The sequence below is a fragment of the Nicotiana tomentosiformis genome, chromosome 3 (genome assembly GCF_000390325.3).
Source record: "Nicotiana tomentosiformis chromosome 3, ASM39032v3, whole genome shotgun sequence".
In the NCBI taxonomy this organism is placed as follows: domain Eukaryota; kingdom Viridiplantae; phylum Streptophyta; class Magnoliopsida; order Solanales; family Solanaceae; genus Nicotiana; species Nicotiana tomentosiformis.
Window position 1 is genome coordinate 117,416,261 of NC_090814.1, and position 72,089 is coordinate 117,488,349.

The 72,089-nt window shown below is 37.7% G+C and overlaps 4 protein-coding genes across 5 annotated transcripts in view; 3 read left to right on the forward strand and 1 right to left on the reverse strand.

The window, feature by feature from the left end:
• Window positions 1-9,030: 9,030 nt before the first annotated feature.
• Window positions 9,031-11,406, forward strand: LOC104085915 (ABC transporter G family member 23). Its single transcript, XM_009590038.4, has one exon. The coding sequence runs from the start codon at window positions 9,153-9,155 to the stop codon at window positions 11,142-11,144; it is 1,992 nt and encodes a 663-aa protein (XP_009588333.1). The 5' UTR covers window positions 9,031-9,152; the 3' UTR covers window positions 11,145-11,406.
• A 9,910-nt stretch (window positions 11,407-21,316) lies between these two features.
• On the reverse strand, window positions 21,317-28,046 carry LOC104085913 (uncharacterized). Its single transcript, XM_070199056.1, has 5 exons — window positions 27,904-28,046; window positions 24,119-24,279; window positions 23,485-23,609; window positions 22,559-22,616; window positions 21,317-21,687 (listed from the first exon to the last, which is right to left on the reverse strand). Exons 1-5 carry the CDS (start codon window positions 28,044-28,046, stop codon window positions 21,659-21,661), a joined length of 516 nt encoding a protein of 171 aa, XP_070055157.1. The 3' UTR covers window positions 21,317-21,658.
• Window positions 28,047-28,140: 94 nt separating this feature from the next.
• On the forward strand, window positions 28,141-31,120 carry LOC104085916 (uncharacterized). 2 transcript variants are annotated; one of them, XM_009590039.4, is made up of 3 exons: window positions 28,141-28,419; window positions 28,508-28,574; window positions 29,976-31,120. In XM_009590039.4, exons 1-3 carry the CDS (start codon window positions 28,342-28,344, stop codon window positions 30,851-30,853), a joined length of 1,023 nt encoding a protein of 340 aa, XP_009588334.1. In that variant the 5' UTR covers window positions 28,141-28,341; the 3' UTR covers window positions 30,854-31,120. The 2 variants fall into 2 exon arrangements, with proteins under 2 accessions (XP_009588334.1, XP_009588335.1); XM_009590040.4 differs by having other exon boundaries at window positions 28,144-28,419; window positions 29,981-31,120.
• A 40,574-nt stretch (window positions 31,121-71,694) lies between these two features.
• The window catches only part of LOC104121439 (pentatricopeptide repeat-containing protein ELI1, chloroplastic-like), a 2,292-nt gene continuing 1,897 nt past the window's right edge, over window positions 71,695-72,089 (forward strand). The window contains exon 1 of the mRNA XM_009633445.4: window positions 71,695-72,089. This exon is cut by the window's right edge and continues 1,897 nt beyond it. The gene's annotated coding sequence lies outside the window, so the exon portion shown is untranslated.

Sequence of the window (72,089 nt, forward strand, 5' to 3'; positions counted from 1 at the left end):
TGCATGCAACATCACTTATCCGTCTCAGACCGACACATTATAATAAATATTCAACGTTACAATTAGTTTTTGGTCATGAACCAAATATTGCTCATCTACGAATTTTTGGATGTGTTGTATATGTGTCAGTAGCACTACCACAACGCAGTAAGATGGGCCCGTAGATAAGGTTAGGAATATATGTTGGGTTTGAATCACCCTCTGTTATTCGCTATCTTAAACCATTGATGAGAGATTTATTTACTGCTCGATTTGCAGATTGTCGGTTTGATGAAACAAATTTTCCACAATTAGGGGGAGAGAAAAAGGAAATCAAAAGAGAAATTGTGTAGAAAGTTTTATCATTATCCCATTTTGATCCACGAACCCCTATATGTAATCAGGAGGTTTAGAAGATCATCAATTTATAAAACATAGCAAATCAAATGCCAGACGCGTTTACTGATTTGAAAAGGATAAGTAAGTCACATATCCCTACAAAGAATGTGCCTATCCGAATTTATGTCCCTGCATGACCATCTACTAGCATGAGAGCTAGTGAACCTAAAGCACGCCTGAAGCGTGGTAGGCCTTTGGGTTATAAGGATCGAAATCCTCACAAAAGAAAATCGACAAATGATCAAAATGACACTATGAAGGGATCTCCTGAATAGACCCAAGATATGATTAGTTTTGAGATTCCTGAAGAAATCAATGAACCCGGGACTCAAGTGAGTGAGAAGTTTTTAATAAATTCTACTAGTGAAAGGATTAATTTAAATCAGTCTAAAATAGTGGTGGATAATATTTTTGCATATAATGTTGCACTTAACATTATGCAAGATAGTGAGGATAAAATCTGATTGGCCAAAATGGCAAGAGGTAATTTAATTAGAATTGAACGCACTTGCTAAAAGAGAGTTCTTTGGACCAGTAGTCCAAACACCTGCTGGTATAAAATCAGTTGGTCATAAGTGATTTTTTGTGCGAAAAAGGAATGATAAAAAGGAAATTGAAAGATACAAAGCTCGCCTTGTCGTACAAGGATTCTCACAACGACCCGCAGTCAATTTTGATGAAACATATTCACCTGTTATGGATGCCATAATATTTCGATATCTCATCAGTTTAGCACTACATGAAAAGCTTCAAATACATCTAATGGATGTAGTTACAGCTTATCTGTACGGTTCACTTGATAATGAAATTTATATGAAAATCCATGAAGGATTTAAAATTCCTGAAGAAAATTCAAAATCTCGAGAAATGTATTCAATCAGATTACAGAAAAATTTGTACGGTTTAAAGCAATCTGGGAGTATGTGGTATAATCTCCTTAGTGAATATTTGCTGAAATAGGGTTACATAAATGATGTTATTTGTCCATGTATTTTTATAAAGAACGTGGCATCAGAATTTGTTGTACTTGATGTTTATGTTGATGACATAAATCTCGTTAGAACTCCAGAAGAGCTCCAAAAGGTAATTGAATATCTTAAGAAAGAATTTGAGATGAAAGATCTTAGAAAGACAAAATTTGTCTTGGTCTCCAAATTGAACATTTAGAACACGAAATCTTTATTCATTAATCTGCCTATATAGAAAGGGTCTTAAAATATTTTTACATGGACAAAGCTTACCCATTGAGTACACCAATGGTTGTTCGATCACTTGAAGTGAATAGGGATTTGTTTCGACCTCCATAAGAGGATGAGGAACTCCTTGGTCCCGAAATACCTTATTTTAGTGCAATTGGTGCACTTATGTATCTTGCTAATGTTACAAGGCTTGACATAGCATTTTCTGTTAATTTACTAGCAAGATATAGCTCTTCTCCTACACGGAGATATTGGAACGGGATTAAGAATATATTGCGATATTTAAAGGGAACACTTGATATGTGTTTATTTTATTCTAATAAAGGTAGTGTAGATCTTGTTGATTATGCAGATGCAGGTTATTTATCTGATCCACATAAAGCTCAATCTCAAACTGGGTATGTGTTTACATGTGGAGGTACTGTCACATCATGGCACTCCACAAAGCAATATATTGTTGCTACTTCTTCAAATCATGCTGAGATAGTAGCTATTCATGAAGCAAGTAGGGAATGCGTATGGTTGAGATTAGTGATTCATTTTATTCAAGGAAAATATGGTTTGGAATGTGATAAAAGATCCACAATTTTATACGAAGACAATGCTGCATGCATAGCCCAATTAAATGGGGGATTTATAAAAGGAGATAGAATGAAGCACATTTCACCAAAATTATTCTACACATATGATCTTCAGAAAAATGGTGATATTGATGTATAACAAATCCGTTCAAGTGACAATCCGATATATTTATTCACTAAATCTTTGCCAACTTCAACTTTTGAGAAGATAGTATACAAGATTGGAATGCGCAGGCTCAAATATTTATAACAGGGTTTTTAATCAGGAGGAGTAAAATACGCGCTATACTATTTTTTCCTTACTAAGATTTTTCCCACAAGGTTTTCCTTATAAGATTTTTAATAAAACAACTAGTTATGCGTATTACTAAATATGTGTACTCTTTTTCCTTCATTAGGATTTTTCCATGGGATTTTTCCTAGTAGGGTTTTAATGAAGCACATTATCTTTTAATGAACATACAAGAGGGAGTGTTATAAATATATCATATTATGGATGTTCATTTAGTACTATGTTGTAAATAAGCTTCCTGAAGAAACTTATCTATATGAGACTCCGCCGTAAATATGTTTATCTATTTAGTACTCTATTGAAAATAAGCCTCATGAAGAAGCTTATTATTTCGGCACTCCGTTATGGATAAACATCACCCCCGGTAGAAGATTATCTATATCTGGTACAATGAGCTTATCCTTTCGGTACCCCGTTATGGATAAACATCACCCCTGGTAGAAGATTATCTATAGCTTATCCTTTCGATACCCCGTTATGGATAAATATCACCCCCAGTAGAAGATTATTTATATCGGGTACAGTAGCAGCTTACAAGCAGCTTACACAACAACTTTCTTTCTTCTATAAATAAAGGAGATTTTAGTTGATTATGTACATAAGTTTGAAATTGAATAATATATTAGTTTTTTTCTATACTTGTCTTTACTTTACATTAATTAGTTTATAATAAAAAGTTCTTTTTCTTTTGCTTCTATTGCATTTTACTTTTTAAAGGTTTAATTGAATATCTAGCTACCTAGAACTTTTCATATGATAGAAGACAAAAGGCTGGCGTTAGAAACTCGTTATAAGTTGTCACCACATATTGTTGCAATATTTTCACGTATATATCAAAGAAATTCAAATTGACGACCGATAACATACAAACCTCAACATCAGTACATAACCAATTTCAACTTGTAATTAAAAAAATAATTTCATCTTATTTTTCAAATAATTTCATCTTTTCCGTCTTCTTAAGCCGAGGGTTTTTCGGAAACAACTTCTCTATTTCTTTGGGGTAGAGGTAAGATTTGCGTACACACTACCGTTTCTAGACTTCACTTGTGGATTTTACTGGATCGTTGTTGTTATTGTTTTCAAATAATTGCCATAGTAGATAATAAGTGCCTAGACTATGTTGTAGGACTTATTATTCCTTAATTAATTCCACGATGATAAACATTCTTAATCTCTTTCTAATCTCAAAATGCAACAATAGATTTAAAGACGAGACAAGCTACTATCACTGAAGAGGGGTGGGGGAAGCTAGAATTTTAAATTAGTATATGGGTTCTATCTTTTTCGAAATAGATTATTTATATATATTTAATAATTTTTTAATCATAAATACATAGTTTGAGTCAAAATTATTAGATCCTGCTAATCCATAGCTCACCCTTGGGGAGGGGGTAGCAAGTTACTAGAATAAGTGTAGCTTTTTAAAGCTTGAAACTGCAGCATGACTAATATGAGAAAGATATATTCCCAGTTGATCCACAGTTTTTGTAATTGATGTTTCCACTTTAATTTAGTTGACTCCCAAATTAAGTAAAGATTAACATTTTTTTCTTTAGGAAGCTCTCTCTTTTACCACCATGAATATGGAAAAACAATTAAAAACGCCTTTCACATTCATCGTTATTCATAAGCATGAACAAGACTTATTAATAATTTCTTAACGACCCAAAAACCAAGTTCTTTTTTTTTTCTTTTTTTTTTCTCTCTTCAAGAGTAGACCATCGTTTTTGAGATGGGGTGACTTAGAATTAAAGAAAAAGATAGTGGAAAAATCATTCCACTTCCTATTTTCTTTATTTATTACTAGGAACAACTAGGGTGGACCAGAATTTTGAGACAAGGCTCGTGCTCATGGAACGGGAACAAAAATTGTCACTCATTTTGAGTGTTTTTTTTTTCTCATTTTTTCTTTTTCCTGATTATTGACGCAAGTCATGTTACTCATAATGTTAGGTGTGAAAGTATTTTATGTATAATTTATCATAAGCTTTCAGCATAATTCCACATGCTAGCAAGTGACAATCATTTGGTGCTTTTTGGCTTCATCCTTTACTTTTTTTCTTTTGGATTTCCCCATTGTTTTTTGGCTATTTTACTAATAAGTGCCACGATCTTATTGTAGCTCTACTTTCTTCACCTAATAGGCTCTAATTCATATTTGATATAGCCACATGGATTGTGTTAATTATCAACAATATTTTAGGGACTTCCCACTATTAGGCTATTATTTTGTAAACTTTCTTTGGAATTGTTTTTGAAGAATTAGCCCAAATAGTCCCCCACCCAATTACTTAAACTAAAAATAGCCGGTGAACGTATAATATATATATAATTTATGTATTGTATGTGTATAATTATATATAATTAATGTATAATCTATATATATGGCTAGAAAAAGTAAACAATTAATATTACCGACTATTTGTGTAAAGATCCCATTTTTTTTTGGGTGTGCTTATTATGACTTCTTCACAAATTCGATTACATAAATATGACCCCGCGTATTGTTTTTTTAGAATTCCACATCTTCAAAATCCTAGATAATCGTATATTAAGGCAGAAAAAAGAAAAGAGTTGCGAAAATCAATTAAGCCAAAATAAATGATTATTTAACTCGGGCGGAGCTAGAGTGTAAAGTACGAATTCTGTCGAATTCAGTAATTTTATTCTAAATATTTGTATTTCTCTTAAGAAATTTATTTGATATGTACAAATTATTAATTTATAACTCAGTAAATTTAAATAACAAAACATTCAAAGCAATATAAGCTTCAAAAATCTAACTATACATTTTTCGATCTCTTCAAGGGTTTAGAGGAAATTCTTCAGCGTCACAATTTTGTGACATACCTTAACACTTAAAGAATTGAAAAGCTTATATAAATAGTAGAAGCCAATGCTGGTAATGTCTCTCTGTCAATGCACAGTAGAACAAGAACTGCACAAGTTAGCCATACGAATATTTGATATTTCATTAGAAAGAAATAACATGGTTTTATTTCACTTGGAAAACTAGTATGCACTCTCATACAAATATTTTGACATGCTCATTAATTAATTGCAGTACTTACGATTTACGAACAAATTTTAAGTACACATCTATTATTTTGTCAAATAAAAAAAATATTTATTCTACAACTTCAATAATTATGCATACGTACATTAAGCGTGGAATGCACCTTGCCAGAAAAAAAAAATAGAAAAAAGAAAAGGAATACGAATATGGTTGGGTGATCGAATTAGAGTTGCAACTAATTATACAGCTGCTGCAATTCCACTCTAGACATAATCTCACTAACAACTCTCCATTTTCTTTCTTTCCCTCCCTCAAAAAATTCAAATAAATAATTAATGTTGAGACCGAAAGATAAGCAAATTTTGCATAACTGGTTAAATAATTTTACTCGTAACAAAATATGAAAGTATAGCATCACCTAAACTGATCTAATGACATGTGCTAACAAAGCAAAGAAAGTATAGTGATAAATTTTGAAAGGACTTATATCTGCTGGTTCCTGTATTATTTGTGAAATTAGATAGTGATCAAAATTGACCACATTAAGAGGCACCAAAATTTGTAGGACTAAAAGGGACATATGGCTTAATTAATCGAAACTTCGTTATCAAAACAAATCGACAAAATATAAAAATCAAGAAGAAAAAATAATGGGTAAAGGTGTATATATATGGGGCTTGGCAACTAGAAATGTTGTCGGTGTCGAAAAGAGCGTCCTACCAAAATTGGTTTGAACATTTTCCCCCTTCATTAAATTCTATCTGGATTCATATGTATCTGGTCCTGGCCTCCATAACTTAGGAGTACTTAATAGGAGTAGCATGATATGACGAGATGTTATGAATTTTTACGTTATTTAACTTGTTATAAAAGTTATGATAGTGCATTGTGTTGCTAAATAATAAAATGTGTTTATTTATGGGTAGTGCTCTCTATCAAAAAAATAATGGCATATTTTTATATTTACAAACAATTTAGTTATAAATGATGTTTGGAACTTTTACATAAATATGCTTAATATTAAACATAGTTACCACTTTTATAGAGGTTCCTTCTTACTTACATAGTATATACATAATTACCAATTATTTACAAAGTAATGTATTATACTTTAATCTTCCCCAATTTCTCTCCATTTCTTTTTCTCACGCCCCTCTCTCCTTGGAAGTTCTTTCTTTTATGCTTTGACAAGGCTTCATTCCTTCTGCTACCTTCTCAAGTGGAAAGGAAAGAAAAGACTTGCACTACCTGATATTTGTTAACGATTTTACTCCCTCTACATCAATTTGAACGCCCACAATTTGTTCTTTTAAAATTATTTCATTGATCTTTTGTACGAATCAAAGTAATATCCTTATCTTCTGCAATAATTGTAATTCCCCCATTTTTAAAAATAAAACAATTACAAAGCTTTAGACCCCCATAAAAGCTCCATTAACAATCATTAAAAAAGCTTTGAAGTTTTGAATTCAAAATTGAATTTTGTAAAATTGTTATTTGTTTAGCTTGAATGTTGTTGTAAATAATTTAAAATATTTTTTGAAGTTTATATCTCAATTTTGAGAGATTTTGGTAAATATTCAAGTTGGTTTTGGTTGGATTTTCAGATTGAATGTCGAAGAGGAAGAAGAATAATGATGTACATATAAGTTGTATGTATTATATATATCATGTGTGTGTTATTTTTATGTTCGATGTATTATCATTGGACATATAGTGACATACATACTACATACATAATACATACAATAATATAATTCTTTGCAAGTTATATGAAATTTTGAAAACTTGAAAACCAAGATAAACTGCTTAAATAACTTTTCAATTTCGTGTATATATATATATATATATATATATATATATATATATACGAATAAATCCCTAAATTTTTCATTTACCTTAATAATATAATTTGATTTTATAGCCACATAAAGGTTATGGAATATAATAGTCCACATTTTTTTGTTTTAAACTTCATGTTCAATCAAACACTATTACATGAAACGAATAAAGAAAATTTTCAGTGTCACGTGTATGTTACCCGTTTGGACATAAGAAATTTTTTTCTTTTTTCCAAATTTTTTTTACTTTTTTTCGAAATCAGCATTTGTTCATAAAATTTTTAATTTTCACTTGAAGATGCATTTTGGAAATTTTCGAAAATTTAAAAAACTCCAAAAAATTATTTTTCAAAATTTTCACTCAAATCACTCACAAAACATCAAAGACAACCCAAAATTATATTCATGACCAAATACAATTCTAAATTTCAAATACCATTTTCATTTGAAAAAAATTTCCCCCGTATTTTAGAATTTTATAATTCTTATGTCCAAACACCCGCATAGTATCTCAAAAGGGGCAAGGGGCTGTTCTCTACCGACTGAAGCCTTCGGATACCAAACTAAAAGTAAGCCCAATCCACTGACCTGACAATATAGGTAGGCAGTGACAATAAGTTGATAAACAGTGAAGCCCAATAAAACGCAATAAATATACTCCAATGTAATTGGACCTTTCACTGTATAGGAAATAATTGGCGTCAAGGAGCCCATACTCATAAATGAATTTGATACGTTTAAACAATAACAGAACAGAAATTAAATCAATTACACGTTGATCACGAACTGATAGTATTAAAGCAGTTTTATTATGCTGCAGAATACTACGTGATCAGTGGCTGAGCCAGAATTTTTATTAATGAGAATCAAAATATAAAGAAACAAACTCACCAAGAAATCAAGAGGTATTATTATATAGTATATATACATATTTTTAAAAAAATTACCGAGCTAAACAGTATAATTTTTCGATAAAGGGATATCGGTTGACACCCTTAGGTGCATGTGGCTCCACCACTGTACATGACTACACCTGGTACATCCCTTATTGTGGCAGTAGAATAGCACTAGACATTCTTGTCATCTGTATGTCGTGTCAGTAGAGTAGAATTCGACATTCCATCCACGATTCAAACTGTATGGGTTCAAGCTTCAACCTTTAATATTTTTAGCGTTGTTTTACGGTGTGCTTCACACAAGTGACATTAGTTGTGTGAAACTTCTTTTTATCTCACACATTTGTGGACACATATCTTACAAATCTGGGTCCACAAAATTTTGGGACCACAAAATTGTGAGACAAAAGAGAGGCCTCATACAACTAGTGTCAGTTGTGTGAGGCACAAAATAAAAATTTTCATATTGAACCTATTATATTCTTAAAACTATGGGTTCATATATACTACTTTTTATAATTTTATAGATTTTTATACATAAATTTATGCCCGGTAAGTTATGAGTTCAGTTTAACCCGTTACCTACGTGCTACATACGCCCCTGCAGTGGATGACCTTAAACTTGTTGAAGATTAAAAATTATACTCCTAAAAGATTAGCTCTTAAACTTGCTGTATACATCATCATATTAGATTAAATTCTGGTGGGATAAGATAATTAGAAGATATTACCGTAACAAATGTTAGTCAAACTGTGTAGATGGCCAAACGCTGCCTATATTTACATTACGTATTTTCACCAGCATTAGGAAACCATAACTACAATCAACCTAGTTTGTTCAACTTCCTTTTTCCCAATCCAAACAAAGCAATTCTCTAGACTTGAGATTCTTCCCTTATCTTCACTTTCTTGCATTTCTGTTTGATCTATTCTCAACTCCAAAAAAATGGCTTCCCCATGTACTACATATCAACCAAGCCCTGGTAGTCCTGAAGATGACTCAATGATACTTTTCTCAACTTCAACTTCATGTTCACCAGCCAAACAATCCACTAGAACTCATTCTAATTCTTCTTCTTTTCACTCGTCATCACCTCCACCACCACCACCACAATCGTCTTCAAATAACAAAACTTACGAACTAAGAGTTCGTAATCTCTCCTATACTATTTCTCCGAATTCATCGATCTTTTCTTCCTTAATCAAGAAAAGTACTAAGCCAAAAATCAGCATACTCAAATCAGTCTCTTTTGTAGCTGGATGTTCTGAGATTCTAGCAATCGTTGGACCAAGTGGAACGGGCAAGTCAACTTTGTTACGTGTGATATCAGGTAGGGTAAGGAACAAAGATTTTGATACTAAAAGTATTTATCTCAATGACCATGCAATTACTAGTCCTGTCCAATTAAGAAATATATGTGGTTATGTTGCTCAAGAGGACAATTTACTTCCTCTCTTAACTGTAAAGGAAACTTTAATGTTTAGTGCAAAATTTCGGTTAAGAGGAATGGGTCCAAAGGAGAGAGAAGAAAGAGTTGAAAGCTTAATGCAAGAACTTGGGCTTGACCATGTAGCTGATAACTTTGTTGGAGATGAAGAAAACAGAGGAATTTCAGGTGGTGAAAAAAAGAGAGTGTCAATTGGAGTTGACATGATTCACGATCCTAATATATTACTCTTAGATGAGCCAACTTCAGGATTAGATAGCAGTTCAGCACTTCAAGTTATTGAATTGCTCTCATCTATGGCAAAAACAAAACATAGAACCATAATTTTATCTATTCATCAGCCTAGTTATAGAATTCTTCAATATATTTCCAATCTCTTGATCCTTAATCATGGATCTGTTGTTCATTATGGTTCTCTTGAATCGCTCGAGGAAAATATAAGTAGAATAGGATATGAAATTCCTATTCAGCTTAACCCTCTTGAATTTGCTATGGAAATTATATCCGTGTTGGAAAACCAGAACTTACATTCCAAATATCAGTCATGTTCTTATTTGAGATGGGAGGAGGCTATAATTCAAGATGGCGCGAGTAAAGAAGTAATCGATCAGGCAAAAACTGGTGTTGTTTCGAATTCAGGTTGCTCAAGTTTATTTGAAATAGCAGTGTTATGTTCAAGATTCTGGAAAATTATTTACAGGACAAAGCAACTTTTCTTGGCACGAACGATGCAAGCTCTAGTGGGAGGATTTGGACTTGGAAGTGTGTATATTAAAATGAGGAATGATGAAGGTGGAGTTACAGAAAGATTAGGCCTTTTTGCATTTAGCCTAAGTTTTTTGCTATCTTCTACAGTTGAAGCACTTCCAATTTATCTTCAAGAAAGGCGCGTTATAATGAAGGAAGCGTCAAGAGGAGCTTATAAAATCTCTTCTTACATGATCGCGAACACGATAATCTTCCTTCCATTTCTCTTTGCAGTAGCCATTCTTTTTGCTGTCCCAGTTTATTGGATCGTAGGGCTGAATCCTTCGATTACAGCTTTCGTGTTCTTCACTTTTGTGGTTTGGGTGATAGTTTTGATGGCAAGTTCTTTGGTTTTGTTTCTCAGTGCAGTTTCTCCTGATTTTATATCAGGGAATTCTCTGATTTGCACTGTTCTTGGGGCTTTCTTTCTCTTCTCTGGCTATTTTATACCAAAGGAATGCATACCTAAATATTGGCTGTTTATGTACTATGTTTCTTTATATAGGTATCCTTTGGATGCACTACTGACAAATGAATATTGGAGTTTGAGAAGCAAATGTTTCTCTTGGAATGATGAAAATCATTCAGAATGTTTGCTGACAGGATATGATGTATTGAAGAACAGGGGACTTGACAAGGATACTAGGTGGATGAATGTTGGAATTATGTTTGCTTTCTTTGTGTTTTATAGGGTTATTTGTTGGATTATTCTTGCAAGGAAAGTGTCAAAAACAACAATTTGAAAGATTATAACAGCTGAAGATCAGAATTCAGGATGATGAAAAAGCACATTTGCTGGAGATTGAAGACCAGCAAGCTCAGTGTTGAAGATTGATGATAGCCTGATTATCTCATGTTTATTCCTACATTAGATTAGCTTACTAGAGTGATATTGTACAAATCTTTTATTTATCGTGTTAAATCTAGTTGTCATGTACTAATAGCCTAAAGTCTTTATAAACCTTATTTTTTATTTATAATCCCTTCATTTCAATTTATATGAAACTCTTTTCATTTTGAGATTGTTCCAAAATATTTGATACTATTCTATTTTTATACGACTTTCGCAACTTTTAAGAATTTAAATTCATTAAACTATTTACATTTTGACTTTGATTAAATGTTTGTTTTATTTTCAACCGTTACTTTAATATCATCTTCTGTTGTCACTAATATAGCAGTTAGTACTATATAAGTCAAATTAGCGGCTTAAACTCAATATCTAGTTGAAATACCATGATATAATGGAATCGATGGAGTTGTAGATCTCAGGTTCTTAGATGGCTGACAATACGACAAGTAGCTCTAAATGGGCTGGACAACATCTATGAGATATCGTATTAAACCGTATGCAGTTCAAAGCAGCCCAATCCATACATGATTTGCCAAGACATATGCAGCATGTGTCTTACCTTTGGCCCAGCCTACCTATTTCTCACCACTATCGATGAGACCATGATAAGGTTACTAGTTAATCAGTTTCAAGTAAAGGTGTCAAACGGGCCGGGCTGGTCCGATCCCGGACTGGCAGTTTTAGATAGGATCGACTTGGCCCGGTGGCAAGGGGCCGGGCCGGGCCGGGTTGGGACGAGAATTGGCATGTGTCGGGTAAAATTTGAATGTCGGTTAATCGGACAGGTACAACCCGGTAAGGTCTTATCACTCGTGAACCGGTTAATCGGACCGGTTCAACGGTTAGTCCAATTTTCTTTTTAATAATCTTGACCGTTGGCAACGGTCAGCTGCCATTTTGACCGTTGTCCAACGGCTAATTTGCAAGAATAGCCCTTTTTGGGTATTTTTTTTCAAAAATAACACTTTTATTATTTACTAATTTAGCCCTTTGAAAAAACTATAAATAGACTCCTCCTCTTCTTCATTTCTTCACTCATCTCTCAATTCTCAAACTCAAATTATCAATTCAAGTTAAATCATATCCTGTGCTTCTAGAGTGCGCTCATATGTTTGGAAACACTTTGAGCTGGTAGAAGAAAATGAAGAAGTTCGCAAAGTAGAGTGCAAGAACTGTGTTCGAGTCTTAAATGTTCGTCGAAAGTGGGAGGGCACAGGCTGTTTAAGGAGGCATATGAAGAGTTGTCTTGAGCGTCCTCCAGAAATTCGTATTTAAGTTGATTTGAGACAATTTGTGTTATTTTGAAATTATTAGACTTATTTAAGCTTAATGTTTTAGTTTGTTAGAGAAGTTAATTTGAACTATTATTATGCAATGAAAATATGAAATAAAACCCTTTGAAGTTTGATCCTTACATATCAAGTTATCAACACTCTAGTATAGGTTATATTTTTTACATGTTCATTGTATTATCTTAAATTTGTAATGAATTTTCCAAGTATAAGGCTTTTAAAACCTTTGAAATTTATTCAAACATTCTTTTTATACGTTAGTTTTTAGTGTTTTACATTTTTACTTTATCTTTATATAAATTACGATTGTTATAAAAATACAAAAAAAAAATTAAATAAATCTGGCCCGTCCCATTAGGTCCGGAACCGTTCCGGTTCAATTTAGTACCGGGAAAGCCCAGAATCGGTAAACCCGATAAAAAATAATAGATAACCAGACCGGTACCAAAACCGATCGATTCCCTTTTCCTCTACCCGACCGGCCCGGCCCGACCACTTGACACTTTTAATTTCAAGCATAGAAACAGATTAACCAAAGCAGAAGTGCAGACTGTTTACAACATTACCGTTGGCTAATAAGCCCCATTTAGCTAGACAATAGGATTGGATATTTCTTCTGTACCATCTTTTGGAGCCACAAGTAGTGATGGCAAAATAGATAACAAAAATATTTATCTATTCATATTATTCACTAAAAAAGATTGAATAATAAACATTAAAAAAATAGGTCAAATATGGATAACAACCATATTATCCGCTTAAAAATAGATAACCAATTTGTTTAACTTTTATATTTGCAAATACTTAAATGGGGGCTTTTTCAAGTTTGGAATACTAGGAATTCTTCCAAAAGTGATAATATTGAAGAAGTAATGGATAACACGGGTATCCATATTATCTATCGGTTAACCCGTTTTCTATCCTTATTAACTATGGGTCGGGTCGGATATTTTATTCGTTTCTGCATTATCCGTTTTTAATCCGGCCATTGTAGGGTCCATCCCTACAAATGAAAAGAAGAAAATGAAGGAAAAGTGTTAGATTCATTATGACTTATTTGATTTGCAAATCTGCAAATTGTCAAATATGGTAGGCACTCAACACTATAAAAGGAGAGTTCCGGCTCTCATTTCTACACACCAACAGAGAGAGAGAAAGAAAGAGTGGGGCATCACAGACAGAGTAAAAGAAAATGGTCTGTGAGAAAAATAGAGAGTGAGCGATAATATAGTGAGGTGAGAATATCAAAAGAAGGTTATTTCTTTTGAGTGTTGTAGTGGTCTTTAGAGCATTTTACTCGGACCTACAAAGTGTAAAATTTCTTGTTATAGTGATATTATTTGCTCCTCTCGAGGCCGTGATTTTTCCCTGATTCAAAAGGGTTTTGTACGTAAAAATTTTGAAGTCGTTGTCACTCTTTTATTCTTGTTAATTATCGTATCTCGGTGCTACATTATTATTCCGATTTTATTATCGTGAATATTATTTCTGTGGGGGGGTTTATTCCCAACAACTGGTATCAGAGCACTGGTTCTGCTCGTTCGCATAAGTACTATTCACTGACGGTAATACTATACTCGGTGATAAAAAAAATGTAAGGAGTAAAGTACGAGGTAGCAAGATTTAACGGAGATAGCGGTTTTTCAACATGACAAAGAAGGATGAGGGATCTTCAAATCCAACAAGGATTACACAAGGTACTAGATATTGATGCCAAAAAGCTTGATACCATGAAAGATGATGATTGGGTTGACTTGGATGAAAGGGCTGCTAGTGCAATCCGGTTGCACTTATCAGATGATGTGGCAAATAACATCATTGATGAAGACATAGTATGTGTCATTTGGACAAGGTTGGAAAGCCTATACATGTCCAAAATGCTAACAAATAAATTGTACCTGAAGAAGCAGCTATACGCCCTACACATGGGTGAAGGTACGAAATTTTTGTCACATTTAAATGTGTTTAATGGACTAATCACATAGCCATCTTGCTATTGAACTCATTGCCATCTTCATACGATAATTTGGCAACAATCATCCTGCACGGTAAGACTACCATTGAGTTGAAAGATGTCACGCCGGCTCTTCTACTCAATGAGAAGATGAGAAAAAAGCCTGAAAATTAAGGACATGCTCTCATCACAGAAGGTAGAGGCAGGAGTTATCAAAGGATCTCGAGCAACTATGGTATATCTGGAGCTCGTGGGAAGTCTAAGAACCGATCCAAATTAAAAGCCAGAAATTGCTACAATTGTGATCAACCAGGTCACTTCAAAAGAGATTGCCCAAATCCAAGGAAGGGCAAAGGTGAAATCAGTGGCAAGAAGAATGACGACAACATAACCGCTATGGTGAAAAACAATGATAATGTTATTCTTTTCATAAATGAGGAAGAAGAATGCATGCACTTGGCAGATCTAGAGTCGGAATGGGTGGTTGACACAACAACATCTTACCATGCCACACCGGCAAGAGATATTTTTTTGCAGATATATAGCAGGTGATTTCGGCACAGTGGAAATAGGTAACACAAGTTACTCAAAGATTGCGGGGACCGGTGATATTTGTATCAAGAAACAATGCCGGATGCATATTGGTTCTAAAGGACGTGCGGCATGTACCTGATTTGCGGATGAACTTGATCTCGAAAATTTCTTTAGACCGAGATAGATACGAGAACTATTTTGCAAATCAAAAGTGGAGACTCACCAAGTGATCATTGGTGATTGCAAAGTGAGTTGCCCGTGGCACATTGTACAAGACAAATGCAAAAATATGCCAATGTGAATTGAACGTGGCACAAGATGAGATTTCTGCAGATTTGTGGCACAAAAAAATGGGTCATAAGAGCGAGAAAGGATTGCAGATTCTTGCCAAAAAATCACTCATTTCTTATGCCAAAGGTACAATGGTAAAACCTTGTGACTATTGTTTATTTGGTAAGCAACATAGAATCTCATTTCAGATATTGTCTGAAAGAAAATTGAATATACTTGATTTGGTATATTCTGATGTTTGTGGTCCAATGGAAATTGAATCAATGGGCGATAATAAATATTTTGTTACTTTTATTGATCATGCTTCACGAAAATTGTGGGTTTATATTTTGAAAACCAAAGATCAGGTGTTTTAAGTTTTTCAGAAGTTTCATGCTCTGGTGGAAAGGGAGACATGCCAAAAGCTAAGGCGTATCCGAAGTGACAATAGAGGTGGGTACATTTCAAGGGAATTTGAAGAGTACTGTTTGAACCATGGGATTAGACATGAAAAGACAGTTCCTGGAGCCTCACAACACAATGGTGTAGCTGAGAGAATGAACTGCACCATTGTTGAGAAGGTGAGAAGCATCCTCAGAATGGATAAACTGCCTAAGTCATTCTGGGTGAAGCAGTTCAGACAGCCTGTTACCTGATCAATAGGAGTCCATCAGTTTCATTGGAGTTTGACATCCTAGAGAGAGTTTAGACCAACAAGGAGGTGTCCTACTCACATCTAAAGGTGTTCGGTTGCAGAGCTTTTGCACATGTACCAAAAGAGCAGAGAACAAAGCTGGATGATAAATCTGTTCTGTGCATATTCATCAGATATAGAGATGAAGAGTTTGGGTACAGATTGTGGGATCCTATAAAGAAGAAGGTCATTAGAAGCATATATGGAATTGTAAAGCCCCGTAAAAATTTCACTAGAACCAAAGGTTTCGTGGTGCGGATGTGGGTTTATGTGTTTGAGGTTTGTAGAAGCAGTACAGACGTTGGGTTGTACAGTGCGTCGGAGAGTTGGAAGAATAATTTTGCAGAAAATTTCATTTATGCGATCGGCTATACGACCGCAGAACCATTATGTGGGCCGCAGATTGACCGCAGAGTGAAACAGAGAAATGAACCGATTTTGAAGGTTGTTTTGCGGTCAGTTATGCGATCACATAAGCATTTCGCGGGCCGCACATACGTCGCAGAACCAGTAATATAACTTTCAGAAAGGGGGTTTTGCGCTCCATTATGCGACCGCATAATTGAACTGCAGACCGTAGATGTGTCGCATACCTACACAGAAGTTCCCACTATGTGGTCCATTTTGTGAACCGCAAAAGTGTTATGCGATCGCATATCAGGGCTTTCATTTTTGAGGGGTTATCTAATACTTTAGAGAGAGAAGAGAGTTATTCTAGAGAGAGAAAGGAGAGGATTCAAGGATTTCACTACTCAACTTGGATCAAGCCTTGGAGCTTCATCAAGAGAAACTTGCTAGGATTTCAAAAATGTAAGAATTTCTTCCCCCAATTCTCCAATTTCGAATTTGGGTAAAAGATGATTAATGGGGAGTGTGATTCTTGGGTGTGAGAGTATTATTTGTACATGCATGTACCCAAAGGTTTGTGAGAAGATTGTTGAGCTCAAATGGATAATGATTTAGTTGTGGGATAAAGGAATCCACCATAGAAGAACCTTGAAATCATGATCCACACCTAGTGTTTGATAAAATGCTCAAATGATCTGAAACTATGAATATCTTCCTAATTTTTGTTCAATTTTGTTATGTATAAAACTAGATTGGGATTGCTAAACATTGTAGTAATTTAACGTAACTCAAACGAGGTATGTTGCTAAACTTCTCTCTTAGAATTGAATCCCACAATGTTCTTGTATATCCCGAGTTATTCATTATAAAATGGTTATTCCGAATAAGCTTGGTGTCGAAATATATATATATATATATATATATATATATATATATATATATATATATTATGTTATTCTTCTGGAACGTGTTCAAAGCATGAGTTATGTATTAAAATGTTATGACTTCAAGTCGTGTTTCAAGTTAAAGTTATTATACCAAATTGTGTAAGAAATATCTATGTGCATAAGACTCTTAATTGCTCACATGTGTATTTAAAGTCTTGATTTGAAAAGCTTTGTTGTTGATGATCCATGATGATGGTTGAAAGCGAAAGAGGTGAGCATAAAATATGAAATACGGCAGACGTGCCAAGAATGATATTATATTTGTGGCCACTAGTGCCAATGAAATAAAAAGAGGTGAAAAGATTATGAAATAAGTTGAAAGCCTTTTTATTTTTATTTTTATAATAAATATTTTAGGAGTATCGATAGTCACCGAGGAAGGGTAGGTTGAAATAACCTAATCTCGAAACTACACGTGCCAGTGTAGGAGTGCATTGTGATTATTTTCCCTTATTTGGGATGAGATTGATATGATAAAATTATTCCACTTAATTGGGATGAGATGATTGATATAAAAAGATGATGTCGATCCACACAGTATTGTGGTGAGACGGCCTAGCCGATCAGGTCGTGATCGGACGTCATGCCGCACACATGGTGGTTATTGTGTTGTAAATTATAATTGAAATTGTGAATACACCTCCACCCGTACACATTGGGGTGAGGCGGCAAGCCCGCTTTATGTAGAGATTGCGATATTGTGAATACACCTCTACCCGCACATATTGGGGTGAGGCTTTGTGTAGAGATTGTGATTGTGGTTGATGTCTTTAGATGAGACGACCTAGACGATTGTGCCGTGATCGGACTCCGTACTAAATCACGGTGATATATCGATGCTAAAGATCTCCCAACCTAATATAATGAAATTTACTTGAAAGTTTATCTTGCTCCTAACTTGATGTTTTGGTATTACTTGAGGCTCTCATTGATCCTATTGATTGTTCTCCCTTGTGTTGTTACCCGTTCTATTGAGAGGGTGTTTAGTCATACATACTAGTACTATTCCATATGTACTAACGTCTCTTTTTTCGGGGCGCTGCATCTTTAATGGATGCAGGTGGTTCCACAGTAGGTGCCATTGATCAGTGATAGCGGTACACTCTCTTCCCAGCTGACTTGGTGAGCCCCACTTCATTTCTGGGTCATGTATCTTTTGTTCCTCGTGTATTATGTTGGAGGTATAGACGGGGCCTTGTTGTCGGTACTATCATTGTACTCTTTTGTATCTATTAGTGGCTCTGTAGACATATTGTGGGTTGTGTATTGGTGCTGGAAAAGTCAAACTAGTAATGTTGTACTTGAATCACTTGTTACACTTCAAACTATGAAAGTGTATATAATTTGAGACTTTAAAATGAAGTAACTAATGGTAATGAATTGGTGTTGTATACATGATCTAGCCTCATTGTTTGATTAACGAAGTATATCTTCCCTTTATTCATGAGCGAGTTTGGGTAGAAGGAAATCTAGTAGGCTTGCTTGGCCGGATTATCTCGGTTGAGTGCCGGTCACTCTCCCCGAGGTCGGGGCATGACAATAATCTTGCGAGAAAGTGAAGTTGAAGTTGTAGATGATCAGTTAGAGAAGGCCAAGAATGGTATAATCACTAACCTTGTTACCATTCCTTCTACTTCTAACAATCTCACAAGTGAAGAAAGTAGGACCGACAAGGTTACCGAGTAGGACGAGCAACCTGGTGAGATTATTGAGCAGGGGGGAAACTTGATGATGATGTCGAGCAAGTGGAGTACCCCACTCGAGAAGAAGAACAACCTCAACCTCTGAGGAGATCAGAGAGGCCAAGGGTAAAGTCATGCAGGTACCCAACCACAAAGTATGTCCTCATCAATGATGGGGGGAGCCAGAAAACCTTAAGAAGGTGTTGTCCCATCCAGAAAAGAACCAGTGGATAAAAGTCATGAAAGAAGAAATGAAATCTCTGTAGAAAAATAGCACGTACAAGCTGGTTGAACTTCCTAAGGGTAAAAGACCACTCAAATGCAAATGGGTCTTTAAACTCGAGAAAGATGGAAATGGCTAGTTGGTCAGATACAAAGCTCGATTAGTGGTAAAAGGCTTCGAACAGAAGAAAGGTATTGATTTTGATGAAATTTTCTCACATGCTATCAAAATGACTTCTATTCGAACAATTTTGAGTATAACAACTAGCCTAGATCTTGAAGTGGAGCAGTTGGTTGTGAAAACTACATTTCTTCATGGAGATTTGGAAGAGGAGATTTATATGGAGCAGCTAGAAGGATTTGAAGTAGCTGGAAAGGAAACACATGGTGTGCAAACTGAATAAGAGTCTTTATGGGTTGAAACAGGCACCAAGGGAGTGGTACAAGAAGTTTGACTCATTCATGAAAATTAAAACTTACATAAAGACATTCTGATCCATGTGTATACTTCAAAAGATTTTCTGATAACAATTTTATTATTATTTTGTTGTTGTATGTGGATGACATGTTAATTGTAGGAAAAGACAAGGAGTTGATCGCAAAGTTGAAGAGAGATTTGTCCAAGTCATTTGATAGGAAGGACTTGGGCCCAACACAACAAATTCTGGGTATGAAGATATTTCGAGAGCGAACAAGCAAAAATTTGTGGCCGTCTCAAGAGAAATACATTGAACGTGTACTGGAACGCTTCAACATGAAGAATGCTAAGCCAGTTAGCACGCCTCTTGCTAGTCTTCTAAAGTTAAGCAAGAAGATGTGTCTTACAATAATGGAGGAAAAGGAGAGCATGACCAAAGTTCCTTATTCCTCTGTCTTTGGAAGTTTGATGTATTCAATGGTATGCACTAGACCTGATATTTCTCACGCAATTGGTGTTGTCAGCATGTTTCTTGAAAATCCTAGAAAAGAATACTCGGAAGCAGTCAAGTGGATACTCAGGTACCTGAGAGGTACCGCAGAAGACTATTTGTGCATTGGAAGATCTAATGCAATCTTGAAGGGCTATACAAATGCTGATATGACAGGTGACATTGATAATAGAAAATCCACTACTAGATATTTGTTTACATTTTCAAGGGGAGCTATATCATGGAAGTCGAGGTTGCAGAAGTGTATCACACTCTCTACAACTGAAGCGGAGTATATTGCCGCTACTGAAGCTGGCAAGGAGATGATATGGTTGAAACGGTTCCTTCAAGAGCTTGGATTGCATCAGAAGGAGTATGTCGGCTCTCATGTCGTTGTCACTCTTTTATTCTCGTTAATTACCGTATCTCGGTGCTACGTTATTATTTTATTTTTATTACCGCGAATATTATTTTTGTGGGGAAGTTTATTCTCAACAACCATAACCGACTCGCCCATCCTGTTTGTCACTCCTAGCCACAAGCATTACTGCAGTACCCCTGCAGACTATTACGCCAAGACCTTGTGTCCGGTCGGTAGTCTTCAGGGAATTATCGGAATATCTAACACTACTAAAAATCACATGTTTACCGACGCAAATTACCAAGGAACGTCCCTCTGTAACAAGGCTTTACAGAAGGAAGTCCGTCGGTAAGTGGTACGTAGTTAAATATTTTCTCGGTAAAAGTGACCGATGGACCACATCGGAAAGCCATCGGTACCTTTCTGATACTATTTGGTCAAATAATTTTAATTACCGACGGACATCCGTCGGTATATTATAAAATAATATAATATCAATAATCTCAATACCGACGGCTGCCCGTCGGTAAATTAAAAATAATAATTTATTATTACCGATAGATACCATCAGTATATTTATAATTTTAATTTAGTAATTTAAAAAATTAAAAATATGAATAAATTGATATTCCGATGGATATCCGTCGGTATGTTCAACAAAATTTAAAAATTTGTTTTAAGTCTACCGACGGACTCCCTCGGTAAGTATGAATTCTGGATTGACAAATAAACAATTTTTTCGACAGATTTTATCGGTAAGTCCCTCGGTAAATTTGGTATATTTTTGACATGCAGTGCTTATTTTTTATTGCACCACCTGCCAGCCAGAATATTACAATAGAAACAGAAATGCAACCACAATAAAACACAAATTAATAATAATAAAACTTAATAAACTATCCAAACATCCAAATTATCCCATCAAACATCAAAACTATCCCAACCAAACTTCAAAATGTAATATTCAAAGTAAACGTCCAACTAAACAACAATCCAACCAAACATAAAATCACTGCTCATCTTCGGATTCCCCCTCATCTCTTCATCATTTATATTGTTTCCATCACTTTCATCCTCTTCATAAGTGTGGCTTTTTGGCGGAGAGCGGGGCAAGCCGATTATAAGTGGTTCACTTGAGCCTTGAGGGACTCGATGTCATTCTTAAGTGCGGTCCTAATCTTCTCTCCATGCTTTATTTTTTCTCGTACATGCGCATAGTTCCTAGAAAGTTGTTGAATCTTTAGCCACTTGGTTGGATTTTTTTTTGTTATACAAATTCTGTCTCATTTCTTTGGCCACTTTTTAAAAAAATCTTTTTACAGGTCCAAAACTTGTGCTGCTACTTCAAATGTCTAGTTTTATTCTTTATATGAACAATTTGCAACAGGGCAATACTCAAAAATACATTAGAATCTTCTCCTCTTCAATGCATACCCCTAAACAGTGTTTCTGGTTTATGGCCTTTCCTCAAAAGAAGAAACAACCTTTTCTCTAAGCTTAATATGCTTGAAAATATATTGTTTTGTTCTCTTAAATTGCACCCAAAAAGACTGAAAAAACTATCCAAGGTGTAAAGTTGACATCACTCTTTAAAACAAGTTTAAGTTCACCTACATTCTCAGCTTGCTTATTGCTAAAAAAAATAAATATTCATTCAGACAAGCAATTAAAAATAGTGCACCATTAGCCAAGTAATGAATATAACAACAGATAATTATGACTTCTCCAAAGAAAATGCAAACAAAGATAAGAGAGAAACTCGTGCAGTTGTTCAATGGGAGGAGTCAATTTTTACTCTATTCATTCTTATTATAAGATTAATAAAAAAGAGATTCAAATAGTTCCTTTGTCATACAGCTTGAGAATCAAACTCCTTTTCTATAGAATGGTTAGTACAGTGTACTATGGCTTATAGACTTTTCCGCAACTATGCACTTTATATAGTAAAACATTTGCTTCATATATGTTCTCAAACATTAGTGAAACGCAGGTAATCTTTGCCAGAAGGAAGATTGGCAGTGTCATATCCCCCAAAACAGCCCACGAAACACAGCTAACAAAAAGAAGAGCTTATTAACAAAAAAGTATATACCTTGTAGTCCACACTCGAGGCGATGATAGTTGCGCTCGGAGGAAAGGTCGTATGCCATCTACATAATAAGAATGTTAAAAAAATAAGTTAGTAAAAAATATTGATTTAAAGTATAAAAATAAATAGTGTTAAATATTGTCACCCTCATTGTACATTCCAAAAAGCATTCATAACCATTTCATGTAATCTAGGATCTTGACTACTTTCACCAATATCCAAATTATGATTGTAAATATTACTATCACTACCCTCAGTCTCTCCATGACTAGTCCACGCATAGCAATTATCCATAAAGCCCTTACTATATAGATCAGTCTTTAACATCCTTTAGTTTCAACCACTTCCTACACTTGCATTTCGCACAAGTGTACCTAATCATCTCATTATTTTGGCTAAATGACTTGGCATGATTAATAAACTCATCAACACCTTGTACAAATTCATCTCTTAAACCCCACCGATTAGGAAGATTCCTATCGTACATCCATATACGATGTTCCATCTACATATACAAACAACAAATTTATTATTCTTACTCATTTAATATTATAACAATTACAACATAAAACATAAATTTGAATGGATTCTACCCTATTTTAATCATGAACACCAACTCCTATACGAGACAAATCATGTCCAAGAATTATATCAATAGCGTAGGCCATTTGATTTTCTAAAAACCCCACGTGCCTTTAAATAAAGCTTCTCTCTTATTTACTTTCTACGAAATAATAACACAAGGAAATTCACAGTCATACGTATCTTCAACAAAAAATGTCCATTGAAAAAAGGCTTTTACTGCAGAATCTTTTCTTCATTATGTAATATATGACTACTTTTTTCAGTCAATGAGAGGTGCATCACATGAATGATTAATAAGTATATCAGTGGAGAGGGAGTGAGAGGAAGAGAGAATAGTTGGGTACCTCAAATAATGTTAGATCACTACCGTCAGTTATATTCCATACAATTCCAGTAGCCCTCTCAATGCCAATGTCTAGTAAAGGAGATTGAATGGCGTTCAATGCTGCATCTCTGGCTCTGGTCTTTCCTGTAACGTCAACGAACAATATCATTTCTCTTCTTGAGTAGTTAGTACCAGTATCAAAAGATCAATCCATATAAAAAATATATCTTGCTAGCAGAAATAGCCTCACTACTAAATACAACTATTTGGGAGATACAGAAAACGCGTATAGCTTCAACTTTCCGCAAGAGGAAAACCAGAAGTAAGAAAGTTTCCAGCAAGAAATGGACCATCAATCACTATTATTAGCGAGCTATGCTTAAAAACAAACAGAAAGAAAGCTTAAATCTGCACCAAATAGCATCCAATAATATGAGGAAACTCGTAGAAATATGTCAGATGTGTTCAGTTCCAATAACTTTTATTTTTCCGTTTCCCTAACGGGAACATCACTAGATGAAAATCTAAAATTGGGACGAAAATCCAAAATGCAACCATTGAAAGAAGCAGCAACAACCTAAACAAAATTGGGACGAAAATCTAAAAGAAGCAGCAACAATCGAAACGAAATTGGGAGATAAAAGAAAAATTACTTGTCCCTCGGGCTGGTCGTCGCTGGGGAGCGGAGGAAGAGAGAGACAATGGCTGGTCGGAAGGAGAAACAGAGAGACGATGGTTGAGGGTTGGTCTCCGTTTAGAGGGAGGAGAAGAGAAAGAAGAGGGAGAAAAGAAAATTTGATTAAGGTTGGGGTTTCTTTATTGTATTTCTGCTAATTGTCCAATGTGCAGGTTTTATTCAAGCTAATATATCAGTTACTTATAAGTATTGTTATATAAAATATCAAATTGACAATTAATTAAATTCTAACTAACAAATTACTATGAATCAATGAAAATAAAACTAATATTTTACAAAAACCTAACATATAATTGTATAATATAATTCTGCTTAGTGTAATATTTCACAAAAAATTCATTAATATAATTCTCAAATTTAGTTTGTGTAATTTTCAATGAATTAGCTAATTAATTATTAATATTAATTAACGACGCCACTAATATATTTTTACTTACTTTAGTTATCAATTTAAGATAATTAAATAATCGCTAAGATTTACCATTAATAAACTTCTACTTATTGTATAATTAACAATGTATAGGCTAGTAAATCACTAACATTACTTAAGGATATATCCTTAGTATATACACTTCTACTTAGTGTAATTATCAATATCTATAAACTAATTGTAACTATTACACTTCTATACTTAATGTAATTATCAATGAATTACCTAATAAAATTATTAATATTAATTAACGATACTGATAATATACTTTTTTACTTATTTTAGTTGTCAATTTAAGATAATTAAACAATCACCAACATTTGTCATGTATACCATTAATAAACTTCTACCTAATGTGTAACATTACTTAAGGATATATTCTTAGTACACTTCTACTTAGTGTAATTATCAATCTATAAGCTAATTATAACTATTACACTTCTACTTAGTGTAATTATCAATCTATAAGCTAATTATAACTATTACACTTCTACTTAGTGTAATTATCAATATACATGCTAATCAATTTTTAACATTACTTAACGATACCACTAATAAACATCTACTTACTTTAATTATAAAACTAAAGATAAACAATCACAAACATTTCTCACAAATAGCATTAATACACTTCCATTTAGTGTATAATTATCAATGTATATGCTAATCAATCACTAATATTACTTATATAAGGTTGCCACTAATTCACCAATACTTAGTACTATTATCAATGTATATAGGCTAATCAATCAACAACTCTACTTACAGATATATTATTAATACACTTATACTTCGTGTAATTATCAATCTACAAGCTAAATACAACTAATACACTTTTGCTTAGTATATTATCAATGTGTATGATAATCAATTGTTAACGTTACTTAAGGACATCATTAATACACTTCTACTTACAGTAATTATCAATTTATAAGATAAACTATCACTAATATTTCTTACGGAAACGACTAATACACTTCTTCTTAGTATGTAATTATTAATGTATAGGTTAATCAATGCAGTTAATGATACTACAAATTCACTTTTACTTTGTGTAATTATAAATTACTAAGCTAATTACCACGAATATATTTTTAACTAGTGTAATTACTATGAATACAGTTCCACTTAGTGTAAATTTCAATAAATAGGCTAATCAACTACTAAGATAATTAAGTAAATACTTACCGAGGGACTTACCGACAACCTCCCTCGCTATTGTGCAATAAAAAATACAAAAATTTATGTAAAAGATTATATATTTAAATTACCGACGGAAGTCCATCGGTATTGTAAGAACAAAATTCAAAATATTACGTAAATGCAATAGTGATTGAGTACGTTGATAACTTTATTTTCTTTTTCATTTATTTTTTTTAAATGCACCGAGAGACACCGTCGGAACCTAAAAAAATAATTCAAAAATATAAATAGAAAATGTTGCGAGAGAGTCTGTTGGTAAATTACCGACGGAGTGCATCGGTACAATCAATTAAATTTTGACCGGTCAAAGTATCATTATTTACCGAGAGTTGTCCGTCGGTTATTTTTTAAAAAAATTAGAAATTAAAAAGTTCAAAAATACCGAGGGACTCTGACGGAAAGTCCCTCGGAATAGCGACGGAAAAAAGTCCGTTGGTACTGTTGCGTCAGTAAACAAGTGTTTTTTAGTAGTGATAATGTGCCCAACACAAGATTTAGCAGCTGATCATATCATCATAGCCTTTAGGTGTTCCTTCTATTTGTCTTCCACCAGTAAGCTCCACTTGCACAACCTTGTCAACAAGTTTTGCCAAATCTGAAACTTCTGTTTCTTTTCTTCTGCTAGAAAATTTTCTAGTAGACCCTTTTCCAAACGTATCTCCGTCACTAATTAAGAATGCAATGTACCTTCATTATTCATTGTACTAATTTAAAACTTTAACAAACAAATCAAAATAAAACAAGTTTTATTGGTGATGAAAATAATGATGTTGGTGTGATCACAAACAATCTTTTGCATGGGACACATTGTTTCATGGCTTAGAGGGGAAAATGACGGGATTTCGCATTATTTTGTGCATCATAAGAAGAGGCGCTTCTTGTTCTCATTCAATTCAATGATGTTAGGTCTTTGTCTATCAATAATTTATGGTATATTCAGATTATTTTTTCATCCTCAAATATTGATCAATAAGTACGACCATTTTGTGGGGCAAACAGCACTTAAAATATTTATGTTCAATAGGTAGTTGGAGAATACAAAATGGTTTCTTTTTGCACATTCCCCTCTATTATCAATGGCAATATTTGCAAATATATGGTTCAAGTGTCTACCTACAATTTTTTTTTGGTACAGCACTTCATTTTCAAGTTTTTGGATGATAAGAAGGTGGGTTATAGATAAGATCTTTAGTGTTACTTAGATATCCCTAAAAGTTTTATCTACAAAATTGGGTATAAAATAAAAGTTTACTCATGTAAGATAAGACAGTACAAGATAAAACAAGGATGAGATTAATGGACAAATAAGTAATCTATTTCCTCCTGATTAATGGAGTTTATCTAAACCATGTATTCTCGGTACTCACAATACTGAGTTACTCTCTCTGTCTCAAATTAGTTTTATAGTTTTGCTTTTCTATAGTCAAATCATGTCAACTTTGACCAACATTTTAAAATATATTTTTTTATTGATAAGAGAATAATTATAACTTGCACGTGTACTTTTGATATATTATTAACTATCTAAATTTTAATTGTAAAATATTAATTTGATCTGATCTAATTTAACTTTATAGAGAAGTCAAATTGACTATCGAAACTTCAAAGCGAAATATGACAATAATATAGAAGGGAGAAAGTATAAAGTTTCTTGTTTTAGCAAATAAATACGGTCTTAAGCTTATTTAAATACCCACTTTAGCAACTTATATATCTCTTCTTCTTGTTGTTGATTTATTTCCTTGCATTTTCACACACTCAAACAAGTATGATCAATAGTTTTCTGCAGTTCAAATATTAAGAAAAAAATATTCCATGCAACATCATATCAAGGCTGTTAATTAATTTGATTTAACTAAAAAATAAATTTTGATGTCTAGAAAAGAGAGCGTCAAACACAATTTCATTTCACAGAAATCATTTTTTATTATCAGAAGATTGAATTAAAAAAATTTCTCATTAAGCAGACATAACTGGAAAAATAAAATTAACTCCTATGTTTTAGAAAACCTGCCAAAAGTTGATGTAATTTAATTAACCAAGCATTTACCAAGATGTAAATTGTAAGATTTGATGCTTGGGACACAAGTTATTTTACCCTAGCTAACGAGCTCAAAGTAATTTTAACCACAAACCACGGAATTACCAATTCCAGAACTTCAAACGACGTCGTGGCTACTTCCGTCCCGTAGGTAAGAATTGCCCCCATTTCATTATCAACCCCTAATTTCCTGTAAAATCTTCTCGTCATTCTCACGGGGCACGCGGAAATTCGGGTCGAAACCAGGGGCAATTGTGGAATAAATATTGCTATATTAAGGGCGCCAGTGCTAAACGTTTGGTTTCTCAGACGAAAAAGATCTGAGCGAAGCAGAGGCAAAAGTTTCCGTTATCCGTTTCTCTTTCACTCACCACAAGCTTTCTTTCTCCCTCCGTATCTATCTATCTATCTATCGCTTTCTCTCTCTAAATTCTTGAGATATTCATCTCACAATTTTAGGGTTTTTGATCCCCTTCGAATCAATTACTGATTTGACTCATCAACAATGGGTTCCGATTCAATCCTCAACGGTTCGATCCCTATTACTTCCTCTAACCCCAAAGATTTTGCCAAGAAAAAAAGGGTAACTATTTCTGTTTTTAGTTTCTACCTATTCATTTACGTTTTCAATATTTTTTTAGTGATTGAGTTGTATTTCTGCGTAATTTCAGGCTAATCGGTCGGCTAAGTTGAAGCAGTGCAAGCTTGATGCTCGACGCGAGCAGTGGCTTTCACAAGGTTGCATAATATCTCCTTTTTTCATATATAATTTTGCATGTATTTGTGATCTTCCTTTTGCTGAATTTTCCATTTGCATCTTTTATGGATTTAAGCAATAAACACTGTAAAGTAAAGGTTTTTTTTTAGAATATCGGTGAACTTTAACTTGTATTAGCAGATTGGTTACCATTTGTATTAGATTACTATTCAGTGCTTTTCAAGAGATTTACCTGTAATACCTAACAAGTGACCGATTTTGTGATACCGTCATTGTTGGATTTTGCATTTGTTGCTGCTGATATTTGATTTACCAGAATAATAAGTAGTTTAGTCGAAGGAGGAGCCTTTGTTTAAATTAAAATTTAATAGGATAAGTTAGTTGAGATAGTTTAGGTTTTTGAATTTGAATATTTATTCTCCTGAATTTCTGCAGATTCTGTTTTAAATTGGCTATTTAAAGCCTTGTTATGCTTAATAAAATTATTGATAGACATTTTCAATCAATACTTTTAATTTTTTTGCTGTCCCATCATTTTAAAGAACCCAACAGTGGTATCAAGAGCTTCATTGGTCTTGCGGAATCTGTGAGTTCCTCCAAAGAACCATTTTCAAATCATTTTTAACCAATATCAATTTTTAAACCCATTTTCAAACATGGCAAGCAACAGTCTCTCTTTGAATGCCCCGCAAACTTTAACTGGCGAAAACTATCGGATTTGCTCAGTGAAAATAAAATCATATCTTAATACCTATGATTCATTAAATGCTGTAATGGAAGAACAATCCTTACGAGCAATCCCTGAAAATCCTATCATTGTCTAGAATCAAATACTTTCAAAAGAGATTTCAGATAAGACGAGGTCACTAAGGATGTCTTTTATGCGCAAAACCAAAAAGAAAAAAAGAAAAGAAAGAACAAGTCATATTGTAGATGAATGCAAGTTCAAAAACACTTGAAAGAATGCACAAGCACAAACTGCCAAAACAGAAATTGAGGAGGATCAACCTATTGCAGCAACAAAAGCAAGGAGGAGTGTTGGATTTTGTATTTGTTACTGTTGATATTTGATTTACTAGAATAATAAGTAGTTTAGTCGAAGGAGGAGTCTTTTTTTAAATTTAAATTTAATAGGATAAGTTAGTTGATTTATTCTCCTGATTTTCTGCAGATTCTGTTTTAAATTGGCTATTTAAAGCCTTGTTATGCTTAATAAAATTATTTAGAGACATTTTCAATTAATACTTATAATCTTTTTGCTGCCCCATCTTTTAAAAATCCAACAGTCACGGCATAGAACATAAAGTCTCGTTTTGTCCCTTTAATTTCAAGATTTGTAGTCACCATATATATGTGATTATTTATTTGAATTTCTTGTTATGTCTATGTTTCTTAAATCTTGGCGATGGGGTTTTGTATAGTGAAGAACAAAGGCTTGAAGGAGGAACCAAATGCTGGAGGAACACATAGTCGAGCAAAGAATGTTGAGAGTGAGAGGAGACGATTAATTGAGAAGTTGCAGATAAAGCCGAGAGGCGAAGAGGACAATGAAGGAGCATCAAACCACTACAGCGATTCTGATTCACCTACAAGCCACACCAGTAGTGTTTTGGGAGGAAATGATTCTGGGACTAATTTCACCGGGAGCAGCAGCAGTAGTAGTAGTTGTACCAGCAGTAGCAGTGGTGGATGTTGTTCAGGGAGTATGAGCGAAGAAGATGACGACTGCTTGGACGATTGGGAGGCTGTTGCTGATGCTCTGGCTGCCACTGATCACAAACAGGAGCAGCATAATCCCAGCTTGGATTCACATTGTGAGAGGGATGATAATGTTGCGCATATGAGTTCTAGGCAAGTGACTTCTAACAGGCAGGTTTCAGAGTCTAATGACAGAGGATTGGCACCTAGACCTCCTCTCAGTTCCCAGGCATGGAGGCCTGATGATACCTTCCGTCCACCGAGTCTGCCAACCTTGTCGAAGCAGTATAGTTTTCCAATGAATTCTGAGCGGCATTGTCGGGGAGGCTCTGTATGGGGATGTAAAAGTTTATCCTCCATACCCACGTCATGTCCTATATGCTGTGAAGATTTGGATTTTACAGACACAAGTTTTCTCCCTTGTTCATGTGGGTTTAGGCTTTGTCTCTTTTGTCACAAGAGGATTCTTGAGGAGGATGGGCGTTGCCCCGGGTGCAGGAAGCAGTATGTTCAGGATCCAGTCGAGCGAGAGGCTACCATAGATGGAGGCAGCCTGACAGTTCGATTGACTCGTTCTTGTAGCATGATATCAAGGTCCTAGGAAGATTTTGTTTTTCCATGAATGTGTATGTTGGGTCCTTTAAAGTCTCTGCATGACATGTGAGTGTTCTAGCTCTTAGCAGACTGAGACTCAAGATTTTCCATATCTTAGATGTTGATATAGGTGAGTCTGAAAGCATGGAAAAATAGTTCTGGTTCTCTTATGATTTTTTGCATTATAGATGTGGTGCTTGTGCTGATGTAGAACACTCATTATGTGAATAAATAAGTTGTTATAGAAGTTAAATAAATCAAGCTTTTACCTTTATCACCCTCCTATCTGATTAACATGAATGAATAATTGGAAAACAATTTGAAATTACCAGAGTTATTTAAGAAATGCTTAAACTTTTGACTAAGTTAAGAATGAGAAAGCATCTGCTACTAGTATTCCAAACCTTCCTGTGCTCTAGAGTCGATGAATACCTATTAAGAAATGCTTAAACTTTTGAAAATTAGAAACACAGAAAGGCTTACCATCAATTAAATAACAAAAGTGGATAAATTAATTTACCATTTAAAAAAGGATATAAGCCTTTGATAGCAAAAATCCAAGGTGTCTGAATTTACATTAATCAATATAAACATACTAGATAAATATTAAGAGAGGCTTACTCAAAAAACAAAAAAACTTAAAATATTAAGAGAGGTTGTAGGATTCTTTGCTTGGCAGTTGAAGCCCTTTGTTTCAGACTTTAACTGTATTCCTCTCTTCTTTTTTGCCCTTGTCAAATTATTTTTGTACTTCCTGAAATATTGTAAAAAAATTTAAATGTATCCCGCAAGTACCAATCAAGTGTACGGCGTTTCAATTGAGAGGAAATGGAATTCTTAATTTGATTTACTTTTATGTCTTGAGTGTTGGAGACACGTTGTACAGGTACTAGCAGAATGTTCATGTTGGTTTTAACTAAGACATTGCATATTCTTCTTCTTAGAGGTATCTGAGCAACATAGTTAATTTGGTGCATGATGGTGCAGTTCTGTATAGATGTGGAACTTTCTGGAGTCAAAGAGGGATAATTAGGCCTTCAAATGTGTGAAGGCTTTGGAGAATCAGTGTTGATCAATGATTTAGAAGTTTTTTCTCCCAGTGTTCACTAGTACAGACTTGGTGCATTTACAGATACTGCTGACTTAGACTGTCTGTATCTGTCTATGACCTTTGATTCAAGTCTAAAAGCCCTTTAAGGTAATTAACCACATAAACAAGCAGCATGTCTTATCTGTCTTATTATATGTCTTATGAGTTGAATCGCTAAGACAGTAACATCCCTGGAATGCAAGTATGAAGCAATTAGTAGTCATCAGGATGGGGTTCAACATCATCTAATGAGTGTTTTGAATGCTTGGCATCTATCGATGTGATACTAAACTAAAAACGACCTTTTGCACTGCTATAAAGGAACAAGAGAATGTTTTGAGTAGCAGAAAACTATAGATTAGTGGAATACTGTGTGCATTTGGGATGCTTCATATTTGAAAATTTTCACATCCTATCCGGTCAATATGAATAAATAATGAGAAACCAAGTGCTAAATATTTTATTTGCTGTTTCCGGTCTTGACTACTTAATGCATATGAATCATATATATATATCTGCTGGTTCTCAAACGGGCAGGTCTGTCGCCTTCACTTTTCTCTTCACTTGGTTTAGAGTGACATGCAAATCCTCAGCATATTTTGGGGCTTTCAGTTCGGTAACTATGAGTGAATACCATTTTGCCTTAATTGTGTTAGTTTAGGTTTTCTTGGGATGTACTAGGCTTTTATTGTGCTTTTGGAAGAAATCTCGTAAGTTGAGGTTCATTAAGTGGAGCAGTCTTGTTTATTCATTCATCAATTTATATGTATTCAGTTCTAATGTTGCTAACCACTTTGTCTTCCTCATTTTGTGTGCATTTCGCTATCTAAAGCTTCTCTTAATATTGCACATTCAATTTCTACAAGTAGGTAGTGGGCTTTCTGATCATTATGTCTCTTTTCCATTTGCTTCTAAACTTACCCATCACATGTCGAGTAGAAGGGTTCTAGTGATTATTTCACCGGGTGCTGTGTTTCATATAAAGATCGTGTAAGGATTTTTTTGCTTTTGCCAAATGACACCTTTTGATGAACTTAATAATCGGGGATACATTAAGAGACATCTTGTCAGTTCTCGTTGAGATCAGAAGCTGGAAGAAGCAGTCATTAGTTGAGTAGCCCCTACCTTTCTGGGTCAAGGTTTGATGAATTTGATCACTTTGTATTCCTGATCTTACTCTGAGTGAGATTGATTCTGTTAACATATTCTCAACTGTATTCCTGATTTCACCATGAGTATAAGGTTAATAATGTTCATCATATTACTGACATTATTCTTGACAAAGTATATTCTCAGGTTCGTTTCAGTCACAGACTAGTTATTCAAATAGCGTAATATAGGAATATGATGTGATGAATAATACAAGGAATGCTATGAAGAGATTGCAGTACCAATATCAAGAATTAACTTAACATGGTATTGCCAATACATGTAATTTTATTCCGTATTCTATTCCTGTGTAAAATACTATAATTATCTGCATAAGTTATGCATATGTAATAATTCTAGGGGTAATGTGATATGGAAGCATCTAGAAAATGCCTGAATCATGTTCCTGAACAGGGTTAGTTCTATTGAGAGCTGAGTGCTGACTCTAGTTCTTTGAGCTGTTGCATCAGTTTGTTGCTTTAAAGTTTTCCGTACTCAACGAATCATCTATACAATTTTTATTCGGAGCTTTTCAGATACTGTTTACTATGTGCGTGTTGCTGGGTTCTTATGCTTGTATATCTTTAATTTCTAGAGCAGCAAAACAGTATTTGAGTTGTGCTGTGTCCATGAAATAGAAGATTATATTGCAACAGTTATAAGTCTCTCCGATCAAATGGTTTTTGACTGCTTCTGTTGTGTTCAGGAATATATGCAAATTTGTCTGATAGACGTGAAGCTCTAAAGTCTAAAGGATGCTTCTATAGTATATGTTATTATTCTGATCTCCATTATTTTCCTGGGCAATGGTATACATCAGAAACCTTCTATCCTACCAGCATTCCTTACAAAGTGTTGGCAACAATTGATTTGTATTGAAATTCATTATTTGTCAAGTGAGCTTGTATTTGTGTTCGTGAAACAACAAGAAATTGTACTTTGGAAAAGGCGAACTTGCAAAACCCATAACTAACGTCTGTATCATCAAGACTTTGGTCCCATGAGAAACTTTTACCGTCCAGGGCGTCATTTCCATGAGACTTTAACTAGACATAATCTGTATCTGGATGTTTAGAGGCTGTGTCACCAGTAAAATATTGACTTTTGATAAACAAAATGTAAATTGAAATGAATGAAGCAACTGAAAAATCGTTTCAAGTATAGTACAACTTTCTTTCTGGAAGTTCTCTTTGATGGCAAACACGAAATTGGGGTGCAAAAACAAACAGCCAAGTATCCATGCCACCGTATAAGATGTTAGATGCAACTAGTCCAGTTATAGTATGTTCTTGGACTATACCTGTTAATTGGGCCGGGTTGACCCGTTTATAACCCGGGTCAGCCCGGGTCAGCCCTGTACTGTAGCATGGGCGGCGGGCTGGGACGGGTTGGGCGGGGAGCGGGTTTCAAACGAATAGTTTTTTGATACCGGTGAACCGGAACCCGCTAAGCCCGTTAACCCGTTAACGGGTTGTTAACGGGCCACAGCCCGGTTCAACCCGATTTTTAACGTTTTTTTTTTTTACCGTTGCCAACGGCCTTTTTTTTTTTTTGCAGAAATGGCCATTTCGGCCTACCCTCTTAAGAAAATAGCCCCCACACCCCTAGTTTTTGATAAATTACAATTTTAACCTTTTAAAAATTGTAAATATCCCCACTTCTTCTTCATTTTTCCTCACAATTCACTCTCTTACTACTCTAATTCTCTCTTGATATTATTGATTATTGTTCTTAAATTCTCAATTACTTATTATTTCAAGTTTCATCAAATATTTAATTTAGCCATTACAAAATTATTATTATCAAATATCAAGTATTCAAGTGAAGTGTGGTATCAAGTATCAACTATCAAGTATTGATCTATCAATTGAAGTTTGGTTTTTGATATCAAATTTAGTGCGGCATCCGGAATCCCGGTACACTCGTTCTATATCTTTCTCTTCTTTGGTGTACATTTATTTTATTATTTATAATTATTAATTTAATTTACATAATTGATATATTTACAACAGCCAAAAAAGCGTGCACTAGTAGAGGTGGTAGTAAGAAAACTTCCAAAAGATCAAGAGGTGGTGCTTGTTCTTCTAGTAGCTTTACACATATTTCTGAAAGTTCACGTGAAAACTTAAATGTAGATTATGAGGGACTTCAAGAAAATTATGGTATAGATGATGATTTAGATGATATTCCATTTTCATCACTTGATAATCTTGAAACACCACCAGCTACACCTGGTAATGCTAGTCAAACTCAAAATATTAGGGGTGGAAGTCGTGGTAATACAAGTAGGCCTCCCCTCCCTATTAAGAAGAATCGAAGATTAAGAAGTAAGTGTTGGAATTTTTTTGACAGACTAGAAGAAGATAAAAATTATGTAAGATGTAGAATTTGTAAGGATATTTATAAATATGGGACCGGTAAGGGAGGGGGGACAGGTCAACTTCGTAGGCACATGGTAGACAACCACCCTCTTGATTGGGGAGTAGATGAGGAAGATGGGCAACAAAAACTTAACCAGGGTACTGGAGGGTTAATGGGTAAATACGATATTAAGAAAAATCAGGAAGAATTAGCTAAAATGATTGTTTTAGGTTGTTTACTTTTTAGTTTTGCTGCTTCACCATATCTTGTTACTTATATTCAAAGAATTTATAACCCTTTGTTTAAAGGTATTCCTAGAAGTACTTGTATAGCTGATATCTTTAGGCTTTTCGGACAATATCAGACATATATACATTATTTGTTCGCCAGTCTTTCTTGTAGAATTTCTCTTACTTCTGATATTGGTCGTGCTGTAAATGGTAATGATTATTTGACTGTTACATGCCATTGGATAGATGATAATTTTTATATGCAAAAACGTATTATTGCTTTTAAATATGATGAAGATCAAAGTCATACTGGTGCATTTATAAGTAATACTATCCATGAAGTTGCTATATTTTATAATCTTGTAGAAAAAGTTTTCTGTGTGTCATTTGATAATGCTTCTAACAATAATGCTGCTATTACAATATTAAAATTGCATCTACACCCACCAGTTCCTGAAATATTTCATGTTAGATGTGCATGTCATATTTATAATTTGATTGTGAAGAGTGGCCTTGAATTATTTAGAGATGATATCACTTTAGTTAGAAGAGTTGTTGGTGTAATTCAAGGAAATAATAGAAGTGCTAGATTAAATGCATTTAAAGAAAAATGTCTACACTATGGACTAAAACCAAGACTCATGCGTGAAGAAATAGTTACTAGGTGGAATTATACTTATTTATTCTTAAAATGTTGTTATAAATATAGAATGCCTATAACTGAAGTTGCTAATTCTCATTGTACCGATCCTAGCCGTTTGTTAACATCTAGAACTTGGGATGTCATTGAAGATATTGTAAAATTTTTACAAAAATTTTTTGTGGCTACACTTGAGTTTTCTGGAGTTTATTATCCTACTATTGCAAATGGTTTAGTTCATATTGCTGAAATTTCTCTTTTACTACATAATTTGAAGAAGAAAGAAGGATATACTTTTGTTGTTGAATCTATGCTAGATAAGTTTTAAAAATATTTTTACCCAATTCCCCCTATTTACCTAATTGGTGCTATTTTAAACCCTTCTATTAAAATGGCCACTTGTCGCCAATTAATCACTGCTTTATATTCTTATATGGATATTGGACCAACTGAAACTCCTGATATTGACACTTGTATTTCTTATCTACACAAACATTTAGAAATATTATATAATTATTATGCTAACATTGTTGATGCTTCTTCTGCTGTAGATACAAATATTCCTTCAAGTTCAGTTTCAACATCTGGGACCAGTGCTTTGGATGATAATGATGGTGTTGAAGATTATTTGATTTGGTCTACAATAGGGGAGCATCAACAAACCAATAGCAGGAATATTGATGAACTTCAATTCTACTTGCAAAAGTCAGCAGAGCCCCGCACAAAGAAATTTCTACCACTGGGTTGGTGGAGGAGCAACTCAAATCAATTTCATGTTCTTTCGGCCATGGCTCGAGACGTGCTAAATGTGCCGATTTCAACAGTCGCATCAGAGAGCGCATTTAGCCAAGCAAGGCAGCAACTAGGAGATACCCGTCATTCATTGGATAGCAACGCTTTGGAAACTCTAGTCTGCTTTAGAGATTGGATAAGATCAGAACGACGAAATCAAGGGCGTGACGAGGTAGATGAAGCGGAGGACCAATAAATTGGAGATATAATGGTTTATGGTTCTGATTCACTCAATGCCGGAAATCAAGAACCTCATGTTGATATGGATGAACTTACAAAAATGATGCAAAACATGTGATGTACTATTTGTTTTTTATAATTGTTGTAAACTTGTAATTTGCAAGTTCAAAAATAACAAAATCAAAAAAGAACTTGCAACTTAATTTGAAGTATTATATATTATTCAATAAAAATATCAAATGAAAGTCTTCAGAGCTTGATCCTTACATATAGGTCTTATTAAATAATTTTTTGTAGCCACTTACTTTCAAATTTTAATTTTAACATTATAAAATTCAAATTTCAAATTTCAAATTTTAAACTTCAAAGTTTAATTCTAAGCCTTAAAAGTTTGCAAACACTTAAGTATCAATAACATTGAATAAGAAAAATAAAATTTACTTTTAAAAAAAAATAAAAAATCCACGGCCCGCTAACAGCCCGCTAAAGCCGAACCTGGACGGACAAAAAAAAAACCCGAAAAAATACAGCCCGCTAATGCAGCTCGCTAACAGCCCGTAACGTTAAACGGACGGACTGATTTTTTTTGTATCCAGCCCGTCCCAGCCCGCCCGTTAAACACCCTTATCTTGGACTCGTAAAATTGTCTAGTTATAGAAAGACTTCAAGCCTTTGCTTAAAGTGTAAACCTGCCTCAGCTAATAAGCTAAACCAGGTCATCAAAGATTTTATGTTGATGTGGGTGTATTTGCTTTGAATCAGAACTTTAACGGTGCAACTGCCCGTGTATCGTTTGTTGGTTGTGGAAGAAGTATATGCTGGAGAAAATTATGAGAACAGTATGCCAGATTAGCAATTACGGCAATCTTCCTCAGATTCCTCAAAAATGTTTTCCATTTTTATGTTTTGTTCCTGTTTCCAGATTTTGCCATACCTCGCCAAGATAACACCAGGCTAAGCCGCCTGTACATCCAATACCTAACTTACTCCTTTTATGCACGAAGCTACTCCTTTCCCCTCAAGCCTTCCTTTTACAACCGTCTCGACTTCTCCACTAAACACCCTTTGGTCTTTCTTCTTTTCTTCCTAAATTAATCCTCCCCACTTAAACTCCTCACGAATCCTAACTCCAGAATTTACAAGTTATGCTATGCTCACAAATATGCTAAGACAACCTGCACTTAAAAATCAATCCACAAGGCAAATATTAAGAACCTTCAATTCGTGGTCTCTTTGCCATTAAAAATGCAAAATCACCTCAAAGAGCCTTGTCACTCTACGCTCAAATGCAACGCCAACCCATTCCCTTCGACAGTTTCGCCATTCTTTTCATTCTTAAATCATGCACCCAGTTGCGCAACCTCCCCTCATATGCCACCTCCATGCCCATCTCCTCACATAAGGCTTTAATATCTGATGTCGCCCAAACTCACATCACTAATTTAGGTTGCGAGGCGGTCGATACAATAATAAAAACCCAACACGAGTCGGGGTCGATTCCACATGGAGCTTGATGTGGGATTAGGTATATATCTAGTGTGAATGCATGACGTGCCTAAGTTTACACTTCTACATTTTCAATTGTTGTTTCTACTTCTATTTTTACGCTAATGCTTGCAATTGTAAAGCTAAGAGACAATGTTTTTAGTTTTAGTTGTTTTTCAAGTTATAAAGATCTAGGGTTGCGACTTCAGCCTAGTCGGTTACCTAACGGATTTATAGCTTTAGGGCATGTTTGGTTTATCGGGATACAATATAGCAATCACACGTAATTACCCACTATATACCTCTCGGTAGTTTGAGTGATTTTGCCCAATTCGGCTTTCTCAAGTTCAAATGGGTATCTCACGAAACAAGTGATAAATGCTCAATTCGGGTCTTATTATCTCTAGATTAGACCCTTTAATTGGGGCTATCAATTTTTTGAGTTCACCCCAATTTCTTATTAGCCAAGTTTTCCTAGACTTAGTCTCACTTCCTCAATTAGAGACTAAGTCAATTAGGCATGAATCAATATTTGCAACCATCAATTCTCAAAATCAAGCAAGAACTAGGCTAAAGTTCATATACCCAATCACAAATAAGCCTTAAATCAATCACCCATTAAGTACCCATACTAGGGTTGGGTCACAACCCTAGCTAAGGATTTAGCTACTCATGGAAAATGAAGAAATTAAAGAAGAAACTAAGATAAAGTGCATAATAATTGATTAAAGAAAGAAAATCTAATGTTTAAATGCTAAACTAGTACAAAGTTGCCCAATACAATAAATAAAAAAGGCTCTGAATATTCAGGTGCACCAAACATAACCTAAAAATGACAAAAATATCTATTTATACCTAGCTGAAAATATCTGACAAAATTGCCCCTGCAAAGGTTGTACGGTCGCACAATTCTGTGTGCGTTCCGCACTTTGCGATTGACTGGTGGGTATGGCTTTCTGCGGTCTCACAAAAGTGAGATGCGGCCTCACTTCCTCTCATTGTACGAACCGCACATTTCTGAGTGCAGCCACATTCTTGCTCTTGGACTGGATCAGGGTTCCACTCTGCGTACCACACATTTATGAGTGCGGCCGCATTTTGGCATCCTGCGGTCGCACAATAATTGTGCGGTCCGCATATCTTCAAGCTCCCAAACTTCAGCTCTCTGAATCTAGTCTTCTGCGGTCGCACACTATGAAGAAAATCTATCAGAGCCTCTTCAGAGTTTGCGGCGCACACAGTATTATACGGTACGCACTGTAGCCCTTTTTGGTTGTTGTCCAATTTTATTCCTTTTTGAGTTGATTTTCACTTCTTTGGCTCGTTCCCCGATATTCCTACAAGAAAGTATATTTTATTAGTTCTCGGGAGTACCTTTAAGCATTTTTGAGTTAAAACGTAAGTAAAAAAGAGTAAATAAGCGGTCAAAATCCCTACTTATCAACTCCCCAAACTTAAGTTTTTGCTTGTCCTCAAGCAATTAAGGCAATTTCCTACCTCCACTAGAAAAGAGCTATTTCAGCTAGCCTAAGTTGAGTCAAACACAAATCAATTGGGACCAACAATTACCCACACGCTCATGAATCATTAACAAGCCTATGAATTGAATGTTAAAGCACAAATGGCTCTAATGTGACGCTTGAGCATCAAGGGTTGACTTTGTTCATCAAGGAAGCTCGCACTTTCATGCAGGTCACTGTGGATCCCAAACTCCTCCTCCTATACTCTTCGGAAGCTCATCTCACTCACGAATGAAGAATTCAATTCAATGACTCGAGAAAGATTCGCTCATCACTCTCAAAAGAATGTCACAATCCCGACTCTAAGTACTATATGCTTGCCCCTCATGTAGATCAACACTAATGAAAGCTCGCTCGGCTTGAAATCACGTAGGGTTTTTTCGGCATGTAATGAAGGCTTTTGGACTAAGGAGGGAAATATCGGAATGGAATTGCTTCATCTTCCCTTTAGCACTTTATATTCTCTTTTTGGCTCTTACTTTGCCGACTCTTTGAGTCATTTTCTTTTCCCTTAGGGGGATTAGAGAGACTTGACATCACTCTTTCTTTGCCATGCTATTCACACTTTCCTTCTTTGTTGTCCATGCTTTGAACTTTTGCTTTCTTTTGCATCTTTTCAACCCTTTCACATTATTCACTTTCTTTTTGTGTTTTTCTTTAGTTCTTCCTTTCTTTTTCTTTGCCTTTCCTTATCTTCATTTCTTTTCTCTTTTTTTTGTGTGCCTTGAGACCATATTTAAAATCCTCGTCTCTCCCCCAAACTTATGTTTTTGCCATTTGAATCACATGAGTGCTAAAGAAAGTTCGGGTGCCAAGAGAGAGTCACTATAAAACTGGTAAAGGCTTGTAATGTGGTTATCGAATAAAAAGGCTTTAGACTCAAAAGGGTTTACTAAGGATGATATCATTGGTGGGCCATGGAAGGTTTCAAAACGGGTTAAGGAAAGCCTACAATCACTTCTCAAGCCAGGCTAACTTAGAATTTCGCCTAAAAACACATTCGGGGCAAGTTCTAGACCACTCGCACGGGTACTTGGACTTGTAACAAAATACCTCACCTCTCACACAACCAGATTGTCAAATAGAAAAGAGTCGAGGGCCCACAAAAATCGCATTCAAGATTGAAAATCGCTAATGGTTCAACTAAACCACCCGATGATTGCCTAAGTCAACACAAGAGTCACAATGTCGCTAACTAGGACTATTTTCTTTACAGAAACTTGTTTTTAACCGTAAGCGCGTAGTTAAGTGTGTTGGTACCAAGTGAAGCATGCTTGACCCTTATTTATTCATTAATACTACTTATTTCTATCTAATCATCAAAAACTGACTCGATCCCTTAAGAAGGTTGTCATGCCATCCATCGTTGGGAAAAGCCACCCGATTCACACAAGACCCACCTTTGGAAAGAACCGTAGCATTAAGAAAATCAAAGGCTTATTGTTCACTAAAATATAAAAAAAAAGCTAACAAATCAAAAAGAAGCTAATAAAGTAACTAAGAAGCTATACTATTAAGAAACAAAAATTGAAGAAGCTATGAAATAAAATACTGAAAGTAAGGCAACTAAATATACAAACCGAGAGGAATAGAATATATACAAGCGGGATGAATATATACATAATGAGGGAGAAAATAAAAATTAAGATAAAAGAAAAAGAGTATTAAAGTTATTACATGCCCAAATGTAATCAAATGTCATCACAGTCATCCAAAATGAACCAAAATAGACCACCCCCCAGAATAAGAATAAGCATTGTCCTCAATGCTTAGCAACATCAAAACAAAAGAGGATAGAGAGTAAAGAAAACTCCCTATGTGGTCTCAGGGTGACTGGCAGTATCACCATCCTCTGTCTCCTCCAACTGTATCTCATCATCACCGGGCTGAGGGACAACATGGTTGGTGAGCATCTGAAGCATCTCCTCAGCAGTGGGGGCAATGAGATCTGGCTCGTCAGACTGGCTAGCTGGTGCCTCTGCTGATGGTACTGCTGGGTCAGCTGGTACTAATGGACCTGTCTCCATCAGTAGGTCAAAGGGAAAATCACCTGCTGCTGCGATCTTGTTCCCCCCCCCCTGCTCAAACACTCTATTGCTTTCTTTGAAGCCTGGGATTTCCTTATCTGCTTCACCTGCTTGCTCAATTCCTCAATAGCACCCCCGTGAGTCACCAGAGTATCCATAATGGTCTTCTGGTTGTCCAGAATCTTCTTCAATATTTTCTCCACTAACGGAGGGACCTGTGGTGCTACTGGGGTGGAGGACTATGCTGCAACAGTACTGGATATGTTAGACAACTTAGAAGTGGATGTCTGCATCCAGTTGTTGAGGCTCGCCAAAGTCTGGGAGACTCGCAGCACAGTGAGAGGATAAGTGGATGAGGCTGGCACTAGTACTGCAGCTGATGACCTGGAAGATGAAGATGGTGGCATGGTGGCTGTCCCGGTGGAAGGCCCGGCTATTGTGGAAGGCATGAGAGTTGCAGATGGCTCAGCAGCAGCCTCAGAACCCACCACCGATGGCTCATCAAATTGACCAACGGTGGTAGTGATCTTACCCTTGAACTTTGGGTTGTCAGCACCCTGCAGATGGTACCATGAGAAAGGCTTATTGGCCTTTGCTTTTGTGTCATATGGTCTCGGCTTCACCTTAGCATCATTAAAATACTCTGTGAGGGTGTTTGGGTAAGGGTAAGACTTTTCACTTTTTCAGACCGCCAATGTGATGTTGGTTGACATGATTGCACCCACATTGATCGGGTACCCCACCATAATAGAAGCTACCAAAACTGCCCGGGGAAGTGGGAGGTTGTTCTCATTTAGACTCGGATAAATCCGGCTACACACAAAGGTTTTCCACCCTTTAGCTTCAAAATTTAGGGTGGCCCGGAGGATAGGAACTCCTGCTGTAATCCATGGTGGTGATGGTCCTCGGGCGGCCAAAATTTCAGCTAGCCACGGGCGAGCTGCATCACCCAGAGCCAACTTCTCTAGGTACTGGACTGCCTCCATGTCTTCGAATCCCACATAAGTGTTCAAAGAGCACGCGTCGAAGCAGACTTTCAAATTTCTCACCTTTGTCACTTTCGTCCCCTTCTTGATGTGAGCCACATTGGCGTAGAACTCTATGACCAATTGCTCATTTGCATTGATGACACTGTGGGTGAACCACTTCCACCCCTTGCGCTCATGGAACTGTCTAAGGACATTTGGATTATGAATATCAAAATCCTTCATTAAAAATTATCGCTCAAGTGTGAGCGACCTCTGGGGCCACAATTTCCGGAACATGTTAAAGGCTGACAAACTCACGAACCGATCCTCCCACATTTTCTTTTTCTTCGACCTCTCAAGGCCGCCCACTTGTGTGTCCCCCCCTCTACCATCATCTGGGATATTATCATCATCGACATTAATAGGTACTGGTGCCGGAGGAGTAGGTGTAGAGGAGGGTCGGAACCCTGGCTTCCCGCATCAAAACCTCCAGAAGAACTAGATGTAGGTTCGTCGCGCAATTGAAAACGCCCAGTAGGTTGAGATGGTTGGGATTGGGCCTCAGGTTGGACCTCCATTGAATGACCCTCGGAGGCTTCCCTAGATGGGGCATAGGAACTGGATTATGAGGTCTCTGTGGCACTTCCTCTCCCGGTGGTCGGCTTTTTAGCAATGGGCTTCGATTTCACTCGCAAAGGGCGAGTGATTTTTCCTCTGCCTTGGGAGGGTTCACCTCTCCCTTTTGATGTATCGCCTCCACCACGTGATCTAACCATTGTCTACAATACAAGGTACATAGGTCAGTTGAGTTCAAAACACTTCAAACATTTATAGAACAATTGCAGCACAACAGACATCAAAGGAGACAGTGTGGACCGCACAATTTTGAGTGCGACCGCACAATTTTGAAGTGCGGACCGCACAATTTTGAAGTGCGGTCGCACACCCTGAAGTGCGGACCGCATAATTATGAGTGCGGTCGCACATCCTAAAGTGCGGACCATATAATTGTAAGTGCGACCGCATAGGTCCAATCCTGAGATATTGATTCTATGAAGTTCACAAGTGCGGTCGCACACATTTTTATGCGGCCGTATAATTTTACTGCAGACCGCATAATTTTGAGTGCGGCCGCACAAGTCCACTCCTGAAATACTGATTCTCTGATGTTCAAAAGTGCGGTCGCACACATTTTTATGTGGCGGCACAATTTGTTCTGCAAATCGCACAATTTTGAGTGCGGTCCGCACTTTGCAAGTGCAAAATTTACCCTAATCAAGTGGTCTGCGGACCGCACAAATTTGTGTGCGGCCGCACAATTTGAGCATTTACGACCGTAAAATTAGGGTTCATGCAATTTTTCAAAATTTAGACATGGCATACACGAATTAACATGATTAATGGTCTATCCCGTCCCTAATGAACATTTATGAAACTACCCACATGATTTTAAGCACCCTTGACTAACAATTGACAATTTAGGTCTAACAAATCACACCACAAAAGAACAAAAACTAAAAGAAATTTCAAAATCTAAAGATGTAATGAACAAACCAGTTATGAAGGATGCATGTAAGAATCTACACTGATGAAATGAAGGAAGATTGTGAATTAATCGATCGTGCGCTGTGTTTGCTTAGGGTTCAAGACTTCAGAGTGGTAAAGTTGTGAATAGTTTCTTGAGGTTCTATTTGTAGGTTGACCAAGTCGCCCCAAACTTAAGGCGAGTGCGGCCGCACAATTTTGAGTGCGGACCACACTCTTTACCTGGACCTCGATGCAACTCTGCGGTCCGCATAAAAGTGAGTGCGGCCGCAGAATTTGTGCGGACCGCACAATTTTGTGTGCGGCTGCAGATTGGCTATGAATTTTGAGAGGCCAACTTCAGAGAACTTGCAATTTTTATCTTCCAGTTGTGCGACCGCACACAGAATTGTGCGGCCGCAGAGTGATTTCTGTTACCGCCTTTAGAATTGTTCGGTCCGCACTCTTTCAACACTTGGCCAAAAATTTTGACACAGTCCTTGCAATGCACATCCATTCCTGCATACACATCAAAACTAGTTAGCACAAAATAAAGCCTATCTAATGAAATAGAAAAGAAAAAGACACATGGGTTGCCTCCCAAGAAGTGCTTGATTTAATGTCGCGGCACGACGCAGGTTATCATCAATCACTTGAAATGAATTAATGCCACAACGTGGCCATCATCAACTTTGCCAAGATAATGTTTTACCCGATGACCATTGACTCTAAACACTTCATCATTCTTGTTCTTCAAGTCTAATGCACCAAATGGTGTCACATGCACAACCTCAAATGGACCACTCCACTTGGATTTCAACTTTCCCAAAAACATCCGCAACCGAGAATTGAACAGTAGCACAAGATCGCCTTCTTTGAACTCCTTATTCCGGATGTACTTGTCATGGAGGTACTTCATCTTGTCCTTGTACAAGGACGAACTTGAATATGCATGGAACCGAAATTCATCAAGCTCATTCAATTGTGCCACCCTTAAGTTGGCGGCTACATCCTATTCAAGATTAAGCTTCTTCAATGCCCACATAGCCTTGTGCTCAAGTTCCACCGGTAGGTGACAAGCTTTCCCGAACACTAACCGATACGGAGACATACCAATCGGTGTTTTGTAAGCCGTCCTATAAGCCCAAAGAGCATCATCAAGTTTCTTTGACCAATCCTTCCAATTGGCATTCACGGTATTTGACAAAATACTCTTGATCTCCCGATTGGAAACTTCAACTTGCCCGCTTGCTTGAGGATGATAGGGGATCGACACTTTGTGAGTAACACCATACTTTGTAAGTAAGGTATCAAAAGATTTGTTGAAAAAGTGCGATCCCCTATCACTAATAATGGCCCTTGGAGTACCAAACCTTGTGAAGATGTTCTTTTTCAAAAATGCCACCACACTCCGAGCTCCATTGTTGGGCAAAGCCACGGCTTCAACCAACTTTGACACATAATCCATAGCTACCAATATGTAAGTGTTCCCACAAGAGCTCACGAACGGACCCATGAAATCAATGCCCCACACATCAAAAATGTCAATCTCCAAGATGGTGGTGAAGGGCATCTCATTTTTCTTAGAAATCCCACCGGCCCTTTGACATTCATCATAACGCTTGACGAGATCGCTAGTGTCCTTGTAAAGAGTAGGCCAATAGAATCCATAAATCAATACTTTTGTTGCCATTCTAGCTCCACCATGGTGTCCACCATATGGCGAAAAGTGGCAAGCCTCAAGAATTTCCATTTGTTCCTCCTCTGGTACACATCGTCGAATCACACCATCGGTACAAATCCGGAAGAGATAAGGCTCATCCCAATAATAGTCGAGGCAATCCCGTTTGAGCTTCTTCCTTTGGTTTGAAGAGATCTCATTCGGTACAATGACACTCACAAGATAATTGGCAAAGTCAGCAAACCATGGCATCCCGGTCATAGAAATGGCTAGGAGTTGCTCGTCCGAAAATGAATCATTTATCTCAAGGTCATCATGTGGCCTCCCCTCCTCCTCCAAACGAGACAAGTGGTCCGCCACTTGGTTTTCACTACTATTGCGGTCTTGAATCTCTAGATCAAACTCTTGCAAAAGAAGCACCCACCACATTATTCTTGCTTTAGAATCTTTCTTGCTCATCAAATAACGAAGCGCCGCATGGTCGGTGTGAACAATCGCCTTTGTACCCATCAAGTACGGGCGGAACTTTTCCATAGCAAAAACAATAGCAAGGAGCTCTTTTTCGGTCACTGTGTAGTTGACTTGGGCATCATTCATGGTCTTACTAGCATAATAGACCGGATGGAAGATTTTGTTAATACGCTACCCCAAAACTGCTCCGACCGCCACATCACTAGCGTCACATATGAGCTCAAAAGGTAAGCTCCAATCCGGTGCGGTGATAATAGGAGTAGTAGTCAACTTGAACTTGAGCAATTCGAATGCCTTCATACAATCCTCATTGAAATGGAACTTGGCATCCTTCTCCAAAAGTTTACACAAGGGGTTCACTATCTTAGAAAAGTCCTTGATGAATTCGCGATAGAACCCCGCATGACCCAAGAAGCTCCTCACTCCCTTCACAGATGTAGGGGGAGGGAGTTTGGAGATCACCTTAATTTTGGCCTTGTCGACCTCAATACCATGCTTTGAAATTTTATGGCCGAGGACTATGCCTTCTTCGACCATGAAGTGACATTTCTCCCAATTCAAAACCAAGTATGTCTCCTCACATCTTGCCAAGACCTTATCCAAGTTGTTCAAGCAATCATTGAAGGAATCCCCAACCACGGAGAAATCATCCATAAAGACCTCAAGAAAATTCTCCACTATATCGATGAAGATGGCCATCATATACCGTTGGAAAGTCGCCGGTGCATTGCATAATCCAAATGGCATCCGCGAGAACGCAAAAGTACCATAGGGACAAGTGAAAGTAGTATTTTCTTGGTCCTCAGGAGCAATGAGAATATGATTGTAGCCAGAATATCCATCAAGTAAACAATAAAAAGATCATCCGGCAAACCTGTCAAGCATTTGATCAAGAAATGGAAGCGGAAAATGATCTTTTCGAGTGACTTTTGTTGAGCTTCCGATAGTCCATGCACACTCTCCACCCAGTCACCATTCTTGTAGGAATCAATTCGTTCTTGTCATTGGTGACCACAGTCATGCCCCCTTTCTTTGGGACACATTGCACCGGAGAGGTCCACGAGCTGTCGAAAATGGGGTAAACTACCCCGACATCCAACCACTTTATGATCTCCTTCTTTACCACCTCTTGCATTGTTTCATTTAACCTTTTTTGATGTTCAATTAAGGGTTTGGCATCCTCCTCCAAAATAATCTTGTGCATGCAAAAGGCGGGGCTTATACCCCGAATATCCACCAGTGTCCATCCTATAGCTTTCTTCCTCTTTTGAAGCACCGCCAAAGTAGAATCTACCTGCACGTTAGTCAAGCAAGAGGAAAGAATAACATGTAAAGTATAACATGGGCCAAGAAACTCATACCTGAGATGTGAAGGCAAAGGCTTTAGCTCCAAAGTGGGAGGCTCCTCGATTGAGGGCTTTGTTGGAGGAGTCTTCCGGTTCTCAAGATCTAAGGATAATTTTCGGGGTTCATAAGTATATGACCCCATTCCTTGTAATGCATTTACACATTCCACATAGCCATCCTTCTCATCATCATCATGATTAAGCAATACGGCCTCCAAAGTATCATCAACATTCATCATGGCACTAGCATCATCAACAATCACCTTGGTTACTAAGTCCACAAACGAACAAACTTCGTTTCTTTTTAGTTGCCTCATAGATTTGCACACATGAAAAACCACCTTTTCATCTCCCACTCGAAAGGTTAGCTCACCGGCTTCCACATCAACAAGATCCTTCCCCGTAGCAAGGAAAGGTCTACCCAAGATAATAGGCACCTCATAATCCACTTCGCAGTCAAGGATCACAAAGTCCGCCAGGAGGATGAACTTATCAACATGAACCAACACATCATCAATAATACCCAATGGTCTCTTCATAGTACAATCCGCCATTTGTAACCTCATAGATGTGGGTCTTGGTTGCCCAATTCCCAAAGTTTTGAACACCGATTAGGGCATCAAGTTGATACTCGCCCCTAAATCACATAGAGCTTTGGCAAAGTCGGTGCTTCCAATAGTGCAAGGGATTGTGAAAGCGTAGTGATCTTCCAATTTCGGAGCCATTGAGTGCACAATAGCACTCACTTAATGTGTCATCTTGATAGTCTCACAATTCATTGATCTTTTCTTTGTCACCAAATCTTTCATGAACTTTGCATACCTGGGCTTTTGTTCCAATGCCTCAACCAATGGCACATTAATGGATAAGCTCTTCATCATGTCAATAAACTTCTTTAATTGGTTCTCACTATTTTTCTTGGCGAGCCTTTGAGGTTATGGAGGAGGAGGCCTTGGCATTGGTGACTTGTCCTTTGGCACTACCGGTTCCGGTATGTCAATCACGTGTTCCCTAGACGGGTTCACTTCTTCTTGGGTATCCTCCGCACTCTCATCGATATCAATTTTCACTTCTTCATTAGCTTGAAATACATTGCTTGGAATCTCATCTTCTTGAACCACTACATCATCATCCACAATTCTTCTTTGATTTGAGGTGGTTGCATCTCCACCTCTTCCACTCCTTGTTGTTACTACCATGTCATGTCCCGTGTTTTTCCCACCCTTCGGGTTCACCACCGTATCACTAGGTAGTGCCCCCTTAGGATGAGTATTTAAAACTTGCGAGATTTGTCCCAATTGAACTTCCAAATTGCGGATTGAAGTGTTGTGAGAGGCTAATTGAGCATCAGAGTCGGTATTTTTCTCCATCATTTGTTTGAACATATTTTCAATACATCCCATCTCATTATTGGAAGAACTAGAACCTTGAGACGGATAAGGAGTCGGGTTGTTTGGTTGTTGATACATCGGGGGCCTTTGAGATCCCGGTTCCCTTGGTTACCATTCCAACCCTCTTGGTTGTTGCCTCCCCAATATCCTTGATTGTTGCCACCCTAATTGCCTTGGTTTACTTTATTGTTCCAATTGCCTTGATTATTGTTATTGTTCCAATTGCCTTGATTGTTGGTACCACCACTCCAATTGCCTTTGTGGTTTTGATTGTTCCAATTTCTTTGATTTTCTTGAGATCGCCATTGTTGATTTGGGCCTTGAGAGTTGTTGCTTTGCCCTTGGTAATTATTCACATATTGAATTTCTTCCTCTTGCTCATTATATAATTCATCTTGGTAGAACCCACTATCATCTTGTACAAATTGTTCTACACGATTTTGCACTGGTTGACCCTTTTGCCTTCGCTTGTTCACCATCATATTGACACCGTCTATTGCATTTACTTGCTTAGGACCTTGAACCTATTGAAGTTGAGCTTTGGCCAATTGATTTATTGTAGTGGTCAACTTGGTATTTGCTTGCCCATGATCGTGCAATTCTTTGTGTAGGTGAACACATTTGTATCACCTTGAGGAACATTTGCTCTACTTTGCCATGCTGATGAAGTATCTGCCATTTCATCTAAGATTTCACAAGCTTCGGCATATGGTGTTGTCATGAAATTTCCACCGGCAAGTTGGTTGACCACGCATTGATTGGTAGTATTGATCCCCGTGTAAAAGGTTTGTTGAATCATGGCCTCGGTCATGTCATTATTCGGGAACTCTTTCACCATAGTGCGGTACCTCTCCCATATCTCGTGCAACGGCTCATTGGATTCTTGTTTGAATGTTAGAATCTCGTCTCTAAGAGTAGCAATATGCTCGGGAGAAAAGAACTTGGCAATGAATTTTTCCGCCAATTCATCTCATGTATCGATAGAATGGTTTGACAATCTTTCTAACCAATCCAAGGCTTTCCCCGTAGAGAAAAGGAAAATAGTCTCAACCTTAAAGCATCCTCAGAAACGTTGGTTTGTTTACTACCCCAGCAGGTGTCCACAAATCCTTTCAAGTGCTTGTACGCATTTTGATTCGGAGCCCCGGTGAAAATTCCTCGTTACTCAAGCAATGTAAGCATAACATTTGTGATTTGAAAGTTGCCCGCCCTAATGCGGGGCGGGACTATGGCACTTGCGTACCCTTCATTCGGCAACACCCGATGTGGAGCCGCTCTTGGTGGATTTGGGGGAGGAACGGGAATGTTGTCTTGAGGCTGTCGGCCTTATCTATTTGCTTGAAGTTCAAGATGAACCTCTTCAATTGGGTCATCTTCCACGTCCACATCCCCCAAAGGCACGTTTTCGAGAGGTTCATTATTGAGAGCCATTATTTTGTACCTACAATCGATTCACAAAAAGGTTAGTAACCCGGAAGGAAAAGAAGACAAGTTACACACAAAACCAAATATATAGCTAAATCTGTTTTTAGCTCCCCGGCAACGACGCCAAAAATTGATGTCACCCAAACTCACACCACTAATTTAGGTTGCGAGGCGGTCGATGTAATAAAAACCCAACACGAGTCGGGGTTTATTCCACAGGGAGATTGATGTGGGATTAGGTATATATCTAGTGTGAATGTATGACGTGCCTAAGATTACACTTCCACATTTTCAATTGTTGTTTCTACTTCTACTTTTATGCTAATGCTTGCAATTGTAAAGCTAAGAGACAATGTTTTTGGTTTTGGTTGTTTTTCAAGTTATAAAAGATCTAGGGTTGCGACTTCTGCCTAGTCGGTTACCTAACGGATTTATAGCTTTAGGGCATGTTTGGTTGATTGGGATACAATATAGCAATCACACGTAATTATTCACTCTATACCTCTTGGTAGTTTGAATGATTTCTCTCAATTCGGCTTTCTCAAGTCCAAATGGGTATCTCACGAAACAAGTGATAAATGCTCAAGTCGGGTCTTACTATCTATAGATTAGACCCTTTATTTGGGCTATCAATTTCTTGAGTTCACCCCAATTTCTTGTTAGCCAAGTTTTCCTAGACTTAATCTCAATTCCTCAAGTAGAGACTAAGTCAATTAGGCATGAATCAATGTTTGCAACCATCAATTCTCAAAATCAAGCAAGAACTAGGCTAAAATTCATATACCCAATCACAAATAAGCCCTAAATTAATAACCCATTAAGTATTCATACTAGGGTTGGGTAACAACCCTAGCTAAGGGTTTAGCTACTCATGGAAAATGAAGAAATTAAAGAAGAAACTAAGATAAAATGAATAATAATTGATTAAGGAAAGAAAATCTAATGTTTAAATGCTAAACTAGTACAAAGTTGCCCAATACAGTAAATAAAAATGGCTCTAAATGTTCAGGTGCACCAAACTTAACCTAAAAATGACAAAACGATCTATTTATACCCAGCTGAAAATATCTGACAAAATTGCCCCTGTGAAGGTTGTGCGGCCGCACAATTCTATGTGCGGTCCGCACTTTGAGACTAACTGGTGGGTATGGATTTTTGCGGACCGCACACAGAATTGATATGCGGCCGCACTTTCTCTCATTGTGCGGATTGCACATTTCTGAGTGCGGCCGCACTCTTGCTCTTGGACTGGATCAGGGTTCCATTCTGCGGACCGCACATTTATGAGTGCGGCCGCATTTTGGCATCCTGCGACCGCACAATAATAGTGCGATCCGCACATCTTCAAGCTTGTTTACCTCGAAAATTGAGTAACAATTAAACTTATATTGTGGTTTTAAGGATATGTGATTTAAATCATCACTAATTGATAAACAACAAATTAAATAGATAACTTGGACAATAAAATAAATCAAACCAGTCCTCAAACAATACCTCGACCTTGATTCGAAATAGTCTTGAGGTTAGTTAATAAGAACAATGGAAGATGGAACAAACGGCGATGAACAGTAAGTAAACCAAAAAAGCAGCGTATATGTATATTCTTTTTAGTGAATCCTCCCTACAAATGATTGGACCTCCTTTTTATATAGTAGAGGAGACCTAATTATGGTATATCTCTCATTACATAAGGAAACCGTATAAACAGCAAGTTATCCGCTTTTGATTTGGTCTGTTCCGAGATTCACGCCATGATTCTCGACCGATCATGGATTGTCACGACCCAAAATCCAACTAGTCGTGATGTCAACTAACCCAACCCGCTAGGTAAGCCAATTACCAACTATCCAATTCCAATAAATTAATAAGTTAATTAATTAAAAGAAAATATTTAAACCAATACATTTCCCCAAGAACTGGTAGTACAAATCATGAGCTTCTAGAATAGAGTTTACAAAGCTAGTATGAAGTAAATACATCATCTGTTTGAAAAGTACATAAACAAAGTTTTATGAACCTAAGGCTACCATGAACAAGGGGCAGCTACAACCGGAACGCAGGTATATCTTCAGATCCAGCTCCCAACGAACACCGCAACATCAGCAGCCAACATCTGAAAACCCAAATGCTCAGCATAAACATGATTTATGAAAATAGTTCTGCCTTTCAAGTACATCAATGAAAACCCAAATCGTTTACCGGAGTTGCCAAAAATATGAATAAGTTTGAAAATAATAATTTTCCCAGAATCCTTTCAATAATAAATAAGATGTTTCATTTTTTTCCTAGATAACCAGTGTAAAACAAATGCATCACTGTGCCCATCTGCCAACATGTGTGAGAAATCATGAATAATGTAATGTCGTACAACATGAGAAAAAATACATCTCTATGCTTGTATGTCATGTGTGCATGTCAATGCGATGTATCTTAGAGATGAACTCATATGCATACTCTCAGAGTATCAATTCACTCAGTCCTCCCCATCACTCAGTCCTCACAGTCACTAAATCCTCCCAATCGCTTGGTACTCGCACTCAGTAGGTACCTGCGCTCATTGGGGGGGTGTACAGACTTCGGAGGGGCTCCTTCAGCACAAGCACTATAATCTGCACGGATAACTCACGTGCTGTACAGATAACTCATGTGCTATAATATCAATATCTGGATCCGTACGGACAACTCACGTGCTGCACAGACAACTCACGTGCTATAATATCAATATCTGGATCTGCACGGACAACTCACATGCTTTACGGACAACTCTAGTGCTATAGTATCAACATCTAGATCCGCACGGACAACTCACGTGCTATAATAAGCCAATCTAGCCTGCTGCGGCATGCAGCCCGATCCCATAATTATCCTCACAATCAGGCCCTCGGCCTCACTCAGTCATCAATCTCTCCAGTCTCTTGAGCTCACAATGTCATGAAAATAGCCCAAAAATGATGATATGATGTATCAATAAATAACAACAGAGACTGGGATATGATATGTAATGACATGAATATGTCTGAGTATGAATTTTTCAATTTAAAACAAATAATTCATAGCAATATGACCTCTATGGGTCCCAATAATATTGGTACATAGTCTCAACATGATTTTTAATATGATTCTCAGCTCAATTTCTTTAGCACATAAAACTATATAAAAAATGCCAAGATTATCTGACTACAAAATTCCACGAAAATAATTATGTTACAATTTCTATGGTGCACGCCCACACGCCCGTCACCTAGCATGTGCGTCACCTCCCAACAATTCACATAATACATATTTTCAGGGTTCATACGCTCAGCTCCAAGATTAGAAGAGTTACTTACCTTGAACAAGACGAATCCAATGTCGAGCAAGCTAAACAATGCTCCAGAAATTCCATTCTGTGCGTATCAACTTCCGAACGGCTCGAATCTAGCCACAATTAATTTGATTCAGTCCACAAAATTGTAGGAATTAATTCCATATCAAAATACTAATATTTTCCACAAAATCCGAAATTACATCCCAAAAATCACCCGTGGGGCCCACATCTCGAAACCCGACAAAAGTTACAAAATCCGATAGCCCATTCAACCACGAGTCTAGCCATACCAATTTTACCAAAATCCGACCTAAACTCGACCCTCAAATCTTCAAGCTCCGAAAATACGACAATGCTCCAATTGATTAAAATGTCCAAATATCACCCACAATTCAATACCTACCATTAGATATCCCAACTACATAAAAATAAATATGAAAAGATTCATAAATATCCATTTAGGCTTCATAATTCGGCAACAAACCTTCAACTATCCCAAATTATCCAATAGGCTCATCCATTAGCCTATTCAATTCCATTCTTATTATTTAATACTCATTTGGAGTCATTAATAATACTATGTTAATTACCCAACATCATTAAGTCACTATTCATTGTCTTCTCCAACAAAACCCTATGTTCAAGAACACCCACTTTAAGAACTAGTGTTGTATCTTGTCAAAATGGTGATTCCCTATTCAATTCGTTCAACAATTAAGTTATCAAGTCTATTGGAATCATTAGAAACTCAAAATAATTCCTTTTATATCAATTCATCCCTATTCATCTTCTTCTTTGCCCAAAATATCATTTTCAAGACCCTCCCTTAGGGTTCATACAATACCCCATTACAACTTCAAATAAAACTCATAAACATGCTACCCATACTCCAATATGATATATATATATATATATATATATATATATATATATATATATATATATATATATATATATATATATATATGTGAAGCTCAAGTGAAGGGATTACCTCTTGGTGGAAGAATCTAACTTTTTCTCTTTTTGGTGTTCTTGAAGAGTCAACCCATTTCCTATAGATTTGATCCATAATAATGTTTGAATTATCACTAAATGATGTCATATAATAATCCTTGTACCAAAATAACTTACCTTGAAGTGTATCCATGGTGGAAGATCTCCTCCTTCTCTCTAGAAATCCATTCCAAGATGAAGAACTAACTCATTCTCTCTCTAAACCCACGTTTTTCAGCTCTTAAAATGACCCTTGAAGCTACTTGATTTGCCTACGCAATGGTGCGTAGGCTACACAAGACTCGCGCAGCTGTTCTGCCACCCTTTAGTAAATATATCATAACTTCTTGTGCAACGGCTCATTGGATTCTTGTTTGAATGTTAGAATCTCGTCTCTAAGAGTAGCAATATGCTCGGGAGAAAAGAACTTGGCAATAAATTTTTCCGCCAATTCATCTCATGTATCGATAGAATGGTTTGGCAATCTTTCTAACCAATCCAAGGCTTTTCCCCATAGAGAAAATGGAAATAGTCTCAACCTTAAAGCATCCTCAGAAACGTTGGTCTGTTTACTACCCCAGCAGGTGTCCACAAATCTTTTCAAGTGCTTGTACGCATTTTGATTCGGAGCCCCGGTGAAAAATCCTCGTTGCTCAAGCAATGTAAGCATAACATTTGTGATTTGAAAGTTGCCCGCCCTAATGTGGGGCGGGACTATGGCAGTTGCGTACCCTTCATTCGGCAACACCCGATGTGGAGCCGCTCTTGGTGGATTTGGGGGAGGAACGGGAATGTTGTCTTGAGGCTGTCGGCCTCATCTATTTTCTTGAAGTTCAAGATGAACCTCTTTAATTGGGTCATCTTCCACATCCACATCCCCCAAAGGCATGTTTTCGAGAGGTTCATTATTGAGAGCCATTATTTTGTACCTACAATCGATTCACAAAAAGGTTAGTAACCCGGAAGGAAAAGAAGACAAGTTACACACAAAACCAAATATATAGCTAAATCTGTTTTTAGCTCCCCGGCAACGGCGCCAAAAATTGATGTCACCCAAACTCACACCACTAATTTAGGTTGCGAGGCGGTCGATGCAATAATAAAAACCCAACGTGAGTCGGGGTCGATTCCACAGGGAGCTTGATGTGGGATTAGGTATATATCTAGTGTGAATGTATGACGTGCCTAAGATTACACTTCCACATTTTCAATTGTTGTTTCTACTTCTACTTTTATGCTAATGCTTGCAATTGTAAAGCTAAGAGACATTGTTTTTGGTTTTGGTTGTTTTTCAAGTTATAAAAGATCTAGGGTTGCGACTTCTGTCTAGTCGGTTACCTAACGAATTTATAGCTTTAGGGCATGTTTGGTTGATTGGGATACAATATAGCAATCACACGTAATTATTCACTCTATACCTCTTGGTAGTTTGAATGATTTCTCTCAATTCGGCTTTCTCAAGTCCAAATGGGTATCTCACGAAACAAGTGATAAATGCTCAAGTCGGGTCTTACTATCTATAGATTAGACCCTTTAATTGGGGCTATCAATTTCTTGAGTTCACCCCAATTTCTTGTTAGCCAAGTTTTCCTAGACTTAATCTCAATTCCTCAAGTAGAGACTAAGTCAATTAGGCATGAATCAATGTTTGCAACCATCAATTCTCAAAATCAAGCAAGAACTAGGCTAAAATTCATATACCCAATCACAAATAAGCCCTAAATCAATAACCCATTAAGTATTCATACTAGGGTTGGGTAACAACCCTAGCTAAGGGTTTAGCTACTCATGGAAAATGAAGAAATTAAAGAAGAAACTAAGATACAATGAATAATAATTGATTAAGGAAAGAAAATCTAATGTTTAAATGCTAAACTAGTACAAAGTTTCCCAATACAGTAAATAAAAATGGCTCTAAATGTTCAGGTGCACCAAACTTAACCTAAAAATGACAAAACGATCTATTTATACTCAGCTGAAAATTTCTGACAAAATTGCCCCTGTGAAGGTTGTGCGGCCGCACAATTCTGTGTGCGGTCCGCACTTTGAGACTAACTAGTGGGTATAGATTTTTGCGGTCACACAAAAGTGATATGCGGCCGCACTTTCTCTCATTGTGCGTACCGCACATTTCTGAGTGCGGCCACACTCTTGCTCTTGGACTGGATCAGGGATCCATTCTGCGGACCGCACATTTATGAGTGCGGCCACATTTTGGCATCCTGCGACCGCACAATAATAGTGCGGTCCGCATAATAATAGTGCGGTCCGCACATCTTCAAGCTTGTTTACCTCGAAAATTGAGTAACAATTAAACTTATATTGTGGTTTTAAGGATATGTGATTTAAATCAGCACTAATTGATAAACAACAAATTAAATAGATAACTTGGACAATAAAATAAATCAAACCGGTCTGCAAACAATACCTCGACCTCTATTCGAAAGAGTCTTGAGGTTAGTTAATAAGAACAATGGAAGATGGAACAAACGGCGATGAACAGTAACTAAAGCAAAGAAAGCAGCGTATATGTATATTCTTTTCAGTGAATCCTCCCTACAAATGATTGGACCTCCTTTTTATATAGTAGAGGGGACCTAATTATGGTATATCTCTCATTACATAAGGAAACCGTATAAACAACTAGTTATCCGCTTCTGATTTGGTCTGTTCCGAGATTCACGCCATGATTCTCAACCGATCATGGATTGTCATGACCCAAAATCTAACTAGTCGTGATGTCACCTAACCCAATCCGCTAGGTAAGTCAATTACCAACTATCCAATTCCAATAAATTAATAAGTTAATTAATTAAAAGAAAATATTTAAACAAATACATTTTCCCAAGAACTGGTAGTACAAATCATGAGCTTCTAGAATAGAGTTTACAAAGCTAGTATGAAGTAAATACATCATCTGTTTGAAAAGTACATAAACAAAGTTTTATGAACCTAAGGCTACCATGAACAAGGGGCAGCTACAACCGGAACGCAGGTATATCTTCAGATCCAGCTCCCAACGAACACCGCAACATCAGCAGCCAACATCTGAAAACCCAAATGCTCAGCATAAACATGATTTCTGAAAATAGTTCTACCTTTCAAGTACATCAATGAAAACCCAAATCATTTACCGGAGTTGCCAAAAATATGAATAAGTTTGAAAACAATAATTTTCCCAGAATCCTTTCAATAATAAATAAGATGTTTCATTTTTTTTCCAGATAACCAGTGTAAAACAAATGCATCACTGTGCCCATCTGCCAACATGTGTGAGAAATCATGAATGATGTAATGTCGTACAGCATGAGGAAAAATACATCTCTATGCTTGTAGGTCATGTGTGCATGTCAATGCGATGTATCTTAGAGATGAACTCATATGCATACTCTCAGAGTATCAATTCACTCAATCTTCCCCATCACTCAGTCCTCACAGTCACTCAATCCTCCCAATCGCTTGGTACTCGCACTCGGCACTCAGTAGGTACTTACGCTCATTGGGGGTGTGTACAGACTCCGGAGGGGCACCTTCAGCCCAAGCACTATAATCTGCACGGATAACTCACGTGTTGTACGGACAACTCACGTGCTATAATATCAATATCTGGATCCGTACGGACAACTCACGTACTGCACAGACAACTCACGTGCTATAATATCAATATCTGGATCCGCACGGACAACTCACATGCTTTACGGACAACTCACGTGCTATAGTATCAACATCTAGATCCGCACGGACAACTCATGTGCTATAATAAGCCAAGCTAGACTGCTTCGGCGTGCAACCCGATCCCATAATTATCCTCAAAATTAGGCCCTCGGCCTCACTCAGTCATCAATCTATCCAGTCTCTCGAGCTCACAATGTCATGAAAATAGCCCAAAAATGATGATATGATGCATCAATAAATAACAACAGAAATTGGGATATGATACGTAATGACATGAATATGACTGAGTATGAATTTTTCAATTTAAAACAAATAATTCACAGCAATATGACCTCTATGGGTTCCAATAATATTGGTACATAGTCTCAACATAATTTTTAATATGATTCTCAGCTCAATTTCTTTAGCACATAAAACTATATAAAAAATGCCAAGATTATCTGACTACAAAATTCCACGGAAATAATTATGTTACAATTTCTATGGTGCACGCCCACACGCCCGTCACCTAGCATGTGCGTCACCTCCCAACAATTCACATAATACATATTTTCAGGGTTCATATGCTCAGCTCCAAGATTAGAAGAGTTACTTACCTTGAACAAGACGAATCCAATGTCGAGCAAGCTAAACAATGCTCCAGAAATTCCATTCTGCGCGTATCAACTTCCGAACGGCTCAAATCTAGCCACAATTAATTTGATTCAGTCCACAAAATTATAGGAATTAATTCCATATCAAAATACTAATATTTTCCACAAAATCCGAAATTACACCCCAAAAATCACCCGTGGGGCCCACGTCTCGAAACCCGACAAAAGTTACAAAATCCGATAGCCCATTCAACCACGAGTCTAGCCATACCAATTTTACCAAAATCCGACCTAAACTCGACCCTCAAATCTTCAAGCTCCGAAAATACTACAATGCTCCAATTGATTAAAATGTCCAAATATCACCCACAATTCAATACCTACCATTAGATATCCCAACTACATAAAAATAAATATGAAAAGATTCATAAATATCCATTTAGGCTTCATAATTTGGCAACAAACCTTCAACCATCCCAAATTATCCAATAGGCTCATCCATTAGCCTATTCAATTCCATTCTTATCATTTAATACTCATTTGGAGTCATTAATAATACTATGTTAATTACCCAACATCATTAAGTCACTATTCTTTGTCTTCTCCAACAAAACCCTATATTCAAGAACATCCATTTTAAGAACTAGTGTTGTATCTTGTCAAAATGGTGATTCCCTATTCAATTCGTTCAACAATTAAGTTATCAAGTCTATTGGAATCATTAGAAACTCAAAATAATTCCTTTTATATCAATTCATCCCTATTCATCTTCTTCTTTGCCCAAAATATCATTTTCAAGACCCTCCCTTAGGGTTCATACAATACCCCATTACAACTTCAAGTAAAACTCATAAACATGCTACCCATACTCCAATATGATATATATATATATATATATATATATATATATATATATATATGTGAAGCTCAAGTGAAGGGATTACCTCTTGGTGGAAGAATCTAACTTTTTCTCTTTTTGGTGTTCTTGAACAGTCAACCCATTTCCTATAGATTTGATCCATAATAATGTTTGTATTATCACTAAATGATGTCATATAATAATCTTTGTACCAAAATAACTTACCTTGAAGTGTATCCATGGTGGAAGAGCTCCTCCTTCTCTCTAGAAATCCATTCCAAGATGAAGAAATAACTCATTCTCTCTCTAAACCCACATTTTTCAGCTCTTAAAATGACCCTTGAAGCTACTTGATTTGCCTACGCAATGGTGCGTAGGCTATGCAAGACTCGCGCAGCTGTTCTGCCACCCTTTAGTAAATATATCATAACTTCTTGTAGGAATCTCCAAATAACAAACGGTTTGAAGAATTAGATACTAGACACATATATCTTTCTTTGAATAGGTTATACACCATATAACGCTTCATATCTTGAGAGTTATGCCCATTTGAAGTTAGGTCTTGTGCGAACTCACTTGAAACTTTATCCCATCATAAAATTCTCAACTTGACTTAGCTTTAGGGCTCTTCTTAGACCATAAACCATCCTTAATGTACCTCATACATATATTATCATTATTAATTAATATCATTCAAATTATCAGTCTTGTTCATACCCGAATTAATATAATTAGCACCTGCCAATCTTCTTAATGATCTCAAAACTCTTCGAAATTTTCCGGGGTGTTACACGGATATCCGTTCCGAGATTCGCATCGTAATATTCGACCGGTTATTGATATCTCGCCATTCTATTATTAGGCTCCCCTCGAAGTTAGTCATACTTGATCTCGATTGTTGCTGGCCTCGGTCTCAACGTACACTTCGATCTCTAGGCTTGATGTCTTATCTTCGAGCCCTGGTCCGATTTATTACGAGGCTACCCCCCGATGCAACTCCCTTGTATCGATCAAACTACAAAATAGGGTAGGCCCTATTTTGACCGTATATAGATAGTCCCCTCGTTTCTTATAGTGTAACGAGAAAAAACAAATTTGAGACTTCGATTTAATGACGTCAATATCGTGATGTAAGCGACTGAAGCGGCTGAAGCGTCACGTCTGCACAGTTCCCAAAATCATTAATTAACGCCAGTTGATGGTCGGCCACTAGTGCTTTCTAATCGCCAAAGTGGCTATTATAAATATACCACCTTTATAATCTTCTCAAACTTTAGTTTCAAACTTCTTCTAATCCTCAAAAGCTCTTCTATCTTCTTCAAGTTCATCAATTTTGCCGGTTTTCGTTTACCAACCTCTTATTAAAACACAAAATCCACTTTCTTCTTCCTCAAACCTCATATAGCAATGGCAAAAACATCAAAGACCGTTCCTCAAGAAGAAAAAGCCTCCTCATCACGGCCGGCCGGTGACAAAACATCGATGGAGCCACGTATCGAAGAGTGCATCCCCGAGCCATGTGAACTTACTTCTGACTTTAAAGTCGAAAAACCCTCTTCGGTTCCCGACCGATGCGAGCCCATGTCTAGATACATCTGTTCGATATCCGAAGGCGATCTTGAGTAGGTTACACTCATGTGAAAGGGTTCTTAAGTGTGCATACTTACCCTTTCACACTGGGCTCCATCGATCCTGTCATAATCGACTTATGCCGCCAATACCGGGTAACCCTAGGCCAGATCTACCCCTCTTTTTGGCGCATTATCATTTTGCTCAGATTCTTCTCGAGCAAGATCGAGGGGATGTCTTTCACCCTCGATCATCTCATTAGGCTATACAGCCCCCGTCTTTATTGGGGTGGACTGATAAGACTTCAACACCGAGCCACGAAGGTGCTATTCTCGAGCATAGATGAGTACAAGGACCGAGGATGGATGTCTGGTTTGTCCGAGTCAGGACCTCCGATTTAATACCCGCCGAGAAGATGCCATTCCCCTAAAAATGGAACATGAAGCGTAAGTAAAACTTCATCGATAATGTTTGATTACTTGTTAAGTTCCCCCGTCCATGTTTGATACATTCTTGTGAAATACTTCTTTTTAACTTGATTTCTTCTAATATAGGTCTTGGAGATAGTGTCGTTATGAGGCCGCCTCCCCTCGGGGAAGAGGAGGTCCCAAAGCTGACCAAAGACAAGAAAAGAAAAAGGTCTTCGCCACCAGATACCCCAAGGCCCAAGAAAAGCAGGGCTCGAAAGTCGAAGACTGATCTCGCCGTTCTGTCTGCCGATGTAGTCCAAACGCTACGAGATGAGGCGAGGAGGGAGAAGATACCGACTGCCTGCTGGTGGCTCAAAAGAGGGAAATCATCGAAGCTTCGAAAGCTACTGATCCGGTGACGGTCGAGGGGGTTCAGTCGGGGAAAGGTCCGAGCAGAATCCTCGAATTATCGGGTGTTGATGATGCCTCCTGCCGTGATGAGCAACCGGCAGGTGTGCCTGAAGGGTCTAGTTCTGAGGCCCTTCAAAAAAAAAGAATGCCCTAAGTAACTCGCTCGGGGAAATTAATATTGACGATTCACCGCCCGGCCCCACGTTCTCTGAGGGGCAGTTTCGAGATGCCCGATCCATGAAGACCCCCGATGTGGGGACGGCCCCCGAAGGGGATGATATATTTCGTAGTTACTTCGCGGGGGTCGATGATATTTCCGACCTTGACGCATCACTCATTTTTTATGAGGCTCAACAGCTTTTGAACCAAGTGAGTTTTAACCCATGCTACCATGCTTGCGTTTGTTCTTATTTCTCTAAGTCTGATTCCCTTTCTTTCTGTACAGCGCTCCATCGAGAAGCGTCTTCCAAGTACCGAGTTGAGCTTGCCCGATGTGAAGCTGATCTCAAAAAGCTTACGGAGGAGAGAAACGCCCTCAAACTCCTCTATGTGCAAAAATAAGAGGAGATCATGAGTATTCGAGCCGAGCTGACAAGAGCACATCAAGATCAGAATGAGCTCATTAAGCAGGTAATGTCAATTTTTGGGAGCTTGTTATGTATTAACTTGATATTGGCGACTAACACTTTGATTCTACAGGTTCAGCAGAAGGCCGAATTGGTTGAGCAGCTTCATGAGGAAGCCAAGATGAAAGAGGCAGAGACTTTGGGGTGGAAGCAGAGCATGGACCGTCTCGCCTCGGAGAAAGATGCGGTTCGGGCCCAACTGTCTTCGGTTGAGCGTCAACTCCAAAGTTTGAAGGTGGAGAACTTGGCCCGAGCCGAGAAGGTTAAAGAGCTCAAGACTCGGTTGGCCGCTGAGCTTGCAATGGCCACATCCGAGGCAGAGGTGCTCGTGGTCTCCTACCGAGCCGACGTTGAAGCTGCTAAAACTCGGGCAAAGTAAATTTCTGATGCTGCTGAGGTTAGATTGTCCCGTGTTGCCGATCATGCTAGGTGCCAGTTTCGAAGAGAAACTCTTGAGGAGGTACATGCTCGTGGCTTCGAACTCACGGCTGATATCGAGAGTGCGAAAGTTTTGGAAGATGAGGCTGGAGCTTTGCTTTCCGATGATGAAGACTCTGCGAGTGGATCCGAGAGCAGAGGAGATGAAGATGAAGCTCCCGAAGATGCAGCTCCAGCGCGGACTAGGCACTTAGGATTTTTTCTCCTTTTATTTTTTTTGTGTAAGACCTTGTGTGGTCTTTGTAAATACTTTGAATATATGAAAGATTCATTTTCTTTCTGTTTCGTCTCCGATTTCTGATTTATAATAAATTTTGTTTTGCCTTTATCTTTTGAGAACTTTGTTGTAATCAGGTTGTTGTAGCCTCTATAATCGAGTGAGCAACAACTCGAACTCAGAGTAGAACAAACCCTTAGGTTTTTTAGTTAAGCGAAGGAAAGTCCCCGAGCTCAGCAATATGTTCGGGATTTTTTGGATGGCTTGATCAAAGCCGTAATTGTACTGTTTTTGTAGCCGAGTTCGAGCAAGTTTCGAACTCACAGTAACAAACCCCTTAAGGTTTTATATCAAATAATGATGAATCTTCAAGCTATATTCAAGGGAACCCTTAGGTCCGAATTGAGTGAGAACAAAATCTTGAACTCTAAGTGTATTGGCCCTTAGGCTCTTTAGATTGGGCCTATATGGCCTCTAAAAGATGGCTACTTTTTCCCTTTTTTGGCTTAGAAGATTTAGTAAAAAATTATCTATGCCTTAACACGTATTCTTTACCCATTGGGTTTTTTGAAGGTTCGATGTCGATTGAAACCCCTTTGCTTTTTGTGCCTTAGCACGTTTGTGTAAAGATAATTTGATACCTCTTAAGGTTTTTCGGGGGCTAATTTCATCGAAACCCTTTTGCCGAGGGTAGCCTTTTTTAACCGGGTTTTCAAAGAATTTGAAGGCCTATTTTTATTGCAATATTCGGACGTCTCCGAGCCGCCTTAGTTTGGCCGTAGCCTTTGAGTATGCCTCTTGGGCTTATTTCCCAATAACACTTCGAACTTGTTCGAAGTGTTAGTCCCCGAGAGCGATGCCCTCGGCCTATAGATCGAGGGGTGCCTCTTTGAGGTCTAGTTTATATTACTCGAATATGTCGATCATCGATGGCAGTCCCCGAGTGTATGAGGTATATTTGCACTTGGTCCTTGAGCCATTTCTCACAAAATCATAAGTATGGAGCTTGTATAGTAGAAAATTTTCTTTGAGACACAAGATGTTTGATATAGAAAGAATGCTTCTTTGTATAATCTATACATGCGTACATGTTTTGCTATCGGGGCTCGACTAATCTATACGGACACGGTTCAGTCGACCGTTTGGCCCATTACAAAGTTTATCTATCGAGACCCTAGTGATGCCCCTAGTATTCGAGGTTGATTGTAAAGAAGCCTTGGATACTGTAGATTTGTCCCCAGGTAGCACATAATTGTTGCCTCGTTAAAAACCTCGCCGGAAAAACCCACTTGGGACAAAAACCGATCTAAGGGAAAAAGAGTGCAACACATGCTTTAAAATCTGAGGTCTTCGATATCTTCGATCGATCATCTGCAGTGAGTTAGTGTCGAATATATAAATGAAAAAAAGGTAATAAAGCCATACCTTAGCAATAATACCGTTTAAGAAGCGATATGTTCCAATTATTTGGCAGTTGTTCGCCGTCCATCGTGTCGAGCTTATAAGATCCCTTTCCGATGGTGTCAAGGACTTGGTAAGGTCCTTCCCAATTTGCGCCGAGCGTCCCTTTATTAGGATCTCGAGTGTTGATGGTGACTTTACTCAGGACTAAGTCCCTAACTCTGAAGTGGCGAAGGTTGGTTCTCCTATTGTAATATCTTTCGATTCGTTGCTTTTGTGCAGCCATTCGAACGAGTGAGGCTTCTCGTTTTTTATCTAATAATTCGAGGCTAGTATTCATAGCCTCGTGATTTGACTCTTCTATTGTATGTCAAAACCTAGCACTGGGTTCCCCGACTTCGACTGGAATCAAGGCTTCAAAGCCATATACTAAGGAGAATGGGGTTGCCCCCGTACTAGACTTTGATGTTGTTCGATATGCCCAGAGAACTTCGGATAGAATTTCTCTCCATTTCCCCTTGGCGTCGTTCAACCTTTTCTTTAGGTTTTGAATGATAGTCTTGTTCGTTGATTCGTCCTGTCCGTTCCCACTAGGGTGATATGGTGTTGATAACATCCTTTTTATTTTGTGGTCTTCGAGGAATTTCGTCACTTTGCTGCCAATAAATTATTTTCCATTGTCACACACTATTTCGGCGGGTATCCCAAATCGACATATGATATGATCCCAGATGAAGTCTATGACCTCTTTCTCTCTCACTTTCTCGAACGCCTGTGCTTCAACCCATTTAGAGAAATAGTCAGTCATAAATAAAATGAACTTAGCTTTACCTGGGGTCGACGGCAGAGGGCCGACGATATCTGTTCTCCATTTCATGAATGGCCATGGGGATAGGACTGAATGAAGTTGTTCTCCGGGCTGACGGATCAACGGTGCAAACCTTTAACATTTATCACATTTTTGAACAAACTCCTTAGTGTCTTTTTCCATTCTATCCCAGTAGTATCCTGCTCTAATGATTTTGTGAATTAGTGATTCGGTGCCGGAGTGGTTCCCACAACTGCCTTCATGGACTTCACGTAGAACATAATCGGTGTCCCCTGATCCTAAGCACACTGCCAATGGTCCATCGAATGTCCTTCTGTACAATATTCCATCTTCAGCCAATGTGACTCGAGCATCTTTGGTTCATAGGGCCCTCGACTCTTTAGGGTCCGATGGGAGCTTTCCGTTCTTCAAGTATTCAATATATTTATTCCTCCTATCCCAGGTTAGTCTTATAGAGTTTATCTCGGCATGACCTTCCTCGATCATGGATCTCGAGAGTTGAACGACAGTCCCCGAGCTGATCTCATCTTCCTCGACCGATGACCCTAGATTTGCAAGTGCATCGGCCTCACTATTTTGTTCTCGAGGTACATGCTGTAAAGTCCATTCCTTGAAACGGTGCAAGGTTTCCTGCAACTTGTCCAAATACCTTTGCATTCTATCCTCTCAAACTTCGAAGGTTTTGTTTACTTGGTTCACTACCAGTAAAGAGTTACACTTGGCTTCAATGACTTCTGCTCCCAAGCTTTTAGCTAGCTCGAGACCTGCAATCATGGCCTCGTACTCGCCCTCATTGTTAGTCAACTTAGAAGTTTTGATAGATTGCCTAATAGTGCTACCCGTGGGTGACTTCAAAACGATGCCTAGCCCGGATCCCTTCACATTCAAAGCACCATATGTGAAAATGTACCACACCCCCGATGACGAACCCAATTTTAACAAGAGTTCCTTTTCGACTTCGGGTACGAGGGTTGGCGTGAAGTCGGCCACGAAGTCTGCTAAAATTTGAGACTTGACGGTCCTTTGGGGTTGATATTTGATATCGTACCCACTGAGTTCGACGACCCATTTGGCCAATCGGCCTGATAATTCGGGCTTGTGCAAAATATTATGAAGTGGGTAAGTGGTTAAGACGCATATTGGGTGACATTGAAAGTATGATCTTAACTTCCTAGAGGTGGTTATCAGTGCAAGTGCTAATTTCTACAAATATGGATATCTAGTTTCTGCCTCTCCTAAGGTTCGACTTACATAATAAACGGGAAATTGCGTACCTTGCTCTTCTCGAACTAGGACACCACTTACCGCAATTTCCGATACTGCCAAGTACAAGTAAAGTTTCTCATCTGCTTTTGGAGTGTGAAGCAGCGGTGGTCTCGATAGGTATCGCTTCAATTCTTCTAATGCTTGTTGGCATTCCGGGGTCTAGGCGAAATCGTTCTTCTTTTTTAGCAGAGAGAAAAATCTGTGACTTCGATCCGACGACCTCGAAATGAATCGGCCTAAGGCGGCTATCCGTCCAGTTAGCTTATGCACGGCTTTTACACTGTCCACGACGGTGATGTCTTCGATGGCCTTGATTTTATCGGGTTTGATCTCGATTCTCCAATTTGATACCATGAAGCTAAGGAACTTGCCCGAACCGACCCCGAAAGCACATTTCTTGGGGTTGAGCTTCATGTTGTATTTCCTTAAAATCTCGAACGTTTAATGCAAATGAGTCAAATGGTCCTCTGCGCGCAGGGACTTAACTAGAATGTCATCAATATAAACTTCCATTGATTTACCTATTTGTTCTTCGAACATTTTGTTTACTATGCGTTGGTAAGTAGTTCCTGCATTTTTTAGCCCGAAAGGCATTACATTATAACAATATGTTCCATACTTAGTGATAAATGAAGTCTTTTCTCGGTCCTCCGGGTTCATTTGGATTTGATTTTACCCGGAATAGGCATCGAGAAAAGTAAGGATCTCATGGCCGACCATGGCATCGATCATGCGATCGATGTTAGGCAGTGGAAAAGAATCTTTGGGGCACGCCTTGTTTAAATCCTTATAATCTACACACATTCTAAGTTTGTTCCCTTTTTTAGGGACTACAACTACATTGGCTAACCATTCGGGATATTTCACCTCCCGAATGGACCATATTTTGAGAAGTTTAGTTACCTCGTCCTTTATGAATGCGTGTTTTACCTCGGATTGGGTCTTCTCTTTTGCTTCACCGGTTTGAACCTAGGGTCCAGACTTAGACAATGCGTCGTTATCTCCGGTGGGATCCCTGTCATGTCTAAATGGGACCAAGCGAAACAATCTATGTTATCAATAAGAAATTGAATAAGCTTTTTTCTGAGTTCGGGGGTTAATCCCGTTCCCAGGTATACCTTTCGCTCGGGTAGGTACTCGATCAATATAACCTATTCCAGCTTTTCGATTGTTGATTTGGTGACGTCAGAATCTTCGGGAACAATAAAAGTTCGAGGGATCAGAAAATCCTCTTCTTCTTTTATCTCCTGCTTCCCTGATTCGGTCGAGGCTGGTGGCTATGATTGCTATTTGACTTCCTGTTTACTTTTGATGCTTGACCTTTTCGAGGTTGATAGTGTCGATATCGGCGTTACCTCATCGACCGAAAACATTTCCTTTGCAGCATGCTGCTCCCCGTATACTATTTTTACACTGGCCGTTGTCGGGAATTTCATCATTTGGTGGAGAGTCGAAGGGACTGCCCTCATATTGTGGATCCAAGGCCTTCCGAGTAGGGCATTGTACCTCATGTCGCCCTCGATTACATGGAACTTGTTATCTTAAATGGTTCTAGCCATGTTAACCGGTAGAATAATCTCCCCTTTAGTTGTTTCACTGGCCATATTGAAGTCGTTTAAGACCCGAGCTGTGGTCACGATTTGATTTTGCAGGCCGAGCTGCTCCACGACCCTCGATCGGACGATATTCGCTGAGCTACCTGGATCCACTAAAACACGCTTAACTTGAACTTTATTTAATAAGATAGAAATTACCAGAGTGTCGTTGTGGGGATGAGAGAGGCCTTCTGCTTCTTCGTCATTGAATGATAAAGTGCCTTCGGGCACATAATCTCGGGTTTGTTTTTCCCTAGTGATTGATACCTTAGTGCGTTTGAATATGGGTTCTTGTGGAATGTCGACCCCACTGACGATCATATGAATGACATGTTGGGATTCCTCCTGTTCATATTTCTTGTTGGCATCCCTTTCTCTGAAATGATTCTTGGCTCGATCGCTGAGGAACTCTCGAAGGTGGCCCTCATTGAATAGACGGGCTACCTCCTCCCTTAATTGTCTGCAATCCTCGGTCTTGTGACCTTGCGTGCTATGATACTTGCACATCAAATTTGGGTTTCTTTGTGAAGGATCAGTTTGTAAGGGTCTAGGCTACCTAGTATCTTTGATCCTTCTGATTGCCGATACAATACCCGATACATCGATGCTAAAGTTATATTCCGATAACCGGGGTGCCTCTGTGGGATCGACATACTTGTCAAAACCACTTTTGCTCATAAGTCCCCAAGAATTCTGTCCTCGATCACTTCTTCGATCGCTCCGGGTGGAATTGCGTCTTAAACTATTATTTCTTCGATCTGTGGTATATGGTTGATATCGGTCTCTGTTCGATCTTGGCTCTCTGTCGACGTCTCTCTGGTTTTTAACTGCCGACCTGTTTGGATGTACTGAACTGGAAAGGGCTCCTAATTAGTCGTCCAAGACCCTGATCTTCGATTGATATCGATTGTGCACATCTGCCCAAGTTACAGCTGGATACTCGATCAAATTTTGTTTCAACTGACGTGATGCTATCGAACTCCGCTCGTTCAACCCTTGGGTGAAAGCTTGAACGGTCCAATCATTTGTGACCGGTGGCAACTCCATGTTCTATTTAAAATCGGGACACGAACTCCCTCAACATTTCATTATCCCTTTGTCTTACCTTGAAGAGGTCCGATTTCCTTGTTGCGACCTCCCGGCGTGTGCCTTTACGAAAGAATCTGCTAACATGGTAAACGAGTCGATGGAATTTGGTCGCAGGTTGTGATACCAAATCATTGCTCCCTTCGAAAGGGTCTCTCCGAATTTTTTCAACAGCACTGATTCGATTTCATCATCTTCTAAAGCGTTACCTTGATGGCGCATGTATATGAAGTAACATGCTCTTTGGGATCAATGGTCCCATTATATTTGGGTATTTCTGGCATACCAAACTTCTTTGGAATAGGCTTCGGAGCCGCACTTGGAGGAAACAGCTTTTGTACAAACTTCTTCGAATCCATTCCTTTCAATATTCGCGGTGCCCCGGTATTCGATCAACTCGAGAGTTGTATGTCTCCATTTTTTTTATCATTGGCTTCGATTCTCTTCTCCCCTGATTAAATTCTTTTGGCGAGCTCCTCGAGCATTTTCATTACCGCAGGACCAGTCCCCGATTTGTTACCATTCGACCTTTCCGGTACTCGCTCGGTACGGCGAGTAGTTTCCGGCTCAACCCTATTCGGAGATCTATGTTGATTTTGTAACTGAGCAATAGCGGCTTGCTGAGCCTGAAGCATCTCGAATATCACTTGGAGATTGACTCATTCGTCTCCTCTGCCCTGTGTTCCTTGGCCACTAGATCGGCCTTCTCTACATACACTCCCATCGAGATTTGCGCCTAGGTCCGCGTTTAGAGCAACGTGCGAACTGACATCGACTGGGTTGGAAACCGGTGCCTCCTCGAGATTAGCGTGTGGCACCTCGACTCCTGGAGCAATCACATTTTAGTTTTCACCGTGGAATACGAGGCCATTGTCACCGTGAGTGGATGCGTTTTGTGAGTTTGACATGTTTTAACCTGAAAGCAAAGATACTTGACAAGAACAAGCGTAAAATAATGTGTTTTACCAGAATTAGTACTATACAATCACTATTATCCTTAGCCCCACGGTGAGCGCCAAACTGTTTACCTCGAAAATTGAGTAACAATTAAACTTATATTGTGGTTTTAAGGATATGTGATTTAAACCAGCACCAATTGATAAACAACAAATTAAATAGATAACTTGGACAATAAAATAAATCAAACTGGTCCGCAAATAATACCTCGACCTCGATTCGAGATAGTGTTAAGGTTAGTTAATAAGAACAAAGGAGGATGGAACAAACAGCGATAAACAGTAAGTAAAGCAAAGAAAGCAGTGTATATGTATATTCTTTTCAGTAAATCCTCCCTACAAATGATTGGACCTCCTCTTTATATAGTAGAGGAGACCTAATTACGGTATGTCTCTCATTACAGAAGGAAACTGTATAAACAACTAGTTATCCGCTTCTGATTTGGTATGCTCTGAGATTCACGCCATGATGCTCGATCGATCACGGATATCCGTTTCGAGATTCGCGCCGTGATCTTCGAACGGTTACTGATATCTTGCCATTTCGTTATTATGCTCCCCTCGAAGTCGGTCATATTTGATTTCGATTGTTGCTGGCCTCGGTCTCAACGTATACTTCGATATCTAGGCTTGATGTCTTATCTTCGAGCCCTGGTCCGATTTATTATAAGGCTACCCCCGATGCAACTCCCTTGTCTCGATCAAACAGCAAAGGCCCGATTTTGACCGTAT

What these genes read in the sequence shown, in the direction of transcription:
- LOC104085913 (XM_070199056.1), bottom strand. Translation starts at nt 28,046, where the DNA reads ATGACGAGAAGATTTTACAGGAAATTAGGGGTTGATAATGAAATGGGG. An exon ending in GTTAAAATTACTTTGAGCTC is followed by an intron (nt 24,280 to 27,903) that starts GTTAGCTAGGGT and finishes AATACAATAAAG; the next exon opens with AAACCCCAACCTTAATCAAA. An exon ending in CCTCGAGTGTGGACTACAAG is followed by an intron (nt 21,688 to 22,558) that starts GTATATACTTTT and finishes ACAACTTTCTAG; the next exon opens with GAACTATGCGCATGTACGAG.
- LOC104085916 (XM_009590039.4), top strand. Translation starts at nt 28,342, where the DNA reads ATGGGTTCCGATTCAATCCTCAACGGTTCGATCCCTATTACTTCCTCT. An exon ending in ATTTTGCCAAGAAAAAAAGG is followed by an intron (nt 28,420 to 28,507) that starts GTAACTATTTCT and finishes GCGTAATTTCAG; the next exon opens with GCTAATCGGTCGGCTAAGTT. An exon ending in CGAGCAGTGGCTTTCACAAG is followed by an intron (nt 28,575 to 29,975) that starts GTTGCATAATAT and finishes GGTTTTGTATAG; the next exon opens with TGAAGAACAAAGGCTTGAAG.
- LOC104085915 (XM_009590038.4), top strand. Translation starts at nt 9,153, where the DNA reads ATGGCTTCCCCATGTACTACATATCAACCAAGCCCTGGTAGTCCTGAA.